We start from the raw sequence: 71,366 nt of genomic DNA on the forward strand, positions 1-71,366 counted from the left end.
CTAAAACGGTAAAAAGAAAAACACGGCCTCCCTCCTTTTTTTCTGTCGCGTGCAGCCGGAAAGACTACGCAGGACTTGTACGTTGTGACCGTTCCGGTGGGAAGCGACCTCTTCTGCACGTACCAGTACGGCCAGCTCATCACGCTCAGCTCCCTGTACGACCGAAGAAGCATGTTTTGCGCCAGGGCACTGCTCGGAGGGCGAGGTTCCTGCAAGGTGAGCTACAACTGAAGGGCGCATACCAGGACAATAATTGCTAGAGCCGCAACGGTTTGGTTTATATGGGTTTAACGTCCCAAAGCGACTCAGGCTGTGAGGGACGCCGTAGTGAAGGGCTCCGGAAATTTCGACCACCTGGGGTTCTTTAACGTGCACTGACATCGCACAGTACACGGACCTCTACAATTTCGCCTCCATCGAAATTCGACCGCCGCGGCCGGGATCGAGCCCGCGTCTTTCGGGCCGGCAGCCGAGCGCCATAACCACTCAGCCACCGCGGCGGCTAGAGAGCCGCAACAGTATCGCCAAAACCCGGTAAGCAGAAAGAGAAAGAAAATGTCACTAAGACGTACGAGCAGAAAAGCCGTTAACAATTTAGGTGTAGCATTGCTTAGTACTGCTTGATGAATTAGCATTTTGGGGAAGCCAGTGCTGTTACTGGGAAGAACGTGTGCAAGAGCAATATGTTTTGCGTATTGTCCTGGTGGCCACCGAATACTTGACATCAGGGGAAAATGGGAGGGGGGGGGGGGGTGAGCTGTTGAGTATGCAGTGGTTGCAGAGGCCGCAAGAAAATGGATTTGGGCTTGTTGGATGTAAGAAGATTAGCGCGAGAAAGCAAGGATTTGATTTCCCTGACTTATTCCAGGGCGACTCCGGAGGTCCTGCGACACAGCTGGACAAAGGCGTGGCCGTCGTCGTGGGCATCGTGTCTTTCGGCCGCGGCTGCGCCAGAGCGCGCTATGCTGGCGTGTACACCAAGGTTTCGTACTACGTCGACTGGATACGGGACAACTCCAAGAAGTTTGGTAGATAGCGCTCGAGCAGAGTTACTTAGCACGCCGTGGGCGCACAAAAGAAGGAGAAAGTGCTACGTATATATTGTCTTTTGCTCAGCTGTTGATGACAAGGTAGAAAAAAATTAATAGAATTAGATGTGTGTGTCACTCCCTGTGCCAACAATTTAAAACCTACTTGAGATATAATATTAGTTCTCGGCTTTAAACAAAACATCGGTTGACCTTTGTAAACACAAAAATACCTGTTTGTATTTACAGATCCATGCTGCTAAATTTTGCGTCGACTGGCAACGCTATAGCCCGCATGTAAGAATTGCGCAGAGCGTTGGGTAGCTTTAAATTGCGGCCCCTTTGTGGTATAGCATCTCGGCCTATAGTGGCTAGTCACTGCCCAAGAAAACGCAATATTGAATTTATATGCTCTTATGGCTGCAGAAGATATTTAAATGTACGGTGGGATCTTACACGCTCAGCAGCAACATCCTTTCTAAATCGATAAATAATGGAAAAATATATTTTACTGCTGTTGACAACGAACTAGCATTAATCTTATCTGGTAAGAAATTTCACTTGCTGCCGGCGATAGTGTAAAATTGCAACCTGTAAATTGTTGGGTTTAACCTCCCGAAAATACACATGGGCTATGGAGAACGCTGTAGATGAAGGCCTAGAATTTATTTAGGCCACCTGGGGCTCTTTAACGTGCGCTGACATTGCACAGCAAACGGTCGTTTTTGTAGTGATAGCTACATTACGCTAGCATTTCGAGCCTTCAGCCACCCCGTGGCTGCGCCGCCACGCTGTCACGTGGTTGGTCACGTGGTGCGGAGCAGCTGCCGGCGGTGTGGCGCGCAGGGCGAAACCGAGAGGGGGGAGTGGAGAGGGGGAGAGAGTGAATCCATGTCCAGGGACGAAGATGAAGGAACGCCCAGCGAAATGGAGCGGCGAAAGACTGACCTTGCAATTCGACTGAGCGAGTTCCACTCGACCAGCTGTAGCTATCGCGTCACTCCAGGTTTAACCAGAGCTAAACCACAGCCGGTGGTTTAACCAGTGCTAAACCACAGACGACAGCTTTGTGAAGCAAAAAATATTAGCATGAGAAAAAAGAAAAAGAGGATGCAATAGGTACAGGTGAAAAAAGCAAATTATGCTACAGTTAGTCTGATTTGCCCCGTCGTATTCTGCAAGAAAAAATTACCCTCGTCCGGCTAGTCAAATACTAAATCTAAATTCTTTCCTTACTACACTGTTCTCGGCAGCGGCTTTCGGATATGTTATGGCAAGCCACAATGATTATAGCGAGCCAGAAGGAAGGAAGAACGCGAAAAGAACGAAACACACACACACACACACACACACACACACACACACACACACACACACACACACACACACACACACACACACACACACACACACACACACACACACACACACACACACACACACACACACACACACACACACACACACACACACACACACACACACACACACACACACACACACACACACACACACACACACACACACACACACCTAGCTGATATTGACTATCCATACAGCGTTATTGCAAGCTACCAATGATGACGATGACGGCGTGTTCTCATTGTTAGATAAGGTTTTACGACAGGACAACTCCGTTTGTTAGGTTTCCGAACTGCCTGGCTGTTGTAATAATACTGGTATGCATTCCGTGACCGAGAGTTAATTATGTCACTCTTTACCAACGTTCTGGCGTCGACGCGTGTCGGAATATCGGCCAGTGACAATATGCCATCCGCGGTCACGTGATTCCGCTGGACCAGAGTCATGCTGGCCGGGCCATGGGCGCTTTCAGGTACGGCAGAAGCGTTATGTTTCAGGCGAATGGGTTCCATATGCTTTTCGAAATTCTGCACACACACACCTTGTGTCCCCTTTCGTGTTCTGTCCTGTGTGCGTGTAAATATTTCTAAAAGAATTTACGTAGGGAGAAGGTGAGCCGTTAGGTGTTGTCATTTCTTAGTCGTGAGTGAAGGAGAAAGTTTCTGGAATTTTACTATAGTTGCATGAAGGCCACTTTGCGGGATTAAAGCTTTGTGAGTGTCATGGGGCATAGATCACAGCCCCTGAACAGTCCGTTCTCGGGACAAGCATATCGAAGGCCTGTCTGTGTGCAGCTACAAGTTCCGCAGGCTGCCACTGACTGTTCTATTCCACATCATCACAACGTGCTGCTTCAAAACTAAAGCTGTGGCCCTTGTCCTCTAGTTTTTAGGTTCGCACTGGTCTCTGTTAAGGTCTAACTAGCTTTATTTTGCTAAAATTAAACGCAGCTCGCGCAGACAGATGAACTGTTTCAGCACATTGATTAAGTTTCTGCAGTTTAAGCTGAAGGGACTGCTTCATGTCACAATTAAAAACACGTTGAAGAAGTACCATCCCGACTGCTTGTCGTGCGGAGTGAAAATGTGAATGTGATAGCTGCACAACTCCCAGCGAAATGGCCTTCCCTATCCCACTTCATTTCGTGCCTTCTTCCAGGTTTTCAAGCGGAAGTCTAAAGCTCACAGGTGACACATTTTAGTGACCAGCAGGTCAAACGTGGCGATGCTTTATTCCCATTGGTCAGAAGGTGATCACGTGGCCCAGAAGTGGTAATGTCGCTGATATTTTTGTTTCCACAGAGGTAATAGTTACACTGCGCCAGAAAAGCCAGAAACATCATGATATAGCTATCGTTGCAAACGGGCGAAATGCGTAGCTGGGCTCACAATGGAAAACGTGGCACCGCTTCTGGATTGGATGCAGGTATGTGACGTAAAGGCAAGATAACCAATGGTCATTAACGGACTGGATTCAAAAAGAATGCAAGCGAAGGAAAGGGCGGTGGAAAGTCAGATGGGCGGATGAGGTTAGGAAGTTTGCGGGGATAATGTGCCCTCGCCTGGCAAACGGCGGGGTTAATTCAAGAGATACAGGAGAGGCCTTTGTGCTACAGTGGGCGTAGTAAGACTGTTGCTGCTAATGGTGATGATTATATGGTTATCTAAAAAAGATGCAAGTGCGCTGCGAATTCTAATAACCTCGCTAGTAACGCAGGTGGCTGTCTCAGGAAAGCGCTGTAGGTGGCACTGGAAACACGGTATCGTATCCCTGTCAACATAATCGAGCTTTGAGTACATGCAAGCAACATGAAAAGAAGCACGTAGTGTTCACACGACACTTTTTTTTAACGCGAGAGCATTAAAGGCCCCGCTGTCCAGAAAATCCGGCGTCGACGTTGTGAGCACAAAATCACCAGCATGATTCAGTAGCACGGTGGTTTGGGCTTGTGAACATGATTTTTGTCACGTGATGGAAGTGAAGAAGGCGGGAAGTATGTGGCCGCGGCACTCAAACTATGAGGATGGGATGGCGCAGATACGATCTATTCGACTCAGCCCTGCTTTGATCACACGATGGCAGAGAGGTGGAATCACTGCTTTGTTGGTGACGTCACAAAACAAACAAAAGCGGCGTAGAGTACGGAGAGCCTTTCTAATAAAGCCATTATTGTCAAAACAACGTGCTCTTTTTGCCACGCAGCATTCTTGTCTCAGGGCTACATCCGTCTTCGAACACCTCACATGCTTGTATGTCGGCCTGCTTAGGTAAAATAATGTTCTTCAAATTAAAAGCTTCAAAGTTTGGAATAAAAGTGATTTGTGTGCCATGATGCATGGCCTGGTTTCTGTCTCCTACTTGCTATTGACTCTTGACAAGTAGCGGACGCTTATGCTTCAGCAATATGCGGAAGCAATGCTCAAGGTGAGCAATATGCTCATCTGTATTTCCTCTCTTCTTCACTTCGGTGAAGCTGGAAATAAATTAAGAAGAGAGTTGTGCAAGGCGCTCATCCACTAAGCATAGAAATAAATTATCTTGCGACTACACAGCTTCTAGAAGAAAATGAAGCTGTGAAAAGGCCTTTATAACGGTAAGTTTAACAACGCCCAACATATCAGCTAAATTACAGAGGAGAGATTGGGGCAAAACGTGAAATTTTGTTACTTACCGCTTCCCAGAATTTAAATGTGCAAACATATTTAATATTACTAGCACCAAAAAAAAATTACCATGTCAGCCTCGGTGAAGGAACAAGCCGTCGACAAAGCGCGAAATTATATGCACGTCCCAGTATTTAAAACTGTGCACCTGTACCGACGTAGAGTCCTTGATTATCGTATTTTATTTTACAACCAGTTAGTGGTCTTATCTTATGCTCACTCTGGGAATGTTTGCACCTCATCATCTTGCGAAAGAATTATTTTAGTAGCAAGATATAGGGGGGGGGGGGGGGGGGGGGGCAAAACTCGGCACTGTGACGCTCTGCAGGGCCTAAAGTAAAAATAACGACGTTACTGCTTACAACAAAACTCTGTCGTTGCTTTAGCGCTCATCGGATGGTACGAATGTTGAAAATGAAAGCATTGATAGCCTAGCGGCACGAAGAATAGAGGAAGAAAGCTCTAAAGCAGCGTTGATGTCACCAAACCTATTGGTCTCTTGAAAGACGCCCGGTGCAGAGCAGTAAAGGGAGGGAGGCAACATGAGGGGGAAAAAAGACACAAGCCTTTATTTAGAATCTAAGCCCTGCTCTCTTAATGGCAAGCAAAAACAGCCACTACACAGCACATTCACAAAAGAAAAAGTTCTAGAACTGTTTAGTCTGGCATAAAACCACATCCACACTTCTCGTGTTCACGAAGTGCGAATCGAACCAATCAGTTGTCCATCCAACAGGGAGCAGGCGAAACAGCAGTGACTCTAACCCAGAAAAAGGTTGCGAAGATGGTAGGACATTGACAAAGAAATGCGTGACCAGGCTGCACGCAAAGCATGACTTCAGAAGTCAGGAACGGGTCATAGAGCAAAACAGTTGTGGGTTCGGTCTAGATCCAGTGTTTTTCATGTGGATAGGCTAACGAAGATTGTGTTGGGGGCCTTGGAGCCAACCTCGAGTGCACTGACTGCAAAACTGGGTAGTTTTTTTTAACTTTGGAAGGTTTTTTTCTTTTGCCCATGAAACAAATTTTGCACTGCGAGGGCGGTGCAAAGTACGAAATTTTAACGCATTAATTACTACAAAATTTTACGGTGTTCCGATTCTGATGGCCTTTTCAGAAACATATAGTGAGCGTGATGCCTGGAAAGTAGCAAATAATTTGGCAGTATTTGGGTGTCGATATCTGTTAATAATAAAATAAGGTGATGATTTGCAGATTTGCATCGCATTTTGCTCTATGTAAAATAGGTGCTCGTTGAAAAGAAAATCTCGCTAGTCTAAAAACATCAAAATTGGTCGTAGCAATGCTTAATCGGGAGATGTGTGCAAAAATGAGAAAGTGTGCGATACATGGGAGGTACGTTGAAAAGACGAAAGGCTGTAATTATTGAACGCCTGAATAAGATGTCGCACTAGGAGTGCGCGACTATCAACATTTTCAGAAGCTATCACAAAATTGATAAAAGAAACTCTTCATTGAAACTAAACAACACGAATGACGAGTTATATTTGCAGCCAGGTCTGTTCGAGTCAATGTGCACGCATTATTTTGCGTGCACAAGGTCAGTAATCAGGGTGCGCTTTCAAAGTAAAAAAATTAAGTTCCAGGAAGGAATGTTGTACTGGATGCCTTAAAAATGACACTGACATTACATAATTTTAGTGGAGATCTTATAAATGGTGGTCTCCAGGTAGAGGTAATACGTAGAAGAACCTCGTCTGCAAGACATTTTTGACTTCGGCCACGCATTTGTGGAAAGGCATCTATGACTTCAGACTTCGGAACAGAAGGAGCGCTCACGCATTCCTTCTGTTTTTATTTGTGACTGTGAAATTATATATCTGGATAACAATAAGTAACATATTTTAGAATTGTGTGTAAGGTAAATGGGGCAGTCCAGACTTCCAACGCTAGCTTGGTCCACCTGATCGAAGGTACCGAAGTAGAAAATGTAAACACTCAGGCAGGTACCTGAAATAGAACTGCTTGAAATTAAAGATAAAGATGAAAAAAGTGAAGATTTTTCTTTCTCGGTTTTACACTTTTCACGGCTGCTACCCTCGATTTTCAGCAACTAGGAAACTCTCGATGGAGTGGAATTCGTTACGCGTAGCTTTGAATCGTTAACAACCCGACGGTGCATTCTTCTTGAGGATGTCTGCAGGAACTGCGTGTTTTAAAAAGTTGAGGGCAGCCCTTAACCGCAAATTGAATGCGGACGGCAAGGTGCCGGTCTGAAGTGGTCAAGCTCTCACGTTCGTTCTTGGCCATGCTCTGATATTTTCGGCCAAAATCTCTTCCCATCATTTTTGATTTTATAACGATAGACAAAAAAATTAGTCCTTGCACTAGTGTGTTTTCCAGTGATTAAACTGCTCCGACATACAAAACTTTCGGTGATTCTTAAGGAAGTCCCGTTATACTCTCGCGCTGATTCTGAGTGAGCGTAGGAAATTTTTATAGAAATATGACCGTCTTTTACGTCTAGTATAGTACCAATAATGTCACTCATTGAAAAAATTCCCGCCGAAATCTCTGCGCGGATTTTCATAATATTACACCGCTCCAATCATGCACGGTTGACGAAGTGAAGTAATTGGGGTAGCTAATCAGCCTACGATGGTTTTGTAAGCGTCAGCCCATCGTGGCTAAAATTTAATTCTGTGCGCATGTAAGCTGTACCCTGTGCTTTTTTCTTGGTGTATGCATTGCGTGCTTAATTAGAAATAAATGTCTTAGGAAGTTCAGCGCTGCATGATGTCCTCCCATTGTTCTATAGTCTCGCGTTCCTATACAGTTCAGATATCTGTACCTGCAAGCATGACGAGAAAAACTCCAAATCTCGTTTATCCAATGCACCATCTGGTGTCCTTTAACGTACGACCCTTAATAATCGAACGAAGGCCCGTTTACGATTATTTATTAAATCTATAAGTATCTATTAAGTTTAGTTTTTTCCTTAAGATTTATTGCTTACCATTGCGGCCTCAGCTTTTCTACGTAACATAAGGCAGCATTTACTATCGGCAAGGTCTCGAGAATTCTTGCCATGAAGTAGCGTTTAAGTACGGTTTAGTGCACCTTAAAGAGAAGTGCACCATACGCGGTGTACTAGATGACGCTAAACCGCCTTTTATATATTGCGTGCTTTTTTTGTTTTTCGGGAGAAAGCATTCACGATGCCATCATTTATGTACTTTGACAGGTTGCATCTTTATGTTATGATTTACGATGCTCGGATATAATAAACTTTCGTGTGTTACCTCGGATATAACAAATCTAAGCACGCAACACCGGATATAACGAACTAGCGGATATAGTGAACAGATAAAATAGCACTCACGAACCTCAAAACCGTGCCTGTCTTCGCACCATCTTTCATCGGCCGAGCGGTGAAGAAACAAAAAAATACATGAACTATATCGCTGCCATAGGAACCGGATGCTATGGCACGGCGCTTTGCTTTGGTTTTTGTTTTTGCCGTTAGGTGAATCGCGTAGCGTTCAGTGCAACCATGCCCCACACGTTCGGTAAGCGTTTTTATTTTCTCTTCTTTTCTAACGTGGGCACTAGACTGGGCGCGCTGCGACGGACGGACGAGCCAACTGCACAGTGAACATAAGAACGAGGAAACGCCAGGTGAGAATTTCTGCTTTGTCATCAAGGTACCAGCTCTTGCCCGCGTAACAGGTTCAAATAACGCGCGAAAATGGGCTGCTTAGAGAAGAGTCATCTTGTGGCGCCTAGAGAAACCAGGGGGCCTTATCTGATAACGGCGCGGGCCACTATGTCCCCACCTGCATATCTTACACCGTGCTCAAAATGCAATCTGTACACTGTAATCTATACACTGCGTTGTGCCTTGGACCGCCTCGATCCTCGCCCATTAACAGAGCAAAAGATCCTCGGTCCGTGGCCACAGCAGTCGACTGCCCTCAAGGCATACAAGGCAATCTCTGCCTACTTGAGAGCGACTGGATTGAGTGACAAATTGTGACAGCGTTGTGCATGTGTGTGTTATGCCTTTTTTCCCTTCTCTCTTCCTCCTTTTAGCCCCCTAATCCCTCTTCCCCAGTGCAGGGTAGCCAACCGGAACACCTTTCTGGTTAACATCCCTGCCTTTCCCTCCTCATCTTTGTCTATCTATCTATCTACCAGGACCTATGGCCAGCATTTGTGTTCTTTTTTTACTTTGTAAATGGATATAATGTCGCCTGAGAGTGGTGCCACGAGGCAGCTTAAGTTACTGCTAATTGTGGGTGCTCATACTCAAGTGACACACGCAACACTGTGAAGGAGTTATAGCAGATAACAAGAGTGGTTCTGTTGTACGAAGATTTGTTTAGTTCTCAATGCGAACATACAACACTTAAATAAATGCGGCAGCATTTGCGGAGTATTCAGCTTAAGTCCAACCAGTGTTTAATGCGACCAGCCCCATTTAACTGTGCTTCTAAGAAAGTGGCTCTTTATTTAAAGTTCGTACAATACGCCATTGGTGACGCCTCGATATCTCAAGAGCTGCTACAAAACCAAATGAATACCCACTGTAATAACGCCACAGCGATGAGGTAAAGTGTCACTGAACTTATCCTTGCAACTCTCTTCCCCATTTTCTTTGAGGTAGTAATTCCAGTAGATTGAAATTGCTTTATGCACGCCACAAGCAAGTCAAAAGACAACCAAGAACTATATAATGCCGCAGTTAATGCTAAAAAATGAAACTAAGCACTGAAAAGGGTTGCGGAACGTGCCGCTGCGTAATCTGTGTCAGCTCAGTAGTCGCCTCTAAAAAATCAGCTCAGTCAACGTGATCACGGTGCCAAGATATGATTCACATGTACGCAGTGCCGCTCATTGTTGAGCATGAAAAATTAGATAAAATCTGTCCTGATTGAAGATGATATCATAAATGCTATTTCTAGGTTTCTTCAGCGAAACAAGCTTAATTTTTTTTAGCCCTATCAGAATAATGCATAACTGACCCACAGTTATGTTTGTCAGATCTATAAGTTCGAGTTCGTTTACCAGATGAAGTACCGGAGATAAGTTTCGGTCCGAAAACACATTTTTATACGATAACTGTCCCAAGCAACGCTTGCATCGACGCTATCGACTCACTACAGCTCCACAGACCTATTCCTCTCAACCACCAGACACGACATGCCGAAAGGATAATGAATATTCTTGGCCGCAAAAGCTGCATCGACCCATGTATGGAGCACGCTACCGACGTTGCTGTTACGAACAAGACAAGCTAACAGACACATTGACACCCGTCGCAGGTTTCCGCGGCGGCAAACAGCAAGAGAACGAGGCGTGCAATGGCCGGGGTCTTCCTGTGGCAGAAATAGGCCCAAGGTTGCGAAGACTGCGCGGGGTATTAAGTAACGGCGTGTTCCCGATGCGTAAGCGCGTATACGGGTGCGCTGTGCATGCTCCCGCTGACTTGTTTTTCTTGCTCGGAATGTGCGACATGAACAGTGGCCCAGGATCGCTTATTCATGTGACCCTGTTCAGAGCGACAGTCACCTATTTAAGGGATTGGCCGGATGACTTTCGCTCTCGACACGCTGGTGCCGCCCACCAGAAAAGAACCACCGGCTCAAGTGACATGGCGGCTCTCTGCGGACAGGTGCTCACGATGTCCACGTTTCTGGTTTTATTATCCTTGGCAGGTAAGCGAGAACGTTCTCTTAGCAAAAAAACTGTTGGGCGAGTTCGTGTCACATTTTTACAGAAAATTCCAGTGCAAGTGATGACTCGTTCCCTACAATCCAGCTCGATGATATCTCCAGCTTAGAGGCCTTGATTTTAATTCCTACTGAGATCGGTTACCTCGTTATCTACACTGTTGGGGTTCACGTATAGGAATGTCTCAGGCTTTAAATGGGTTAGTTCTTGTAAATATAAGATGGGACAACTCACGTAACATGGAATAGTAATGTTTAGTTACCCACACTATAACCCTGATAGCTAAGAAAAAAAGTAATCGTTCGCTTACAAGCAACCGACCTTACCACTTTCTTGTGGCAGAAATTATCTCCTAGATGTCAGCAAAGCCGCGGATAAAAATACTGCGACGAATTCTTTAGAGGTACGTTTTTTCTTTTGTCGGGAGAGCATGTAGTGCCGACCAATCTTGTTAAAATAAAAGACGTTTCGGCTCGGCTACGTGGGCATTGTTCACAGTGAGGAGTTGAAAGTGAGGGTTGATTATATAGGCTTCGTGATGTGACGTAAGCAGCAGGTGCATTTTGGGGGGCAGATTGCTGTCGTTGCGTTTGAGCGTGTGTGCTGTCGTCTGCATATAAAGGGACTCCAAGTAAAACCTCGTCGTCTTCGGGCTAACCCACTTCGTTTATGCAGACTGTCGAAATTCGCTAGCTCACCTACCGCCAAAACAACCGCAGCGACAGGAAAAAAGGAAAAGGATTCCGCTACAATACGTCCCCGGCGTACGCGAAGCTTGCTTCACATGTTTCGGCTGTACGAAGTGGACGTCGCGCATGTCCTTACGGGCAAGCTTAGACATGCAATGCCGACGGTAAAAGACAGCTAGCGAAGGAGTAGTTCCCGGGCGTCATCTACAGGATTCTTCGCGCTGGTTGTGAACATGTGCACATCGGTGAAACGGGCGATTTCAAGAGAAAATTGCAGCCGCAAAACAACGATGCCGACAAGAAGCACGTGGCAACAAACGCGCCGGCTGAATGTGCTGCCTCCTCGGGTCACGGCATCGACTGGGATGGCGCGAATATAATCGGAAAGGAAAAGAACACGACGACAAGGCTTACTTGGAATCCCTTCATATTCAGAAGACGACACACACGCTCAATCGCCACGCAGGCCGCTTACTTACGATATACACCCGCTGCTTACGTCACATCATGAAGCCTATATAGTAAATTATCCTCACTTCCCTCCCTTCAATATGAACAAGCCCCGTAGCGGGGTTGAAGCATTTTTTATTTTAACAAGATTAGTCGGTGCCAGATACTTTTTCCGCCATGAACATTCCCGATGAGACGGGTTTCCATCAAGCCCTGGATTTAATAGGGTGGTTTTTAGGGTGCTTGTGTATCTGTGACTAGTGGGCCTTGCAGAAAACGTTAATTAGATGGCTCCCATAAACTCTGATTGCCTTTTGGTTCCCTTGTTTAGAATTACATATTTTTTGTACTCCGGTTATTTGCACAGAAGATTAATTTGTTGTTGAAAAATGATCTGTCTTATCGACCTCAATTAATTAATTAATTAATTAGATGCGATGGGGCTACATTTTGGAGACATAATTACACTTACAACACTTGGATGAAGTGAGAATAACAACTGACAAAATTATTTCAGACATTTAGTCAGTTTGTAACGAGTGACTCAAGTGCATATCATTGTCCTTTCCTGAGGTGGCGAAGAATGCGGTGCGAGTCATGCTAACATCAACTTACTACAAGTGGCGTCGGAAAGAATTGTGGGAGGACGTGAGGCCCTCTACAAGGAGTTCCCGTGGCAGGTAGGGCTCCAAGTGCATACCATAAGAGTGCAAAATTAGAAAAGTCATTTCAGTTTTCAAATCCGGTGACCGAACTAATGTCGCTGACTCTCGCACAGTACAGCTGACACGTACATCATGCAAGGTTCTCGAAGACATCATTGCACTACATTTAGGAGGCAAAGGTTTCTTCTCAAAACAACACGGGTTTAGGAAGGGACAACCATCTGAGACACAACTGCTCGAGTTCACGAACGAAGTGGTTCACGGAGTAGACGAGAGTCTTCAAGTCGGCTTCACACTTTTGACTTTGCTGACGCCTTTGAATGCGTTCTATATTGTCGTCTAATGGTAAACCAATCTTCATTACACCTTGATCCGCTAACAAATGCTTAGACGAGAAAGATTTTATCATTTCGCAAACAATTCACTTCTGTTGACAATTATTAACCCTTCTTAAATGACGTACCATGTGGCGCGCACCAAACCTTAGTGTAATAGGCCCATTATTGTTTCTATTCTAGATCAGTGATCTACCATTAAACATTACCTCGACCATGAGACTTTTCGCCGACGGCTGCATTAGTTATCGCAAATTACGCTCAGTTAACGACCACATCGTTCTTCTGGGAGATCTCGACCGCATTATAGTAATTGGTGTTCATCATGGCAGATGTCACACCACTCTTCAGGAAGATCTCGACTGCATTAGTAACTAATGTTCATGATGTTAAATGTCCCTTAACACTAATAAATTCCTGTTCATGAAATTTAGGCGCAACTGATTCAATTCCCTATCTACTTAATCGCTTAATAACAATATAGTCACCCTCGCGTCATCGTATAAGTACCTCGGCATTCATTTTTTACCTAATCTCTCGTGGCCAACCCACATAGAAAAGTTACTGCCAAAGCTAACCCTACATTAGGCTATCTGAAACATAACCTCAGAGGAGCGCCCACTTCCACTCGCCAACCTCTCGTTTCAAACATTTTTTCGCCCCTAACTTGAATACGCATCTTGCATTCGGTCCTCTGATCAAGGCTACCTAATTCATTCCCTAGAGCACACAGAAAATCGTACCGCTCGTTTCATTGCTCGAAACTACATGCGACATTCCATCATAAGTAGCATTAAGACATCGCCCTCCCTCCCATCCTTACAATCTCGCAGAACAATAGCGCTTATTTGCCGCTTCTATAAAATTGTTTATAGACATAATTCCTTCAACCAACCTCTTACGCAACCAAGTTACACATCACACCTACTGTATAATCACCTCAGTTTCAAACGACACTACGGATGATACACCGCTTTGAACTCATCAGTCCAGTCGCGTGCAATAATTTATTGGAATGGTCTTGCACACAACATTGTTCTCTGATCCTGTCATCTCCGAAGAAAAAATCTGCAGCTTTTTGTTCTGAAGACTTTTCTCTTCGTTCAATTCCTCAGTAGTTCGATTTATTTATTATTGTGCAAAGATGTTTGACTTGCTTCCATTCACACCCCAGTTTCTAGTGTAACCCGACTCACACAACAGTCCAGTTGGAGCCTGTGAGGTATCTGAATAAATAAATAAATAAATATGGGACAGGTAAGATACATAACCACGATAATATCAATACAACGGCGCCTGTCGCATTCGTTGAAAGATGCAACACAGGCGCCAGATCAGCGTACTTAAAGGTTTGGCTAACTCGGGACCACTGCCCGAGTTCGTTTGATAAGTCTGGAGATTTAAAGCATAAGGCCAACTGCTCATGCATCCAAGTGACTGACCGAGAAATGATGACTGGAGTGTTAAAAAGTAGAACGGTAAGACATTGGCAGCCATCAAGCTTAGAGCCACACACGAGTAAAATAAAATCTGACAGCACAACATGGGACAAAGCGCAACATTTTGTTCCTCAGAACCCCCTAACTTTTAAATAAACGACCGTATTAGCTTGATATTCACGGTTTATGACCCGCCACATGTCCAATGTAATGTAGTTTATGATTGACCAGATTGGTCCCTTCTAAGCACAGAAAAAAAAAATTGCGAATTGAGCCCTGGTGAATGAAAGAGCGGTCGAAAAGGCGGGAAGCCGAAAACAATGCTCTGAAGCAGAGTGCCGAAAGCAATGCTCACTATTGCGCTAGAAAAAAATAAGCGTTTCTCATGTAGCATGGCCTAATAGAAATAAGCTGAAGAAAAAAGTGTCTTCTATTGCTACCTTCTGGCGCTTAATTTTTTATTTCAGTCTAAAGATTAAACTATCCACTTCATATCTGAACTAGTTTTATCAACTGCATATCTCAATTTTGTTCCGATTTTTCAAGATCTTCCTTAACAGCAACATTCCCATGGACCCTGCAACTTTTACAATTAGACTTAATGGTATAAATGATTTCGTTAGTAAGGATGCCATCACTTTTTCGTGCACGAATACTTGAATATATTCATATTTTTGATAAGAATTTTCAATTACATTGTTTATTCGTGTTATGCGCATGACACTGCACCTATTTAAATCTGTGATGGCGCAGGTTTCTCTTCGGCTGGGCAGGCGTCACTTGTGTGGCGGAGCCCTGATATCCCCTCGCTGGGTGCTCACCGCTGCGCACTGCCTTAAGAAGTAAGTTTCATTCCATCATCATAACACGTTAAGTTTACAGTGCGACAGCTTTCTCAGCTATGTTAAGCTAAACTCACCTAAGCTGAGCTATAGCCTCGTAGATTTTTCGCAGCGGTGGTTATAGCTGTTCGGCGTTCGTATTATAGAAGCAGTCACCAAAACCAAGGAAAGCATAGGCAATTTTGTTTTAATTTGTGGTGCTGATAAATGGGAAATTAGTAGTGTAATGATTTCATGCCTGAAAGATAATTGAATAGAAAGTAGAAGAAAAATTCTCCGACACTTAAGCTCCGTTTTTAATGGCATGACTCGATGTCTTTAATGGGTCCCTTCAGCGGCCTGTGGTCCTCTTGGAAATCATTTCGCAGACATGGACACTCTTTTATATTCTGTTTACTTTCATTTTATTTTAGCTTCATTTCTTATTTACCACCAGACAAGCAAGGCCTCCCCTTAATCAAGCCGAACGAACGTTACTGAGTGGTCGATGGGCAGCGGTTCGAGATCTGGCTCGACCATTTATCTTTTCAGGGCATTGCGTTTCTTTCGTCAGAGCCACTACGTAGCGGCGGTGGAATGACGTCACGACCCTGTAGACCAATGAGGAATTGTGCAGTGATGTCATCACTGTTTTACTATGTGGTTGTTGCGGGGCGTTCGAATTACCCGCGGGAGGTCATGTGGTTCTGACGTCAGGACTTCCTTTACAATCCCGATTTTCTTGACATGCAAGCTACAGTGGTTTACTGGCTGAACGGGACCCTAAGCGCTTTCGCGTTAAAACAACCAGATACTGTCAGTGGGATCCGAGCCCACGACCTCTGTATATGTCGCGTACGGTGATCTACCAACTGGAATATGGTTGTGGCTGCCCAATCTTCCAGTTTTGAAGGTATTATGCTGCGTGTAACCAAATCTCGAGCGCGTTCACCAGCGCCACCCTCGTCCATAGCGGCCGAAGCAGAACGTCCTGTCACGAATTGTCACGCGGAACGCGATCGTACCGTGAGGGTGGCAGCTGTGTGAGAACATTCTTGACATCAAGACTGCCAGAAACCAGGTCCTCGTTAAGCTATTGAACAGGCAGGAGCTAGGGAAATGAGGGGCTGGCTATGGCATACAAATGAAGAAAGTCAACTATCGTCGAAACCAAGGAAAGCAAGGGAATCTTTTATTTTCAATGCTGATCAAAAGGAAATTTGTAGCGCACTGATTTTACGCCCGGAAGATAATTGACTAGAAAGCAACAGAAAAAAAGAGCCACATTCCGCCAGTGCCCAGAGTGCCGAGAGGTTAGGCACCTGCTTGTGCTGATGTCTTATCCCTTTATGCAGTCGAGATGCCAGCGGCTTCAGCGTTGACGCCGGCGTTCACAAGCTCAGCCTTGACAATGCTCAAAAGCAAGTGAGACAGGTAGGCAACGGCTTGACATTCTCTGTACTCGCTCCTGACGGGGCACCACGGGAGGGAACACGCAATAATCGGCCCTTCACCGCTGCAGCCTGGAAAGCCAGTTCTGAGGGTGACGTCACAGATCCGTTCGTGACGGCACTGGCTTGTTTACGCGGGCGACAGTTTAAGACCTGTCGTTCTTGGCGACTCGTTTCAGGGTATCGAGAAATTCGACCACAAGGGCTTCCGCTTTCGGACGTTCCGGAACGACATCGGCCTCCTGAAGGTCGACAAACCCTTTGACTTTGCCGGCTCTGAAGGATACATTGGCGCGGCCTGCCTTCCTCCCAAGGACTTCAAGATCAAGGACGACATTGTCATTGCTGGCTGGGGAACTACTAGAGAAAGTAAGGCTATGTGAACAAAGTGAAAAAAAAAGTAGGGGTGACTTTCTTAAAACCATAACGGAGGGACGTCGAAACGACTGCAGGCTTGTATCAGTCAAGCTGCATTCTGGTATGCACGAACAGAGTAAGAGTGAAGACTGCCTGGAATGACCACAGTCATAAAATGACAGTAAAACCCACATAGAAGCGCACTGCAGGCGGCGCTGAATTATCTGAGACCGTTGTTTCGGTCTGCTAATGCCTACTGTAGCCACTCTTAGCTTCAATGTGCTTTGCAATCACTGCCTTGAGGTCTCGCTTCTGAGGTCCAACACCATCGCATTGCAAAAATCAGTATTGGCCTTTGGTATTCACAAGCTCGAAAGTTCTCGCGCTCGTCAAAAATGGTGCTATGCATTACTAAACCACACGTTGAAAGCAGGCGCAGGTCGTGCTCATGTCAGGTGCGTCGCTTCGAGTGTGTTGCCATATATGATGCCATGTCGTAGGCGGCTTCACTTCGGACGTGCTCCAGACGGTGTCCGTGCCCACGGTTGGGGATGGCACGTGCTACTACCGGTACTTCTCCTTCTGGTCCTTGTTCTTCGGCGGCAACATCCACTACGACAGCATGTTCTGTGCCGGCGAGAGGCGTGGAGGCAAGGACTCCTGCCAGGTGTGTTTGTCATATAGATTTACGGTTTGAAGAGAATTCACCGATTCTCACTGCCTGCCGAGCTTTAGTGCGAAAACTGTGCTGACAACACTACTCTCTGTAGAAAAATTCAAAGTATAGCGCACATAATGTTTTCACATTAAATCATGATTCGCCTTTTTTTTTTTGTCACATGAATCATGATTCGCACTTATCGATAGTGCAGCAGGACTTCTAGACAGTTAAAAGCAGTGCCGCCTGGTGTCAGATGACTTTTGTCTACACGAAAAGCGATTCGCACTAAGACACATTTGTTTTAAAGAAATCAGATTTCAACGAAGTTGACACTTGTTCCAACTTTGCCGCTCAAACTTGGCCGCCATTGAATAACGCAGGAATTTAGAGAAAAAAAACACTTATGAGGTAGACTGCAATTTCATTCGTGCATTCGTTCTCAGATGGACGGCTCAGCGATTTTGGTGACAACCACAGCATCGCTCATGCGGCTGAACCTTTTGCAACACTTCAGTGTGCGTGTGATATAGTGAAGTGCCTTTTGTTTGCTGCCCCACATAAGTCGTTTACTTGGCTTTCGACCACGGGACTTTATTTCGCAAATACTTTTACTTGATGGTATCATGGACGCAGGGCGACTCGGGAGGACCAGCGGTGCAGTACATTGACGGCCGCGCCACCTTGGTCGGCGTCGTGTCCTGGGGCGAAGGGTGCGCCCGCGCCGGAAAGCCCGGCGTCTACACCGAGGTGCCTTACTTCCTCGACTGGATCCGCACTCAGATGGACTCATCCCCGGACGACGACATTAGCAGCACGAACGCTCCGGCGCGGACGAGCAGGAACGATGACACAACGTTGAGCGAATCAGGACCGGCTGAGCCCAGAACGACGTTGGAGTAACAAAACATGACTCACGATAGCCTCATTATATTTCGACGCGTCCGAAGGTCGCGTCCGTTCTTCACACTCTCAGGGGTCATGGACGCCGGGGGAAATCCCGCCTCGCGTTCACGCAACATGCGCGCTTTACCGATGCGTCCTAGTTGCGTAGCGGCAGCGTCTTAGGTAGAAGCCGTGAACACCGTCGAAGATGTTGTAGGTTACGCTGTGCATTATTTGGTAGGTATTTTTTATGGCTCGAACCCGCAGCGACTTGTACCGATCTCGCAATCAGTCCTAGCAATGCTTATTGAAAGCTTATTTTACTGAGCGAACTCGTGGAGGTCTGTTTTTGCTGGTAAAACTTTGTCACTGGGACATGGAATGGGGAAATTATAGCAGGGACAGCTCAGTGGAATTGGCTGAGCTGGAAGACTGGTGCGTACTTTTAGGGGCTCACACAAAACTCACAAAGCTGAATGGTTAAAACATCCGATGTTCGTTGCGGCTGGGCCACACAAACAGCCTCTAATTGCTAGTGTGAGCGGTGACACCTTCAAACCTATAGAATTCCGCTGGCGCTCGCTAAAATTAACCGTAGCCTGAGCAGGCTGCCATTTAAGCTTTTTGAAGCAATTGTTCCAATGTAAACTATGACTTGTGCAAGAAGTGGCTTTTGATTGGCTTAAATAGATGCCTTAAATTCGGCGACACTGCGTGTCACCACTAAGGCGCCACTTCCTGTGCACCTGTGCGGCATCCGTAAACATGGTTTTCTCTAGAGCAAATTTCGCGAGGATGTGCCATGCTTATCCTTGGAGACGCTAGGCACGTAGCCAGAATTTTTTTTTCTGGAGGGGCCCAAGGCAATTTTTTTTTTGCATTAAGGGAACCTCGCGGTGCATGTTCAACTAAAAGATTGGGGGGAAGGGGCGGATGAGCTGGATTTAATGGGGAGGGGGAAGGGCGGCGGCCCCCTCGGGCTTCCCTTTAGATACGTGCCTGTTAGATGCTCCACGATTAACTAAAATAGAAAACAAAAACTGACTTCAAACGCGTTCACGGTTATCGGAGAACGGAGAGCCTTGATGTTCCCAGCACAACGCTGTCCAATAATAGCGGTAGTTGTAAATACAAGATATTCATTTGTCGAACAAGGATTGTGATATAGGGTGGCCTTGTTCTCAGTTCTCACACCGAAAAATAACATCAGAGCTCTGAGCTTGGGTATAGGCAGCTGTGCAGCGATGACTGAATAGCAGCACCTGCTTACGTGATCACGTGACTCGAAAGAGCATCTGCTCAGCCACAAAGAGATGTTGTCATTCTCGCTCTATGCTGGAAAATATCGCGATCGGACATAGCGCTTCAGGTCGCTATCGACGGTGCCAGTCGGGGAACGGGAGAAAGACTTTGAAGACGCGGAGCAGCGTTACACCAGTTCGTTTTTCCTCATTCAGAAGGTGGATGTGACGCCAGTTTTCGTGGCTGACACGGCTGACATGACGTTCCGGAATTTTTGGCCATCGTGCATTTAGAGAGGCGGGCCGAAAAGCGAAGGAAAAAGCGCTGAAATCAAGAATGTGCAGCTGAAAACAGAATAAAAGACATGTTGTGTGCTTCCTCGATTGTCTTCCTCATGAACGGCAGGGACACGCAGAGAGAAACAGCATGAACATTTCAGGGCTCTTGACAATCCTTAATAAATTTCGTGTGCACACCGCCCATATTTGGAGTCCATGCCTGGAAATTGTGAGAGGTTTTACTCGCGAGAAAGTAGAAGATATCCACATTTTTTACATAATTTATCACGAAGCGAGACACTCGCGCAGACCGTGTCTGAAATAGAACACGTCGTGGAACGAAGTGGGTTACGTCAGCAACCCCTTCAATGATTCCAAGGCAGTTATTCTCATTGTGAACGTTCCAATCGCGTCACAAACGACGTGGCAACGCGAAGAAGGATACGCCAAACGTGTCAGAGACTTCATAGAAAAAGGCAGCGATAAAATGGATGATGAGCAAGTGGTTTAAAATTGCACATTGAATTTGGCCACCGCTTGAAAGAAATGAAGATTACAAAAAGCAGAGCAACGCAGGTTTGTGACGTTTGTAAAGGTTGTACAAATAAACGGGCAATCCTACCGGTTACAGGTGTTCAGGTTCTTCATTTAATTTTCTGACTGCACGCATCGTAGTGCTCTCGCAGGTTAGTGTCAGGTTTCCTGCTTAGTGCACACTACTCTGGAGATCCAGTGTCGCGGCATAAAAGATGCACGTGTCTTGAGCAAAAACAGAAAAAAAACGAAAAAAACGCGTAGATGCGATTCATGATCCCCACTTCGTTTTCATTATCTAGCAATCAGCGAAAATTTACGATGTGGCGAATAAGTAAGTGGCTTTTAGGCAAACTAGGAAGACTTTGGCTATAGACGCAATGTGTCGAAAGGTGGCAGCTTAAGTGCACATAACTCGACGCACCTGTCGCATCTTAGTGACTTAAGCACCGGATTCCCCATCTTATTCACCGCGGAATTCTTGAGACTTGAGCCGCGAGAAGACGATGAGGGCGTAGATGCACACATTCATAATCACGTTTATGATTATGACAATCATGTTTTCACAAAATCATGTGAAAGTCTTTTTCGTACTACATGTTCCTTTCGCTGCGGCCGCGGCAGCTGCTGCGAGTCACGTGGTACGTCACGTGATTACTTACGCAGCTCTGTTCCTCCTGTTCAAGGTCATTCGTGCAGACATAGCGAAATCGGCGTCGCTAGGCTTGCAAAGATTTATAGGGGTTTAACGTCCCAAAGCAACTCAGGCTATGAGAGACGCATTATGCTTGTAAAGCTTTTGCCTTAAAATGCCACCCTGTCACGGAATACCTCTACCTGTCATTATTTGGCTCATTCTAAGCTGCTACTGTGGATCAACGCAAATCAGTAGCTTGAGTCTGACTAGCTACATTTTTGAGAAAACAAAGTGAGCAAGGGAGGGGGTAGCCTCAGGGTGCTAGCCAACATTTTGACACGAGGACTTGCGATTTTTGTTCAAATTGAATGGGGGTGAAATAAAACAGTTTTCGTGACGTGTAGTATTTCTAGTATATTTATTTCTAGGAAAAAAAAACGTAGGCTTAAAGGCAACAACACGAAGAAAATTGCAATGCGCCTGACCCATTTGTAGTCTCGCTTATTTTTAAAAGGCAAAACGACAGTAAATATCTTAAATGCCCGTATTTGCTGATGAAAAAGAAACTGATCGCTATACACTTCCTTCGATGCATGAAGCTGCAAATATCAGACAGTCCAAAACGAGCTGAGCCGAAGTGGTCGATGATTGGTTATGGTGCCCGACCGCTGACCCTAAAGACGCGGGTTCGAACCCGGCCGCGGCGGTCGCATTTCGATGGAGGCGAAATGCTAGAGGCCCGCGTACTGTGCGACGTCAGTGCAAGTTAAAGAGCCCCACGTGGCCGGCTCTATCCGGAGCTTTGCACTACGGCGTCTCTCACAGACTGAGTCGCTTTTGACGTTAAACACCGTAAACCAAACCAAACCAAACCGAAACGAGCTCAGTTTAAACATTAACTCAAAATAGACAAATCAGTCGCGGTTTGTACGAGAAATAGGGGCTGAAGCATTGCTGGCCGCTAAAAAAGCAAAAACACATGAAAAAGAACACGGTGTAAAGAAGCATCTGCCTTTATGCCGGTGTAGAATCGCGCTCCCGCCTTGTGCGTTCTTCAAAGCCTCCCCTCGTTCAAGAAGAGGATTGCAGAGCGCGCGTCCAGGAACTCATTGCTAGCCCGCAGAAGCTGCCATTCTTGTTGTACGGCAACACGGAGCTGGTCGGCCGTGGTGGAACTTGACTCCAAGCGCCTGGCAAGCTTGAATTTCATCGTTCCTTAAACATTCCCGATTCTGTTCAGATCGGCGCTGCGGCTCGGCCACTGAAGTTGCATGACCGCATGGTCCTCTAGTAAGTCCTACGCAGCTCGTGCAGTGTCGATAGGGACGCGGTCATGCTGAAACCGGAATAATCCTTCCGGGAAGGGCTCATCCAGCAAGTATAAGGCATGAGCACGTGCTCCAAGGTATCCATGTAGGTGTCAGCTGTCATATGGCGCTGAACTCTGTGGACGGACCACAGGCCCTGGCAGCTGAACGCACGCCCCGGATGTACCGCTCGTTGTAACTGAAATAAAACAGCAACGTGTTCTTCGCACCGTATGGGTTATAAAATGCACCAAGGACTTACCGGCAGTGTTCAGGACGCAAAACTGTCTGGCGTTCGTCCCCTTGTTTCCGATAGTTTGGCGCATGATAGCCTGAGTGTCTTATGCGCCATAAAACCCAATACAATACAATACAATACAATACCTTGTTTCCAATACATCGATTCATCAGCGGAAAACAACGTAGCCCCAGACCTCTGGCGTCCAGTAGTCGCGTGCTTGTGCAAACTGGAGTCGTTGGCAGCGAGAGGAGGCGTCAAACCTTCTTCACGGCGACCCGGCTTTGAATGCCAGCTAATAATAATAATAATAATAATAATAATAATAATAATAATAATAATAATAATAATAATAATAATAATAATAATAATAATAATAATAATAATAATAATATTATTATTATTATTATTATTATTATTATTATTATTATTATTATTATTATTATTATTATTATTATTATTATTATTATTAATAATAATAATTGGTTTTGGGGAAAAGGAAATGGCGCAGTATCTGTCTCATATATCGTTGGACACCTGAACCGCGCCGTAAGGGAAGGGATAAGGAGGGAGTGAAAGAAGAATGGAAGAATGAGGTGCCGTAGTGGAGGGCTCCGGAATAATTTCGACCACCTGGGGATCTTTAACGTGCACTGACATCGCACAGCACACGGGCGCCTTAGCGTTTTTCCTCCATAAAAACGCAGCCGCCGCGGTCGGGTTCGAACCCGGGAACTCCGGATCAGTAGTCGAGCGCCCTAACCACTGAGCCACCGCGGCGGGGCAAGAATGAATGCCAGCTCCGTGCAGTCTTCTCCGCACAGTGTCCGCACTGACGTGCAGACAAAGCTCATCGCGTATTTCGCGCGCCGTGAGAAAGGGGTCGTCGAACGAACCTGCGACAGTCAGAAGATCCTCTTCTGGGGTTGTTGCGCGCTCCGGAACCGCACGTGGAGCATCTTCTATCCTGTCCTCATCTGTGAATGTTTGGGCGATTCTGTTCACAGTGGAAACGGGCCACCCCATTATAGGGGCTATTTCTCTTTGGGATATTTTTCAGTTCATCTGCTGGTTAACACAAACCTTGTCTCCTTTTTTTTTCTTTCCAGAAATTCTGCTGTTTAAGGGCGTGACAGGATATTTGAGCAAGTTTTTTTCTGCCTATTCGGAAAATTGCGTGGTATACTTGTCTGCTTTTATTCTTTGCTCATATTTTTGTGTTAATAGCTGCTAATTTCACTGTATTGCTGTAACCTACTGACTTGCGCGAGCCATATTTTTTCTGTTCACATTCTGTATTAATAGTGACTGCTGTTTTTTTTTGTTTTTTGTCTATTGTACCCCAATGCACTCTGTAATGCCCTCGCGCCGTGAGGAAATTGAAATGAATAAATAAACTGTGTGAGCCACGTCAATTATGGCGAAGCCCTCTTGACCGGGTACTCCTCGGGGCATCTTTAAGAGATGCATTTTAGAAGCTTGGAATTATATCACGTCAGCTCAAGCACCGTTCCTCACCATGGAAAATTTCATTGTCTGTCGGCGCGCCTATATCGGCAATAGCGTTATCATGCTGTTCTACCTTTTTAGCTGCCTGAAAACGCCCTTCGTGCTTTCTTATCGCTTCCTGCTCTCGTATCATCAATGACCAGGCTGTCTGACATAAGACCGAGCTGTCACCCGCGGTTTGTGCCCGTGACGAAGTTTTTACGCGATCGACGCCATTTGATAGTATTCTTCCGTCTTGACTTCAATCTGCGCATAATTATGTGGCATGCTTGTAAGAGTCATTTTGTAAAGATGCCATCAAGAGTGGCCGGATACGAGCGTGCGGCCACAGTTCACGTGGTCCGCCGAATATGCCAAGGAGCAACAGCAGCTACTATAGGGCGACCGGTGTTCTCCATCGGCTTGTGCCCTTGGACTCGTTGCATCTACGGACAGAGTCTGCCTATTTTGAGTAATAATGCCGCAGCGGTGCCTCAGTGGTTATGGTACTGAGATGACGGCCTGGGATGCGCGGGTTCGATCCCGCCAACGGCCGTCGCATTTCGGTGAAGGCGAAATGCTAGACGCTCGTGTACTGTGCGATGTCAGTGCACGTTAAAGAAGCCCGGATGGGCAAAATTACCCGGAGCCCTCCACTATACGGCATCCCTCGTAGCCTGAGTCGCGTCGGGAGGTTAAATCCCATAAAGCCAAACTAAGTTTGCCTTAAAGCCAGTTTCTTATCCAGCACAATGCAACTTAGGGTTTTTCGCTATTAGCTAGACATTGAAAACTTAGTTGCAATTATGAATCACATCCACACATTTTTGTAGCGCTAGCTACATTACGGCAGCATTTCGAGCCTCCAGTGTGGCGGTGGCACGTGACCGTGGCGGCCGCACGTGACGGTGGCGCCGCAGCCACGGCGTGGCGGCGCCGCCACATCCACGTGGTGCAGAGCAGTTGCTGCTGCCGGCGCGGCGCGCCGGCGAAGCAGAGCTGCCACAGCTGTGCGCACGCGCCGTGTCAAGTGGAACAAAGATGAAGAAGCAACGCCCAGCGAAACGGAGCGGCGAAAGACTGACTTGGCAATTCGACTGAGCGAGTTCCACTCGGCCAGATGCAGCTGTCGCGTTACTCCAGGTTTAGCCAGAGCTAAACCACCGCCAATTTTTATTGCTCAGGACACGCACAGCTCTCATGCACTGACACTATATTGCTGCGAATATTTGCAGTGTTTGTTCGTTTTTCAAATCTGCTGCCACATCACCTTATCGCTTTTCTTTGCGACGCAAGACGCGACTAGATTTATCTTGCTTGATCGCAGCCAGGCAGAGCTGATTCTACGTTGTTCCGGAATGTTCTAGTAACTTTGCACGATTTACCAACTCGCCCAAATGAACGTTTTGTTAACTTTGCACGGTTTATCTCGAAAGTTCGCTATCGGCTTTAAATTGAGCACGGCCGACAGCGGCGGGCATTCTGTTCGACGACCGCCGAGCACGCTTGTCGCTTCGCCGCCGCCGAGTGATTCAGTCCATTTCGGGCGCAAGTCAGCCCAATAAACAGTTTTCTTTTAGAAGACCCTTTCGTCCGTCTTCATCGCTGCTTCGATTGCCGTCACCACTACGTGACAATATTTAGAGCAGCATGGACTAAGCAGGAGGCCGGACATTAACCTGCGACGCCACTCCGATGCGTGCTGTCAAGGAATTAAGAAATTAAGAACCTGAACAATTATATGGCGAGGTTTGCAGATTTGTTGTCCAAACGTTACAAACGCCAGAAACCCGCCTTTGCTCTGATTTTCGTAATATTTATTTCTTTCGAGCTTCAGCTTCCAGGCCAAACTGGAAAGGCGCGCGAGCTGTCGCACGCCATGTCGGTTTGCCGAGATAAGAAAACTGCAACGTGTTTTCTGGGCTCGCGTGAGACCGCAAACACGAGTGAAACGCGGCGAAACGGGCCCGTCAAGTGAGCGCATCCTCACCGCCGGTCAGACACAAGCGAAAGCCAAGTCAAATCGAACTGCGCTCCAGCTGTCGGCAACCGCCGAAAACATACCAAGACATTGTATCGGCTACAATTCATTACGGCCGCCCAGTGCCAGCGTCAACAAGCAAGAAGTGATGCACATCTCAACGTATTCCTGAAAACAGCGCACCACGGTCCGAAAAGGTGATAGCACAATGATTGAAAACTAAACTTATCTGCGTCAGAAGGCGTGTGCGCGATTCCAAAGTGCCAGGCATAGTCCGGCGCTAACAAACGCAGAGTTAGCGTAGCTCCCCTTGGGTCGTCACTCCCGGGCTCGAACATTTTTCCGGCCATGCCTCTTCATCGCACACGAAAAAGCCACCGCATAGCTCGTGCAGGGCGCCTTGCCATCGCGGGTTCCGCACCGATTAGCTTTGCCTCGCGTTAAGAACAACACAGCAGCATAGAGATGTGCGACATTATTGGTCGACAGCCCAATGGCTTCCGTAGAGTTACTGCATAAGCACCTAGAGTTGCGTGTAGGTCGGCCGGGTCGCCGAATAGTGCATCCATGTTATGCGGCAAAGCCGTAGAGCGAGAAAAGCTTTCCGAATCTTTTTACCCGCTATAATTATATGCATCAGCAGTGCCCAGAGAAAAATACAGGAATGATTCGGCAATCGCTCGATGATTTTCCCGTCCGTGTTGCGCCGTGTAGCTGCAAACACGAAGTGCGGCTTTGCCGCATAACTCAGATGCTATCTAATAGGCTTCCGCTGCTTATAACGCTTCTTAGAGAGCCGGATAGACACTTTGCCGCAGCGCAAATAATCAGTTCTATACCCACGGCTCTGCTTACAACTGTTTAGGAGACCAAACCTATAAAGCACCATCGTGTGCACTTACCGTGAATGGACGATTAAGTTGGATTTTGTTGGAATCATCATCCGCAACGAAAACACCCGTATATCCGCGTATGTGCCTGCTGAGGCACATGGTTGCCTGCGGCACGAATGATTTCCCGCTGCGTCGCCTCCAAATGCGGAAGAAAAACTCGTGTGACTGGCGAGTCTTTACAATTAGCACACCTGCCGCTTGCAGATTGTGCTGGTATTGAAGGGAGCAGAAAGCAGTTGGTTTATATGCACAAGCTGGCCACTTACGCTTTACAAACGCCGTTGTGTAAAAATAAAACCGAAACCTAGCTGCTTTGATCGTACGTAGCGCGTCACCACAGCTGACGGGTGCAGTATAGCATGAATTTTTTTCCCGCGTGTTTGTCTTTAGAAAACTGTTAGGGGTGGCATGAGTGGGTGATCGGCTCCGAAGCATCAGGCATGTGGGGGAAATTTGAAAAAAATTGGGCTATGCGAGTGATGCCTTGCAGCACTTTTACACGTGAATGCAAACGGTGGAGGTACATGTTAATCACGCACAAGGCAATAATCTTAGAAACAGTATTAAATGCACTGACGCCTTCCAGACTTGCGCTGAAGCCTGAGAACTGCAGCTGAAAACTGCAGGAAAGTGCGCACCGACCTCCAGGAGAAATCCGCAGTCGTCCAGTTCCGGCCGGTTGACGGCAAGAAATCTGCCCACAGATTTATGTGCGTGTATGCGCATTATAGACGGATTGTGAAGAAGTCTTAAAGCATAGCAGAGCCTCTAACCTAGCTGACAAAGACAGACGTTCAAGTTTAATGGGATGCGCCGCAAGCGGAAGTCCTCATGGAAACTCGGAGTCATTTAAGGTCCCCTACGGTTCTCGGGCACTTTGAAGAAGACGCCCAGATCAAAATTCATACCGATGCAAGAAACGTGTACCTAGGCGCCGTCCTCTTTCGAAAAAAAATACGTTCAGAAGAAGTAATCGCATATGCAAGCCGTTGCCTGTCAAAGGTCGAGGCTAACTATTCAGCGACCGTAAGGGTGTTTCTCGCTATCATCTGTGCTACATCGAAATATGCTCGTACCTGTACGGAGGGCAATTCAAGCTTGTCAGCGATCACCACACACTGTGCTGGCTTGCCAGTTTGGAGGACCCCTCTTGCCGCTTCGTCTGGTGAAACCCTGCGCCGCCAGGAGTTCGCCATCACCGTCGTCTACGAGTCTGGACGCAAGCACACCGGTGCAGGCAGACTATACTGAATCGCTAGCCCGTGTCGACGAGCCGCCGGGAGAGGACGGCAAGGGCTATCTTTGTTACCGATAAACACCAGAGATCGTCCGTCCATCCGGCCGTCCGTCCGTCCCATAGAGTTTCTTACTATTAACTGGAGGGAAAACTGGCGCTCCGCCTATGGGAGACCACCTGTACCACCATGGGCGCTCTAAGCATCAAGGGGCGGAGAGCTACCGACTGCAGAACTACAACTTTTGGCCAAAAAATAATGCAGTGTTCGATAATCAAGAATGTCCTATCATTCAATATCCTGTCTATAAATCGTAACAAACGAGCAGAAAAGAATGTAAATGCAAATTTTGCTCAAAATAAGCGAAGGCTTGCACTCCTACTGGCCATGCATTGCAGACCACAAAAGCCAATATTTCGTGCTTTACAGGTGCACTTTTAAAAAGAAATAAGTTTTTGAAAAAAAATCTTGGCGCTCCAACATTTTTAAAAGGTTTTTCCACAACATCTCGGAAAACAAAAACATTTCATTGGCACCGTGTGCTGTTGCGCTTTCGCTACTATGGCTTTTGCACACTACTTTTACGCCGAAGTCGTCAGCGCGCGGAGCGCGCCGTTTACACAGAATGGGACATATCAGTAACGCCACTCCATGTTCCTGAAAAAACCTACTGTCGCGCACCAAGTAGGTCATCGCCTCATGATGCTTTGCGCGCCCATGGAGGTCCAGGTGCAGCGCCGCCAGCTTTCCATCTAGTTAATAGTAAGAAACTCTATGGTCCGTTCATGACTTCCTTGTAGGGGATGCATATGAGGCACGTAGCGAGAACAAGACATTCAATAACATCCATGATGGCGTTGAGAGTAAAGTTTAATAATGATCAATGAAGCAATTTCCATGTGCAAGGAGACAAGGAACAAAAAAAAATGAACTACTTGCGAAAGTGTATTTGTAGCCCTCTCGCTTTGTAGGAGTCGCGAGGTAGCAGTTAAAGTTTATATACGATCGCAGAAAACGTTGCATTTTTTTTCTTGGCAGAGCTCGAGCGATGTGGAAAAGAAAAATATAACAGTAAAATTCATAGTAAAACATTTGCTTAGTGCATTGTACAATTTGTCCGCTTTCCACGCTGTGGCATGTTAACGATTGCGAACCGACTGCATACGGCCGCGAAACTCCACTCGTTAGGACGGCGGCTCTTGGGGCTCGAAGAATTTGGCCGCAGTCGTAGCCATAAGTGGATAAGAACCGTGGCGACAGTAGTTGGGGAAGTCATCCATCTCGGAGTCCCAGACGCCGCCGCAGCTGAAACCTTCAGCCTTGGCCTCATCCAGGAACGCGCCTGCGAATTATAAATTCAGAATTGCAGCCGTAAGATAGCGATAGAATAGTTTACGAACAGGAAGCACTGCCTGTTTACTGTACAATGGCCGATGTCCGTTTAAGAACGACTTGAAGGCAACCATATAATGTCTGTATATAGCGACTGGTACCTCACAAATAGTACGGGCATGATTGCGCGGTGCTTATAAACATGCACTTCATGCGTCATCAGGAAGGTGCGTACTCGTATGTAAGCTTACACGCAAAGCAAGTGAGAAGAGGGAGAATTGATCAGTGTACGTTCTATACCTTTGCCTAATTCATGAAGAATGTGCATTGTTTCACGACTAAATTTTTAGTAGTTATAGCAATGGTGGAAACGTCACTGAGAAGCCAGTCATTTTTTTTTTGTTTTTGTCAGTTTTTACCAACTTGTGCAGCTTAAGCAAATTCCAATTATCCCAACACATATTCAGCGACCGCACCACTGTCTCCGTGGCCACTAACAATACGAAACAAGGCTACTCGCCCTCCGGTAACACTGGTACATAGCTCAAATAGGATCTCCCTGCGCAGATTGGACAGGAGGACAGACATTTGAAACAGGTAATACAGGTAAAACCTATACAACGCCATGAATTTTTAGCCAGGTTTTTCTTTCGAGACTCTTATGTCTCTGCCGCTTCTTGTGTGGCGCGAGCAGGGGCTACCTGGACGTTGTTCACGCCACCTGCACTTAAGGTGCACTGCACAATGCACTCTGCGGCATCGTTTTTTGGTAGTGTAGTATAAGCTGTTGAGTCGAAACATGCCCTCTCTTCCTAGCAAACGGGGTGTAGTCCCGGCTTGCAGTTATTAGTTTACTCTTAAAACAAAGTACTTTCCCATTAGTCCTCATTTAAGGTACATTTATGGCAAAATTGCGAACTGTCAACGTTTAAAGTCAAGGAAAAAAAAAACGACGGTCGATTTGCGTGGTTAGGCCAAATTCGAATCAGGCGCACTGCACTTCGGTTTTCACTTCGGTTCCTGCGTTCGGATTCATTGGTCACGGATGGAAATTGTGCTGATAGCAATGATGGGTTGATGATCATATATGTGGAAATGGTAATTTTCTATTTTACATGCACAGATCCCTGGAAGTCGTCATACCTCTCCTGGAGAAGTGGTGCGACGCTTAAGCGATGCGCTCTGACCTACGATGGCAGGTGCTGCCATCGGTGAGGCTTATGAGACCCAGGTTGCACCAATCATTAACTGAATTGCCACCTGCCACGGTGGGCAGTTTGCCCACAACCCGGTAACATACATATATACATAACACACACACACACACACACACACACACACACACACACACACACACACACACACACACACACACACACACACACACACACACACACACACACACACACACACACACACACACACACACACACACACACACACACACACACACACACACACACACACACACACACACACACACACACACACACACACACACACACACACACACACACACACACACACACACACACACACACACACACACACACACACACACACACACACACACACACACACACACACACACACACACACACACACACACACACACACACACACACACACACACACACACACACACACACACACACACACACATACATACGCCGCCGCGGCTGAGTGGTTACGGTGCTCGGCCGCGGCGGTCGGATTTCGATGGAGGCGAAATTCTAGAGGCCCGTGTACTGTGCGATGTCAGTGCACGTTAAAGAATCCCAGGTGGTCGAAATTTCCGGAGCCCTTCACTACGGCGTCTCTCATAGCCTGAGTCGCTTTGGGACGTTAAACCCCCATAAACCATAAACCAAACATACATACATATACACACACACATACATACATACATACATACATACATACATACATACATACATACATACATACATACATACATACATACATACATACATACATACATACATACATACATACATACATACATACATACATACATACATACATACATACATACATACATACATACATACATACATACATACATACAAACAAAACGCTGGAAAATGCGGGGGAATGACCACTATAAGTGCTAATACACTAAAAAGTTTCCTCGATCCCCCCAAAAATGCTAGGCATGTCTAATTATAAGAAGCTTCAATAAACGGAACCAGGGGCTCGAGCGAAGGAATGAAGTTACCGCGGGGAGAGCAACGCACCAGTGGGCAAGGCGCACCATTGTGTGGCCGAGCTATTTGGCGGAATGACACAGTTACGGATGCTCCGCCCTGTAGCCTTCCTTCCAATGCCACGAAAAGCTGCCATCGAGTATAGATATTGTGACCTTCATGCCTCTAATCTGCAGCAGTCACGGAGGGCACAGTTAAAACGGAGAATTACATCTCGCTACTAGGCCTTCCTCAATAGCACTTCATAACGTGACCTGGAAGACCATCCTTCACGGTCACCTAAAACCATCAAATGGTTGCCAACGGGCACGTCTTTTTTGTGAACATCTCTGATCTTGTAACGCAGGTCGTACGCACTATGCTAAAGGTCGGTAAAATGCGACCAACTCCAGCCCTTAGTTCTTGCGGCAAGCAGTTATCTGGAAAGACTATCTGTGCCGGACGTCCCTTTGCAGTTATTCTTAAAAGAGTAATGGTTACATTTTTAGGGGGTAATGGCTGTCGCAACGCAGTTAGTACCCAAGAGACTGCCGACTATATCACTTTTTGTTCTTTCTTGCTGACTTGATGCGAATAAAACGTGCCGTTTTGTTCAGACTACTGCGAGAATAGGTTTTAATTCAAGCTTGGTATACTAACTCAGGCGTGAGCCGCTGGTGTACGAGAGCCAGAGGCCGTTTGCTGCGGCCAGCACGGAGTAAGTGGTCTCGTGCACAGCCATCTTGGCGGCCTCCGTGCATGCCTCGTACAGCGACCGGAATCCCGGAGGCGAGACCTTGCTGGCTGGAGCAGGGCCCAGAGACTCCTCGCCTTCCAGCACTTGCCCTGTGGCGCCCTCTTGATTGGCCACGCGGAAGGCCAGCGCGCCTGCCGGCACCATGACGCACAGGCTTCGCTGGTTAGTGAGTGAACGCACCGAATGCGCCATAGAGCGCAGTGTCCTCATCCGCCGTGTCGCGTAGTAGCTGCAGTGCGAAGTCAACAACGAGTTGTTCCATTATTAAACGAGAACAAAAAAAAAATCCCAGCAAGGCCCTACTCACTTTCGTCCCCCCTAATTTACATATCTCACCGTATACAGTTACTCTCCCCGTTCATTGAGGCAATGATGCCCCATGCCATAATAAAAATTTCGCTTAATCATAGACCACTAAATCCCTATATCTCGTCATTTTTTCATGCAACCGTTTGAAAATCAAGCAATTTGGAAAAAATAGATCGAGAAATTGCGATTCCTAAATTTTCCAGCAAACTCATGAAAATGCAGAGGGGTTTATAGAGCAATTAAAGACAAGGACAAGATAGGCGACACACATCCGCGCGTGCGTTCTCCTTTGCTGGCTCTTTTACAACACTTGTTTTTTTTTTCGTTTTTTTTTTCATTGTCATCATTTCTCTTCAAATCCTTCAGCCTATATAAGGTGTGGTCTTCCATCAATAAAGCCAGTTGTTGGCGCCTGTGCGGGTGCGTCGCCTCCCTTGTCCTTGTCTTTGTTCGTGCTATAAACCCCTTACATCAAGATGAACTACCACCTCGCACAACAGGAAGTTTTAATAAAACTCATGAAGATTCCCTTTTCGCTAAATTCACCTACGAAGATTCTCTGAAGAACGGAAACACTCCGGCCAAGGACCCACAGAAGCAACTCGCTATTTTTCCCCCCAGACTAAAACGCTCATATACTCCTCTAAATCACCCTCCGGTCATCTGCGTTCTGTAATCCATATCAACCTCTCCCCAAAAACATGCACCCCACCTACCACGTGCGAAACCCGCCGCAGAGCTCGCGCACGGGCGCTCCACACACACTATGGAATGGAACCGTATGCCGTGGGGGTGGATGCCGCATGCACAGGCGAGGACGCGGTTGTAGCCATCACGATCCACTCCCTCAAACTGATTGCAACCCTTCACATATCCCCCACTGCCACTTCGGTGGAGGCTGAAGAGGCCGCCATGGCCCCAGCCATCACGCGCAAGGAGGCCCGGTATATACTGTCAGACTCTAAAACTGCCATACTAAATTTTGCTCGCGGGAGAGTTCTCGTCCCTGCATTTCGCATACTGAACTACCTCGCCGCACACTCACCCAACCACATGGAACTCATATGGGTGCCTGCCCACTCCGAGAATCCCGGAAACGAGGCTGCCAACGCTTTAGGCCGGGTTCTCTCAACCGGACACCGGCGGCCTCCGATCTAGGGTTCTCACGGGAGCGCATGCATTCTTTCAGTGAACTGACGCAGGCCTGCAAAGCCGAGCGTCGGCTGTACCCTCCACCCCATCCCTCTCTCGACAAATATCACCAGACACTGTGGAGGCGGCTCCCAACACGCAATTTACCCTTGCCTTATATACTCTCGCGCTATCACCAAGTCCCCACAAACCCTTCCTGTACCCTCTGCCACCACCCCAAAGCCACTCTCAATCATATCCTTTTCCTCTGCCCGGCGGATCCTCCCCCGCGGGGCATGGAACACCTTACCACTTGGGAGGCTTGGGAGACCCTACTGCGCTCCGAGGACCCGGCCAAGCAAGCCATCGCCACAGGCCGGGCTGCCAGCGTCATGAACCTCCGGGACATGAACGCTTGAGTGTAGTGGGGTCGTGCGGGGGCCCAAGAACCTGCGTGTGCTAAACTCCCCTGTTTCCATTAAAGTTTTCACCACCACCACCTAATCCATACCAGTGACGTGTTGCCTCAGTAACTAGATGCGTAAACAGCGGTGCCTTCTTTTTGTAGAGGTATTTTCGGTCATGAACTTCTCAGTCCAACTTTCAGTAATGCTTAACATGATTTCTAGTTCAGCAGGCTCTTGCCAAAGTAACAATCTGAACAGCGCTTGTCTGCGCCGTTCTGTCAGTTTTTCGTCTTCAGTTCGCGCTGTTTTTACCTCATGAGCTTCAATCAACTCGCTAAAGTTTCGGTATTGCAGAAGCGGACTGCCATTGGTTAGAAAAGGCGTGCGGTGTTGGCAAAGCGGCAAAGGCTGACTGTACCGTGCTTTATAGGAATCAGAGGGCTCTAAGTACTGTTGGGAGGACAAGCAGGCTCTAGCGTACATTATAGAAGAGTGAGAGCGCTCTTCTGAGAGCACTGCTGGGCGGATTCTTTCTAACTACATGTAATATTTGGAGGGAAATACCTACCTGAAAGTGCGTAAGTAGAAGTCCTTTTTTTCGTAAGCAGGTGGCCCGAGAAGTATAGAGGCTTCCCCCAGTACGTCGGCAAGGACAGCAAGGTCCGGGACTGCCACTTGTCGGGTGTACAGATCACCGGCCGGTAGTGGAAGTACTGTGCCAACGGTGAGGGAGTGCTGCTGAAACAGCTTCTGCAGGACCGTCAATGAAGCCACCATGGCGTCCCAGGCAAGCAAGTGTGCGTGAGGCCAGTTTATGAACACGCCAGAGTAGCCCAGCTTCTTGCACCACGGCGCCGTGTTCTGAGCAAACTTCGCGGCGATCGTGTCCTCATCTAGTAGCCGTAAGAATGGTTCCACCTGGTCGAAGCCATTTCCGATAAGAACCTTAACTTTCTGCCATGGTCTTTGCGAGGCACTAACATTGTACAGCAGTTCAGCGTTGTCCAGTTCACCGGCGCGCGGTTCGAGGCTGTACTGTTCGTTCAGTCTGACGCAGCAGTAGATCACTACGTTGCACGATTCTAGCGGCAACTCTTGAAGGCTGTACGCCGAGGCTCCAATGTCAGGTGTGCGGCCTTCGGCGGAGACGCGGTATACGCAGACGTGGCTGGTCGCAGTCTTTTCGGGCTTTGATGGAGAGGGCGACGTGCGGAATGTCTTAGAACCATCCGGATAGAAGCTGCTCCCGCCCCAGTTGTCGCCACTGTCCGTACCGGCTTGAGTGGTGATGAGCGAACCGCTGTCGTGCAGGGACGCTGCAAACATGACCACCAAAATGGCCGCGACGGCAGAGAGAACTACCAAGCTGACGCACTGCGTGTTCCAAGGGGAGCCGTACACATGATCACCTTGCTTCGGCTCTCGCTGGTCGATGCGATGCTGCGGGAAGAGTTCGCGTAAGCGCCACGCGAGGTCGCCTCGCGGAGGCGCCACGGCAGCGACCCTCTGCTGTTGGTTCAATTTCGCGGGCGGAGACAGGATGCCTGTCATGTCTGTGAGGGTCTCCATCTGCTTTGTGGCATTCAGCCGAGACAAATTGAGCGGAGACCGGAAGTCCGCTGTCTGCTCCGCCGCTTTCTGCTTGACTGCCTGATGTCGATCCAGATCTGCCTTGTGCGCAGCATCTTTGTGCTCCGCAGGAGCCCTCTGGGGCGCTCTTCTCCCAGCCGCCGTGGCATGCTTACGAGCCAGCGCTCCCGCACCTCCGGCTGGAGACATCGGGGACATGATGTTGTGGGGCGTGCGAGGCGAGAGCACCTCGTCGGAGTGCCTGTAACCGTGGTCCCGGCCGGTCGCTCTTTTTCTTTTAGGGGACATGATCTGATTCTCGACACCGCTAGCATCACGGGGAGAGAAATTGTCGGAGTAGCGGTAATGCTTGGGCGGCTGCTTCTGCTTGGCTATCTTCGGTTCCTTGGGCTTTAAGTAATTCAGCAGCCCAGAGAAGCGGTAAAAACCTTTCGGTGTCTTGGAACCCTTGGCCGCTGCTTCCCGCTTGTCGGCCATGGCAACGAAGCACGTTCCGAGCGGCTCCCGTTGTAGATGACACTTAAGGCCAGGAAAAGGCAGGCTGAATGCTTTGTCACGAATATAGCTGATCAACCTACTCTTGCTGTAGCGACCCCACGAAGATAACCTGGGCGGGACTGTTATGTGGCCCACTAGCGCAGAGCACAGGCCGCTTCTTCTTTACAATGCGAGCACCTCGTGCCTGAATTCCTTTTTGTTGTTGTTGTTGTTCCCCTCACAAAACGGCACATACCCACAAGGCGGATTGGCCATAACCAGGCGGTGACTATTTAAATTGCAGATTGCATATGGCAAGCGTGGGATGACCTAACAAAAATTGAGTAACCCTGTTTCCGTAGCAGAGGATGTTGCAGGAGGTTAGGGCGGCCTAACAAACTTTCCTTTTTCTCCCGCCTGAATTTCTTTTTCTTCCTTTCTCTGATGTCTCGCGCTTAACGTCTGAGAAAATTCTGACATGGCTTGTGGGATAATATTTTCACCGTTAAATTCCTGTTGATGGAAGTTGTAACAACAAAAAGTAATGAGCGAACATGTTGCCATTACCAGGAATTCAGGACAGCTCCCAGCCAATGTCGCTAACCCAAGCGGCCCATCACGTTCTGTTCTGCAGCCACTGTGTCATTCTCTCTCTTCCTTACGTCACGGATGATGTCAATGCGCTAGTTTGGTGCGCTAGCACGAGATGCCTCGCTAATGAAAAATTCGTCCTTCGAAGGGCTCAGGGAGGCGGTTCTGAAGGGTATAAAAAAAACGCCTATCCGCAACACAAGCGGGTAGGGATATTCTGACGAGACTGGGGCTATGGCAGACACTATGAACTAGTGAGAGAAAGTCTCAAATTCCGACACCTGCAATAGAGAAGCTGTATGTAAACCCGATACCCAGACACATGCACCACGAGTGGCAGAAGGGTAGAAGGAGGGCCAGAGTCAAAGCACTGGAAAAACACTACCAAAAGAACCGGAAGCGGTGTACGTGGGCATCGGGGCCTATGCCGAGCCAGGCAGGTTCGCGATTGCTGCGGTCGACAACCAGAAGAGGCCAATCATCAAGGCTTCAATCTATGCCAAGGATCATGCGGAAGCTGGATCACTGGCCACAGCCATCACTATCAACACTCAAGACCAACACGGGAAGTCAACGCACGTAGTGGCAGACTCCCAACAAGCCTGCAGGGACTACCTTGCTAGAAAACCTCACGGAAGGGCGAGCACACTATTAAGTACACTCTCACACTCATATAGAGTAACATGGACACCTGGTCACTAAGGCCTAGCTGGAAACGAGGTAGCGGATGATCTAGCCCCAGCTCTCACAAACCGGACAGATCCCCATTCATTACCCCATCCCCCTCCTAGGACTGTATGGTAACAGGCCAAACACCTTAGGCTTGAAAGAAGACATTTCTCACCGCCACGCAAACAACTGTCCTTCCCGGATGCCATTGACTGGATGAGAATACAAACGAACACATATCCAAGTCCTGACACTTTACACAAGATCAGACGCACACAAAAACCAAGTTAATGCCCTTAGTGCGGAGCAAGCCCCATGCTCTGCCATACATCTTAGAAATGCCAGGACAAACCGGACAAAAAGTTAATAGTGCAATGCACACCCGACACACGAGCACTGGGAGGAGGTCCTGACCGCGACTACCGGAACCAGCAAGCCTGGATCCTCCAGCTAGTCCACAAGTCAGCTGCCGCCAGTGGAGCCCTGGACTAGGGGCCCCGGCCACTCGGCTCCTGCGAATTACTGTTTTCTAAATAAAAGTTTTCTCTCTCTCTCTTTGCGGGCTAAGCCCCGGAGACCTAGGAACCACTGACTGGATACGAATGCAATATGTGCAATTATAACATTCTTAACTCGCACATAAATTGTTTCCTATGTCCAGTTATGCCACAATTGTTTCTATTCGGTTTCTGTTAACAAAAATAAATAAGTTCAAAGAAAAAGCGTAGCCAACTTAATAGCCGTCAATTTTCGCTAATGACGGCGGGACACCTCTCTAAATCCTCCACGTGAACGAAGAAGAAGAAAACAGCAGCGTCCTTGTCCAGATGTTCGTATCTCACTGTGTGTTTGGGTCAACCGCACCTCGGCCACATCCACGAGCACGTCAAACACCGCGATGGCTTCCGAAGTCTCGCGTAAGTGCCCACGATTTCCGTCAGCATCGCAGATGCTGTTTGTTCCACTCCTATTCACGTGACTTTCTAGTCCGACGTCGTTATAAAAGCACTTACAGCGACTAAGTTTTGCACTGTTCTACAGAAGCACAGGTGGAAATGCCGTGCTTCTATGGAAGGAACAAAAGCAAAAGAAGTTAACGTTGCTAAACGCAAGTGTCCATGGTAAGCAATCCGTTTAAGCTTAAAAACAGCAAACGTTTGCGCAGTTGCAGATATTTATCCGTCAGTATACATGCCAAGAAAACTTAGTGGGCTCTTTTCACGCGTCATCGACCGGTCAACTTGCTACTTGCATGGGCGATTCAGGCGTCAATATACCCAGTCGTCAACAGTAAAATGCAAACAATAATTCTAGTGAAAAGAAAACATCTGTTTGTCGAAGTGCACAAAAAGGTTGCTTCGTTTAAAGGGCAATTGAGGAGGTTTTAGTATCCGACAAGCTTTAAGGGGTTGAATAAGAGAGAGCTTCAGGTAAAGCATGCTAAGTGTTTGTGTGCTGGCGCTTAAAATGATGACGTAATCGCTAGCTAAAGCAGCGGCGCCGTTCAGGCTTCTCGGCAGCGCAAAGTGGCGGCCAGTGAGCCCCATAATGACTATCTACTGCGGCGGTAAATTTGCAGTGCAGAAACCCCTTCTCGGAGGAAGAATACTGGACGTCACCGAAGGTGAAGGCCACGAAGCCACGGCTGTTAAACGGCATCGTATGATGCACGGCAGCACATGGGCTAAGACATCGGAAAACAAACATCACAATGATGTCATTGTCTAGTTTCTCCGTTATTTTTTAGTGCTGTGAGGAGAAGCCTGAAGCTCATCGTGACTTCAATCTACGATTACGTCATACATTTAAGCGCTAGGTGAAAACAACTTGGTATTCAAATCCTTGAATCGGGTCAAATTCTCTTAGAAGCGTTTGAGCTCGCACTCATCGCATTCTAAAAATGTTCTACATTCTTCTATGCCTCCCGATTATTTGTGTTGAACGGCGCGCATGCCTCTCTAAACGCCGCATGACTGCAGTGGGTGGCAGCGGCTTCCAGTAGGAACGACATGGCTGCAGCTTTACGGACTGTACCAAGATTGCATGGCACTTTCGTAAATGGTCCATGCGGTGTAGCACTTTCGAAAATTTGGGGTAATTTTATACTTCCCGCTTATTCTGGTTTAGTTTCGTGGATTCCAGTCGAGGGAGATCGCTTTGAAACCTCCATGAGTAATGTGACTTCCGTCTTCGTAATGGCGACAAGTAGCAATGCTACTCGATAAGGCTCTACTGACCAGCCCGAGGGCTTTAGCTTACAAACCCGCAACGTCCATCGTCTTCCTTCACTAGGCAGATTTTACTGATAACAGACAAATCATGAACGAAGGAGTGCATCAGAAACGAGCGGGGTGACTACAGCCCCGTACTAGGGGCATTTAAAAACTTTTTTTTTGAGGACAGGGGCATTTGCATAAAGGTTTTCACCGCCATCTTGCGTGACACGCGATGTCTTCACTTCTTATCAAGCTTGCATTGTGGAGAAATGGAACGTGTGCCACACAATGCCAGGGAGGTAGCGCTACCGCACGGGTTCGGTCTGTACCGTTACGCCGGCCTTGAAGGCCAGGATGTCTTTAGTATTACTTTCTTTATTTTACGCTGAACACGCGCAAATTTTACCAAATGAAGAGAGCGCGTTTTTTTTTTTTTAAGTACTCACAGCTGGTATGAACGTTCCGGAACCGTTACCACTGATACTACCGTTATTCACAATTGCAGTGACGTACTTAAGTTGAAAAAAAAAAACTGCCATCGCCAGTCATTATTAATTAAATGTCTAATCATTAGTTAATTTATTGCAGAGTAAATTTGCATTCTCAACTGGCGGAATCGACTACGACCTGTTTGGTCTCACCCTCGAACCATTCATCGCTTCATTCCGACGTCTACCTATTTTTGAGGGAAAAAAAATCGATTTTCCATAATGTCGAACTTCATGATTTTCTAGCCTCAGGTTAACCAATTACGCAACAGATCGTGGGCATGAAATCTGTTCTATCTGCTCAGCATTTCACAGAAATGCAAACTGTTTCTTCTGCTATACTGAGTGCTATTGAACGGCTTTATTAATACGTACGTATCAATACAAACAACGGCTAATCGGAAACTTTTCCTTTTATTTGCAGAGGAGCCTGCTTTAGCGGAACTGCCTGTAGAAAATGAGTAAGCCATACCAACCACATTTTTCTCAAACATTTGTCTGTTTCTACGCATAAAAATTGTAGACCCTTTGCTCCCGTATGCTGGGGGGACGATTTGTTGCCGATATCTGGTAAACGCGGTTTGGAAGTTTTTGCACTATGGCTTTGCCAATAAATAACTTCAGTCCTCAAGTTGTGAGAATTTTCAACATAAAGATTTATGCCATTGGGGTAAAAGATTATTAGACGCACCCAGGTGAAGACAAGTAAAAAAGGAAACGTTAAAACGAGGCAGGCTCAGTGGTTGTGGTGCTCGGCTGCTGAACCGAAAGACACGGGATCGATCCCTGCCGCGGCGGTCAAATTTTGATGGAGGCGAAAATGTAGAGGTCCGTATAGTGTTCGATGTCAGTGAACGTTGAAGAATGGTCGAAACTTCTGGAACCCTTCACTACGGCCTCCCTCATAGCCTGAGTCGCTTTGGGACGTTCAACCCCCATAAAAAAATAGTAGTTATGGCGGTTGAAGTAAGGGAAGACTCATTGAAGATAGTCATGTACTAATAGTAAAACAAACGTAGGGCGGACAGCTATCACAATCACCACATGACAGTGCAATGCAATCATGGCAGAAGAATCATGTGACTGTGTTCGTCGCCGCAGAATTTTTTTTCTAAACGCGCTCCTCAGCTTAAAGCAGAAAAAAAGCTATAATCATGAAAGTTACTAAGTTAAGAGAAAGTGAACGCAGTTTACACTTTGCACAGACGACTTTACAACAACATTGGGTAATGGAGCGGAGCTTGCTGCAATATTCATGTCACAGATTTAACTGCGTCGTTTTGTGGTTTTCGAAAATAATGAAAACCAAAAGTGTGTCATGAATCATTGGGCGTTATGAGACGGATAAACAGAAGGTGCGCAGTATGCAGGATGGCTTTCTCCGCTGCATATCGGAATAGAAACAGAAGCCACATAAACAGATAGTCATCTTAGAGTCGAAATCCAGGGTTCGACGGAAACCCGTCTGGTCGGGTATGTTCATGGCGGAAAATCTTCAAGCGCCGACCAATCGTTAAAAAGATGACGTTTCGGCCCCGGCTTACGGGGGCCTTGTTCACAAACCTTTGGCGAATCTCAGTGATGATCGGTTGGCCATACGCCTCACGAAGTGCGATGAAATCCAGGGTTCGACGGAAACCCGTCTGGTCGGGTATGTTCATGGCGGAAAATCTTCAAGCGCCGACCAATCGTTAAAAAGCCGGGGCCGAAACGTCATCTTTTTAACGATTGGTCGGCGCTTGAAGATTTTCCGTCATCTTAGCGTCACATAACATTTGCAAACTATATCAGTTCATGGAAAGTCTAGGCGAAGGTTCGAGCGATCAGAGGGAAGCTGGTGCAGAAAAGGAAGCTACGAAAGAACCACTTACTGACTAGTTCTTATGAAATTCAAATGAGCTTTGCGGGACGCAAACCAGGTGCAACGCGGGACTCGCAAGACCGCTATATGGAAAGTTCAATTCGTGGAAGACTTGGGAACTTGTATTCGAATATAAGGAATGAAAATAGGCTGAATGAGAAGAAGAAACAAGAGGATCCAAGATGGCCCCTGAGCGGTGTACTAGGCCTAGCAAGCAGAGTAGACGGCGAGTGATTTCTTGGATACTGACAGCACCCTTGCTGGAAGTTTCTGCTGAGAACAGTGCTTCCGATTATGCCGATTAATGTCATGTACCCAGCATGACAGCCTAGTGGACGCAATGTTTTCTGATATGAAAATTTCGATACTTCCCACATGCTAAACTCAGACCACCGCTCTCTTCGATGTCTGGCGTAAAGTGACCGGAGAAGCCTGTTTGGCTGCCTTAATTTCAAAATTAAAGAAAGTGAGGAGCTACGGGAATCCACTCGGCAGATCTTTGAGGCTCTTTAGTTTGCCTTGAGTACAGAAAGAAGGCAAAAAAAGGGATCTGTGCAGTTCTTTTCGAGGAAGCTTTTATATATGTTCTTTAATTATTTATTTTTCTTATCGGAAGAAATTTTCGCTTCTGTCATTCCTCTTATTTGAGCAGTTTGTTTACAAATATTTCGCATATCTGTTTAGAGATTCTAGCACTAGCGCACGTTAATTTATTCTGTTCTTTGTTTCTGCGAGTTATCCACCACATAGAAGCTTCTTATCAGACAGACCGATCATTTATTCATATTTATTCCAATCTCAATCCCCTGCATCTGCACTTTTTGTACCCGCTGTTATGACAGCGTGCATACAATTAAAACAGTATCAAGCCGACAGCAGCCCCAAATAGTTACATCTATAGCTGTGTGAGAGAGTTAACAGGGAGTGACTTTACAGACTCTGTGAACATCGATACATCTGCTTACTTAGGGGAATCTAATCCCACTGATGTATATTAACTACCTAATGGTAATGAAACACAAAGCACACGCATACACACATCAGCGTGTGGAAAAGCGCGTACTAAATACATTTGTGTCAGCCAGGTAATGCCCCGTGAAATGCCGCGAGGTTTTATGCACGAAGTGCTCGGGATGATTGGAGCAATCTTGGTTCAGTCATTCTATCGTTCTTTTTCGCACACTTGTCAATTGCCAACCTACAAAACAACAGCATAATGTAAAAGAGAAACGTGCTTGTCAGGATTTTGACTAAGCAATCTCGTCGTGTACTATCGGCACATTCGGCCTTATGTCAGCGAATGCGGGTAGCTATGTGCATAGATGTCGTCTTTTGTAGCTGCCGATGCCTCAGTATTTGGTAACCGCTGTACTCTATGTCGCTGCATGCTGCAACGTCAGTAACTTATAGACGGTTTCATGATACTTTGCAACACGCAGACTGTAGAGAATGCATCATCTATGCCAGGCTTGCTTAAAAAGAAGTTGATTATTTAGAATTCGGCTGCGTTTCGCTTTCTTCTTTCATAAATCGTACGGGAAAAAGGCTAACCTAACAGGATTGTCATACACTGGACGGCATCTGCAGCTATGCCAAGATATAGCGAAGGATGAGACCGGATATCTCAACGGCCAAAAGAATGCTGGACGAGTGGATTTCAATCGCGCTGGCTTTTACCCGAAAGCAGCCGGTGATCGTGACACAATTATTGAGATCTGCGTTACGTGAAACTGGTTCCAGCTAGCACAGCTGCTTTTAAATGTTTTCATTGAATTCGTCTAATACACGCCTCTACTTTTTTTCGAAGTTTCTGATAACGCGATTCTCGTCCGCCACCTCTCAACGGCGTCTGTGCTCTGCGTCGAGTGAACGTTTGTAGATAATTTACTCTTTTTTCCGACCTAACTAATGATCACGTTGTTAAAAAAATGTTCAATGCTTCCAGACCCGTGAAGCGGACGCCGCCGTATGCAAAAGAACTCTTCACCGTGACTATCGGAGCGTCACTAGTTCTGTTTCTCTGCCTCGGAGGGATAGTATTTTACCTCAAGCCAGGTGCGCAAGTTTCTTTGTTTCAAAAATAGTTGAGTCATAAGGCTACAGACGGGCTCTAGTGGCGCATGACATGCCGCGTCACGAGTGTTGTGAAGTGGTCCAGGATACTAGTTAAAAGGTAGAATGTGCCGCTGAGCAAGAACAAAGTTCTTAGAGACCGTATTAGGAGATTGCGCAGCTCAATGTGCCTTTGGTTCACAGTTTCTAAATAAACAGTGTCCCTATCAAACAATGGTGAAAAAGTTAACAGACAAGCCGATAACGATAAGCTGATTTTACAAATGTAATCGTTCTGCACTCAGAGCCTTGAGGCATTAAATAGTGCATAAGAGCTGCATCGGGAAGTTTTCTTCCATTCTGATTTTCATTCCATGTTTTACATGATATTCCCCAGCCATGCCTACACAAACAAGCAAGAAAACAAACAAACAAACAAGGTATAATTGCGTGGAAAGAGTGTTTCCTTCGGGGCTGTGTAATGGTTCCTTGATTGCTATGGTTCCAAATGACAACTAACGTGGGAGTCACATGTTATTGGTACGAACATGGTGCAAAAGGATGTTATGTTTCTCAGTGGTCATGGTGTTCAGCTTCTGACCCGAAAGACGCGGATTTGATCCCGACCGCGGTAGTCGCATTTCAATGCATGCGAAATGCTCGAGGCCCGTGTACTGTGCGATGTAAGTGTACGTTAGAGACCTCCAGGCGGTCGAAATTGTATGGAGCCCTCCACTACGGCGTCCCTCATAGCCTTAGTCGCTTTGGGATGTTAAGCACCCATAAACCATAAAGGCTGTTATGAATTTGCGCTTCCATTTCAATATAACATTCTCACGCAGTTATTTAAAGGAATAGTGAATAGCCAATCACGTAAACGAGTAAACAGAGCGAGCAGGCGAGCACAAAAAGAGATGGCCACAGGATGAGCTCGAACTCTGAGCTATAAACAATTTATTAATACGTTCACATCAGAGGAGTCTACTGAAGCGGAAATGACGACCGCCGTCTGTCAGTAGCCAGGGGCAAGTGGCCCGCCTGCTCACCGGCTTGCGAACTTAGTATAATACCGCGGATATAACGAACTTTAGTGTGCTAACTTCGGATATGCCGAACCTGAGGATGCCTTCTCGAATATAACGAACCTTAGATGTTCGCCGTTAAGAAAAAAACAGCACTCATGTTCTGGTGGACATTAGAACAAGGGACTACTAGTAATAAAAGCAAGTCGCGTGGTTGGTCGGGATCGTTGGTTTCTACAGTACTACTAACGATGTACTGCCACGAATACCAGGCTGAATACACACTGCAGCTCACTAATACACGGTGGACACTTGATTTGTGCACATGCTATTTTTTTTGCATCTTCTTTATTGTGTACTGCCAGTTCAACAATCAGTCTGTCTCCATGCCCTCAGGTAAAACAGGCGTCGCTAAAAATCATGACATTAACGCCAAGCTTAAGCGATGTCGTGATACGAAGCTTGAAAGCGGAAAATGCATGCACTGTGTTTTAATTGCTATTTTATATTTGTAAAGGAGATAATCATGATGACAAAAATGCGTCAGTAGCTGAAAAATTCGCCAGTGCTTGAACAAACGCACCATGTTTGCCATACTGATACTGAAAGCTATGTATTGTCAGTGAAAGGTAACGCACTGGAAATTTTGGCCTGACCACTGTTCTTCACGCAGAGGACGATGGGCCTACACCACGTACTTTTACGAGATTTACGCAGTTGCCTCCCAAGCAAGACAGAACAGGTCTGCCCATCACTACACCTCACCCCGAATCCAGCACGGCCACTACAGAGATAACAAGTGAGTTTGTGCTACGAGCTGAGGATAATCTGGAGAAATGAGTCGGCTGAATCTTGACGGTAAGGATAAATGAAGGTTGAGTGCATCAACAGAGGCCGGGGAAAGTACACGACAACTCGAGCGTTTGATTTCAAAAGACGTAAAACACGTCACTGACTAAGCGTCACCTTTCCTGCTACTTCCTTACACCTCAGTTTGTATTTATTCTACACAAACGCAAGAATTCCTCCCGTCTCAAATTCAAACACTGCATCACCACTACGCCTCTCTGGATTTCAGTGAATGCTGCGGCTTAACACTGTTCAAAGCTGCGAGATGAAGCCCTACAATCAACATTGCAAAATGTTCTGGCACTGCTGGGAAGTCAAAGTTATAGTCATACAGTATATGCAAATAGTTATGAAATTAAGAACTCTAGAAGTAAAGCACAGACCAAATTCATTTATTCGGATTGCTGATCGCTGTGCTTTTGCCTGCCTTTTTAAAACCACATTGTAACAAGTTTTTGGATGCAGCTTTCACATATTTTTATAGCCGTTAACGACCGGAAAAGAAAAGTTACTAGGAACTTCTAGTCCCTAGTTACTAGTTACTAGGAATATCGACAACCGTCACACCTGGTGTTTGCAATTCAAAGTCTTACCCTGACGCCTAATGCCCGACACTCGTGAGCACAGCTGCAACTTCAGGCAAAGGTTATATCATCTGCCTTGAGTTATACTATCTGTTCATTACTGAGCACAAATTATGAAAAAAATACCATAAAAATTTTTTTAACAATAGATATATAGGCTTAGATTCGCACAGTTGCTTTAAATGACTGGTTTGCCAAAATGTCTTAGTTAAGGCGCAACTTCTTTTTTATAGGCGGACTTAACATCGAGGTTGCACAATGCTTGGCAAGAATATATCCCGTTAATTCCAGAGTTAGCATGACTTCTTCAGCCAATGGCAGTGAGAGTGGTCACACGCTGGCTGAATAATTCTGTCGTGTATGCCTTCATTTAGAGCGAAAAGAATTTCGGAGCAAATTTTGAAAAACGCTAACTCCGTATCCGTTCCAAATACATTCCAGGGCTAGCATAACTTTTTTCTTCAGCCAATGACAGTGAGTGATCACACGCCAGCTGAATAATGCTGTCTGTATACCTTCCTTTCGAGCGAAAAGAATTTCGAAGCCAAGAGGGAAAAACCTAGCTTCGCATCCGCTCCAAATACAATGCATTTTTCGCAAATAATGAAGCTCAATAAATGGAGAATGTATCGATTTTCAGACGCTACCCAGCCCACGCCTACAGACCGCAATCAGCCAAGTCTTCACGAGGACCTCCTACCAGCCGACCACGACGTCGAGGCGTGACTGAAGCAGCACCCGTCTGCACTACTGAGATTGTTTTTTTTTTTTTTGCGTTACTTCACTGGACCCGTTACTAAGGCTAATGTTGTTTAATCGTATAATAACGGTTCGCTTTCCGTCCGCGTTCACTGATATTACTCCTTGCATGAATAAAACACGTAACGTAACATAAGTCCACTGGAAGAACCACGTCTGCACGCTGGTACCAGCAGCGATAAAAGAATTAGTCAGCTCGTTAGTTGAGAATTTATGGCTCAACGGCGACTAAGGCAGAAGACCGCCAAAATAATGTTTATTCAAGTCTGTAGGATACTAGGCGAAATGAGATGCAACCATTAAATGCTGCGTATCGAGATAGATTAAATAGCTGGACTTAGAATATGTTATCTAATACGAGAACTACGAATACAGTGTAATCAGCTGGGTAAAAGATACAATATCTATATGAAAGCGCTGAGAATTTGTCACGAACGAGACAGCTAGCTCGAGTCGCCTCCCAACGCTCTTGGCTATGCTGCCCTTTTGTCTGTGCCAGGGCACCGTTTTCAACAAGCTGACGTGGCAATAAAAATGAATACACACTTATATACTCATTGATATTACAGTTCTATTTAGACAATTCATAGCGTTGTCCAATAATATATTATGGCCAACCTCTAATAAAATAGAAAAATGGTGTTATGCGATATTTGTAAAATTTTCGAAAATGAGCGCGACTATGAATTTCACAAAATTAAAAAGCGGGCCCCAGTGCTCGCATTTCGGCGGTTGTGCTCCCAAAAGCAAGTGGCGTGTTAGGTGTATGCTTTCTATTCGCAGTCTGGAATGTGTGACTTCGTAAAACTGGTTTTTATGAGCGAAAAAAAAGAGGCCAAGCGTACCACCTCTCAACTACCAGCGCAAGAATATTAATGCAACTGACCTGAGCGCTTCGTTTATTCTTACTGCACGGCTTCATATGTCGGGCATCCAATAAAAAAAGCTAGATTTCATTGAAATAAGAGATTGTTTTTTGCTATTAAAAAGCACACACTGTACTTCCTAATATTTGAGAAGCGGGATTTGGTATTCTGGCACTGTTGCACCAAACGGTCCTCTACAGTTTTCTACCCGTGCTATTTTGTGAACGTTGGCACCTTCGTTTTTTGGTTGCTTGTCAGCAGTACAAAACAAAGGAATCGAGCGACCATTTTTTCTACTGTTTGCGATGTAAACTGCGATTCTCGATGCAGTACAGCGGGAAAAGTGGCCCAAAATACTCATCACGGGGTAAAGAATCAAAACTTGACGTAACAGGTCCCGCAATGAGTGCTTTCACAGAAAGAATGCAACTCTTCTTGCGATTGGTTCTCATCCCGAAGTGTAACCGTTTCGTCCTTTAACAAGTCCACCTGGCACAGCGGAATTTAATATCTCTATTGAGTTGAGAATCTACCAGCGCTTGCGGAGACATTAAGAAAAGTGCGAGCTATCCTCACTGCACTCTTTCAATGTCTGGGGCTACCGTGATCACTTAGACCAGGCGTTACCTCTGTGGCTTGCAGATCGCGCGCACACAAAAAATTTTCTTCTAATAAAGTCTGCCCTGCTCGCACACTCAAGTAACCTCTTAAAGATGAGTGGAAGTTTGTTGTTGTTGAAGAAATATGGTACTACCAGCCGGTTAAAAAAAATTTTCCAGCGTACACTACGAGCTGATGCCGCATGTTTGTGAAATAACAACGTGTGATAAGCTTAAGGAACAAGAAACTTGCGTGCAGGCACGCACATGCAGAGAGCCACACACGCTGACATGCACACTCGTACTAAGCGAGGTAAAGAAAGCAGCAGACCAGTTGTTTCCGGTGTACGCTACTATGGACTCACAACTAATCGATTCCGCCCTCCAGTTTTCACAGACGTGCCAGGAATTGCCTGCCCCAATTAATTGGGAATACCTTTCTCCTCCACGGCAGCCAGCCTCTCGGGAGGCGCTCTACGAAGCGGTTCACTACCAGAGAGGTCTCCGCAAGCTTTAATGGCTTGCTATTTTTAATCTGGAAAACCAAGCTGTATGCGAAAATTACGAAACATTGAAGGACAGGAGTTTTCAAGAAAATAAGACACCATTGAATACCACGCACCACTGTTGTGTGTTCTCTACGAAAAAAAAAGAGATTTCTACATTGCGCTTGCTCACTAATCCGTTCTGAATTAATGAATTCCATGCTCAAATGTGATACTGGTATTCCTTCGCAATGTTCGCAGTGCTTAAATATCAATTGTATAAACGCATGTAGAAAGAAAAAAAAAGTAGAAATTGCTCGGGAGGGGGGGGGGGGGAGTGTTTGAAATTTGTGAATTTCGTCGTTATTGCATTCTCAGCCGGACTGCCATGACCAGTGTAAAAGCATTCATTGCTTCTTCGGGCAAGCAAGTAATTTTTTTTAATTTTGCACTTCGCTTACACGCAGTCGAACCCGACCGCGGCGGCTGCGTTTTTATGGAGGAAAAACGCTAAGGCGCCCGTGTGGTGTGCGATGTCAGTGCACGTTAAAGATCCCCAGGTGCTCGAAATTATTCCGGAGCCCTCCACTACGGCACCTAATTCTTCCTTTCTTCTTTCACTCCCTCTCTCACCCTTTCCTTACGGCGCGGTTCAGGTGTCCAACGATATATGAGACAGATACTGCGCCATTTCCTTTCCCCAAAAACCAATTAATAATTCGCTTACAATCACAATTATGAACGCCGCTGTTGGTGCTTGAGCGATTCGATATTAAATGGAGCGACCCAGCCGACACGTGTGGGGAGCGCGTTCGGATGGCTCCTGGTTGCCGGTGACGTCACTACATGTGATTCGACATAACCGGAGATTCGGACGCCAGGCAGCCGGAGCGAGCGGACGCATGTTCGATGAGCTCCGTCGAACACGGCTGCTCTAGCCCAAGTTTGGACCGTCAGTGCACAAATCATCGTTGGAATCAACTATCAGCGTGACAAGGAGTCTAGGGGGACCGCAACTCTCGAAGGTAGGCACGCGATCTGCCTATTTCTCGGCGGCCACGCGGGATTGTTAGGCCTAATCGCTCGGCCTACTCGTAGGCCCAGCAGAGGAGAGACTTTCTCGGCGGCGTTTGCCGCAAAGGAACATGAATAGCTAGATGGAATGTGTGGAGGGGGAAACCATCGACCCTGTAGAACTGAAGACAGGGACGTGGTTCACCAAGAAAAAGGGCCGCGTGGTGCCCCTTGGAGATGAAACCCGGGCCGCTACCAGGGATGGGGAGGAGCGGCAGACTACAGGACATAAGGCCGCCATCGGAAGGAGACTGGCGGCAAAGTCAGTGGAAAGACAAGCAGTGCGGATGCCCAAGGACGCCGAGAAAATAATAATACGCCCCCGAGGCGGAGTCAACCGCCTTATAAAAGGAGGAATGATCGAACTCGCAGAATCAATTGCCCGCGCCGCCGGCATCGAGCCTAAGGACGCTGAGGACGACATCATCTCGGCAAACGTAAAACAACAATCCATACTAATCGCCACAACCAGCGAAGAGCGTGGAAGAAGATACTCGATTTTACGCACCGTCCTTTACGACAACGAAAAGATCGAGGTAACGGCGTACCCCACCATGCCTGAAGACTGTGGCAAGGGAGTTGTGCACGACGTCCCACTGCACTACTCCAATGAAGAGCTCCTGGAGCGTATATGCAGGAGAAAGGAAAACCCTACAGTACTTGGCGTTCGAAGACTGGGAGCGGCCTCTAAGTCAATACTGATCCTATTCGAGGACCAGAAGGTGCCGCGCTGGGTATATCTATCTCCCTTCGCACAAAGATGCGTCTTATACAAGAAGAAGTATGAGGTCTGCCTCGCGTGCGGCCGCATGGGACATCGAGAAGACGTCTGCCCGGACCCGACGAATAGGAAGTGCCGGGGGTGCGGCATAGAAAGCCCTAAAGATGACCACCAATGCGAGCCGAAATGTCAGCTCTGCGGAAAAGGACACCTTCTCGGCGACAAACGCTGCCGGGAAATATATAGGGCCCCATATATCTCCAAAAAGAGGCAATGGGAGAGGAAGCTGGACCAGCAGGACCAACAAAAAATGACCGATACACCACGGGCCGGCGAACGCGAGGGCCGCTCGAGAGCCAAGAAGGGTGACGAAGAATCCCGAACACCGGGAAGAAGATCCAGATCCAATAGCAAGGACTACAACCATTTCACAGCCAAGGAGGGAGACTTCCCAAGGCTGGAGGAAAGAGCAACCGCCAACTCCATGCGCCGCCGCTCGAGCTCCGGTACCAGGAGCCGATCCAGCTCAGGGCGAAGGCGCTCTAGCTCGAGAACCTCGGCTGACTCCTCCTCCACGGCCAGCAGTCCCGGGCGCTTCACACGGGACCCCAAGGCGCCATGGGGGCCACCTGCAAGCAGACGCGGTTCGAGTGGAGATCGAAAATCGGTAAGCTTCACAGCCAGCAGTCCCCAGGCAAATAGAGAGGCAGATGAGAGAATCGAAAATCTAGAAAAAGAGAATCAAGAACTCAAGAGCATGCTCCGCACGCTCACTGCAGAGATCCAAAATCTAAAAATGGGAAAGAGTACCCCTCCTTCTCCACCGAGGAACCAATCGGTACCCCAAAAACAGGCACAGAAACAGATGCCCTCTCTCCCGCCTGCGAAGGCAGTAATCGCGCGCCCCGAGCCGAGGGACAACGAAGGGGAGAAAATGACTACTGAAACAATCAGGCCACCCCCGCAAAAACGCAAAGGGGATGAGACGGACCCGCTGGTGGCACTCGAAAGTAGAGTAGAAAAGAAACTAGAGGCTAGAGATGCTAAGTACGAAGCAAGATTCGAAAGAATCGAGACCCTCCTCACCCAACTAATGGGTGCAATGAATCAAATACAGACGCAACTCGCGCAATTCACTGACGTGCAGAACGCGTTCAACGAGAGGCTAACTACATTAGGAAAGACGGTTACTCAAATACAGCAAAATGGACAGGCGCAGCAAAAATGAAAACACTCTGGTGTGGCAGTGGAACTGCCGCGGTTTCCAACGCAAGCGAGCGCTCTTGCAGCAGCACTTAGAGCAGATTGAAGAAAAACCTTTAGCTATAGCCCTTCAGGAAACGGGAAAGGGACCACCAAAATTATCGGGATATCAAGCGTTCCACAGTGACCGAGGAGAAAAATCTCGCGTCTCCACGCTAGTTAAAAGACATATAGCGGTAGTCGAGCATGAGGTCAACTCACGGGATATCGAAGCCGTATTAGTAGAAATTATCACCGGTCGCAAAGACAAGGCTAGTCTCTTCATCTTAAACGTGTACAGCACCCCCCAGCAAAGAAAGGCACGTTTCCGCGCCCTCTTCCGCAAGGCGATTAGAGCAGCTGGAAACAACACACTCATAATCTTAGGGGACTTCAATGCCGCCCACCAAGAATGGGGCTACAATAGACACGATCCCAAGGGCAGACAACTATGGGAGGACATACACGAACTTGGCCTCACCCTCCTGACGGACCCTAACTGCCCGTCCAGAGTGGGAAACAGCGTCTGTGCAGACACCACCCCGGATCTCACCCTTGGGAAAAACACGAGAGACGCGGCCTGGGAAAACACGGCTCAAAATTTAGGCAGCGACCACTTTATTCTGGCTCTCACCCTCAGCAAGGGCGTCAAAACACGTCGCCTCAAAAAACCCAAGATCACTGATTGGGACATGTTCAGGCAAATTAGAGAAAATGGTGAATCGGAAGGCGATATCCAAAACATAGAGCAATGGGCGGAGGAACTTAGGCAACAAGTCGAGAGGGCAACCACGACCCTGCGAGAAGACGATGCGCCAGCGACGGTTGATAGCAAACTCCTTCACATGTGGGAAGCCAAATGCGGCATGGAGAAACGCCTCCGGTCACAAAGATGGAACAGGAACCTTAGAAGAAGGATAGCAAGGCACAACAAAGAGATTGAGGATTACGCAGCAAAACTCTGCGAACAAAATTGGTGCAATAGATGTGACGAGATGGAAGGGAACATGAGTCTAGCTAATACGTGGAGTCTACTCAGACACCTGCTTGACCCTGATAATTCGAAAACCCAATCGGGCATAAGACTTACGAAAGCCAGGCACACGTTTGAGGGCTCGGACAGAGAACTCATGGCAAAATTATTTAATATGTACATAGGAGATACAAAAACCTCACTCCTGCCGGAGTACGAAGGACCCCCAAACGAGGCCCTAGACGCGCCGATCACGGAAGCGGAGGTTCGCGCCGAAATATTAGGCCTAAAAACAAAGTCGGCCCCTGGTCTAGATGGCATTACAAACAAGGTCCTCCGAAACTTGGACGATAATTCCATCCGCAGCTCACCAAATACATGAACATCGTATGGGACAGATGCCGCCTCCCACAACAGTGGAAGACGGCAAACGTGATTTTAATACCGAAGCCGGGCAAACCCTCTAAGCTAGAAAACTTACGGCCAATCTCTCTAACATCCTGTATTGGGAAATTGATGGAACGGGTAGTCCAAACGCGCCTAACGCGTTTCATGGAGCTCAACGATCTGTGGCCGCACGAAATGGTAGGGTTCCGACCCGGCCTGTGCACACAAGATGTAATGCTCCGCTTGAGACACGACATCATAGAAAATAGCAACAAGGACGCGAGGGTAATATTAGGTCTCGACCTGACGAAGGCCTTCGATAACGTAAAACACGCGGCAATCCTCTCTGGCCTCCGAGAGCTGGGGGTAGGAAACAAAACGTACGGCTACATAAAGGACTTCCTGTCGGGTAGAACGATAAAAATAAGGTTTCAGGACATTGAATCCCCCACCGTCAGACTAGGTAGTAGGGGTACGCCGCAGGGTTCAGTGCTGTCCCCATTCCTCTTTACTGTTGCCATGCGAAATCTCCCGGCAGAATTGAGAAAAGTGGAAAACTTGAAATTCAGCATGTACGCGGACGACGTCAACCTATGGGTCACCCAGGGCAGCGACGCGAACATCGAGGAGCGCTTACAAACGGCAGCAGACACCGTAGTGTCGTATGCGGCTGAAAGGGGCCTCTCATGCGCTCCCCAAAAATCGGAGCTCTTTATCTACAATCCGAAGGCGCTCAGGCACAAACGCCAGATAAACATCAACATAACAGTAGAGGGCCAAACAGTGCCAAAAGTCGAGCAGATTAGGATCCTGGGGCTATTTCTACAAGCGGACGGGTACAATGATACAACGATAAAGAAATTGAGTGCGTACGCCACGCAAGTCATGGGTCTGTTCAGGAGAATCGCACTCAAGGGTCGAGGGCTTAAAGAACGAAGCCTCCTGAAACTAATGCAGGCTTACATCACTAGCCGCATATGCTACGCCACACCATTCCTAAACATCAGATCGGACGAAAAGCAGAAAATAGACGCACTCATCAGACGATGCGTGAAGAGGGCTCTGGGACTCCCCATCTCGACCTCTACTGAACGCCTCCTCGAAATGGGTGTGCACAATAATTGGACGGAGCTAGCGGAGGCTGTGCGCATGGCACAACTGGAAAGATTAAGCAAATCTACCACGGGCAGAACCATCCTTGGCTGGGTGGGGCTGCAGTCAGACAGGGGGACATGCCAACACGCGGACATTCCACGAGGATGCCGCGAACACATAACAGTGCCCCCGCTACCTAAAAACATGCACCCCACATACAACGGGGAGAGGAGACGGAAGAGGGCCGAGACTCTCGCAAAAAACGCGGACAAAATAGGGCCGAAAGGAGTCGCTTACGTGGACGCGGCTAGCGGAAAGTTGGGGGCGGCGGTGGCTGCGGTCGTTGACGGCCGCGGCGTACCCGTCGCCGCCGCTTCCGTTAGAAGTCGAAACATAGACACGGCCGAGGAAGTTGCAATAGCGCTCGCTTGCGTTGGCACGGAAGCCAGTACGATCATTAGCGACAGCAAAACAGCTGTCTGGAACTTTGGAAAAGGGAGGGTCTCGAAGGAGGCAGTCAAAATCTTGGAAAAGGGAAAACTCGATAGACGAGTTCGAATAATTTGGACCCCCGCGCACGAATCCGTCCCCGGCAACGAGGCGGCGCACGAGCTAGCCCGAGCACTCTACTTCCGGGCAGCCGCAGAGCCGCCTGGTTGCGAAGGGATGGACGAGAGGCTGCAGACATACAAAGAGATCATAGAGCACTATAGACTTGGTAGACGGTCCCTGCCACCACCGGACCGAGCGCTAACAAACAGGGAGGCAGTCGCATGGCGGCGCCTGCAAGCTGGGAACTTCCCGAACCCCGTCTGGCTCTACCACACGCAAGTGGAGGAAAGAGCCAACGATAAATGCGCGACATGTGGAGAGAGGGGTACTTTAGACCACATAATCTGGCAATGCCCTGGTTCCCCGGGCGCCAAGGAGAACATAAGAAGTAGAGAAGCCTGGGAACTGATGCTGCGAAGCGAGTCCCTCGCCCACCAGCAGCAAGCCATCCGCCTGGCGGCTAAAGCCGCGAAGAAACACTGTCGCTTCGCCTGTCTTTAGTCGCGGAGACCCCGGCCCCCGTTCTCCAGGCCTGCGTGCCGGGGATGGGGAGTAGGGGGTCTCCTACATCGGTGGAAAATAAAGTTCTTACTCACTCACTCACTCGACATAACCGGTTACGCCGCGCGACCGTGCCAGTCTCGTGGCGTCCCCTCACGGTCACGTGTGTCGCGCTGATCCCGCGATGTGTTACGCTAACGCTATAGATGCCGACGCTCTCGCCACAAGTGATCCTAACAACTTCACTGCAAAGCATGGAAATGTTTACAAGGGCAAAACTATTTTATTGCACGCACACCACATACATCACTCTCCATAAAAGGCCAAGCTTTTTAACATGTCCGCGTGTCGTAAAGAGAAGAGGTCAGGAGAATCAACGTACGGAAACGGGGCGATGAATATTTTTTCTAAGCGCTATCAAAAAGCCGGTTCAGCATTCACGTTGTCAGTCAAAGCAGTCATTAAAAAAACTGAAGCCGTCAGTCGCCTTTATTTCAAAGCCTTCCTTGAAGACGAGTGTAAAAAAACACATGCACACACACACAGTCCTCAGTCGTAAACAACATAAAATACATATCAAGTGCTAGCGAAAACATGACTAACGAACGACTGGGTAAGAAAAAAAAAACTACTGCGGGAGAAGAAAATTAAAAGGGCTGCCGTGTCTTCCGTAATATTTTGGAACAGGTTCCTCTTTTATTAAAGTGTATCAAGAAAAAAAGGAAACGAAGAAGCACGCGAGTGTGATTGTTGTCGCATACTGTTTTTGTTTGAAATTTTCCCGTTAGGCTGCCAAATGAACATGCCCGTGAAGAACGAACAAACAAACATGATTAAGTCCGAAAGAGGGTATACTATTAATTAAAGCCGTCGAGGAGGACGGAATGATGACATGGCAGTCTTCGTGAGCATAAAATGGTAAAAATGATCTTCCTTCCGAGGTGAGGAATGAATGATGACTGCCTCAATGACAGGAGTCACAAACAGGAAACTTTCATAGTCAATGATGCCGTTGTGTTAGAAAATAAAAACACGCGGGCAGTCACAATGCCGCCATTGGTAGTCTTCACTGGCGCTTACTACGCAACAGTAACATTGATGCTGGGCTCCGAGTAGGAGGGCACAACAGCGCTTACTGGAAAAACCCTCGATTCTGCCGCTGATGTTCCCACGGAGGGAGTAGGACAAGCCGCATAATGTCGCAAGACATTGCACCAGTAGCGGGCTTTTATTGGCGCTGATATAAAGTTTTAAAACATGGTTTCAGTCCACCAAGTTACTTTGCGCGAATTTTTTAAATATAAAATAGCTATCTCAGCAAAACTTGTTCGACTAGCTGTTCCATAGGTGTAGACTTAAGAGTAACATTGGAATCTACACCTCAGGAAGTTAAAATCACCTCCTCATGTAGAACTAGAACCAAACGAAAATTCTTGTTTATAGTTTTAGGTATAAATCTGCAGTGTAAAATAATGAATATAGTTTTCACATGCCCAAAAATTAAGCCTCTCAGGCTACACTGGTTCTGCTTCCGAATAACAGCACCAACGTGTAGTCCGTTAAACGACCGCTGGACATGAGGAGCATGGGTAATGAGGTAACGGTGAAACCGTGAACGCGGAAGCGTTCGTGACTGTTTTAGATGTTTGCGTAAAAAAAATTCTAAGAAATGTAAGGGTTGGAGCACACACATAAAACAGCGATCTAAACAAACTAGATTAAAAAGAGTTTGCGCGCGTATGCACAGAGTACAAAGACGGGAGTAGAAGGCAAACAATGGCGCGCGCTTCCCGTAAGACGCGAAAAGTGTCAGTTCCAGCGGCAATTATTACTGTTTTTTTTTTTGCGTAGTGATCTGCCCCCTTTGCAATCAGTGGTATAATGAACCACGCATGGCGAGCAGCACGTTGGGCACGAGGAGGAGGGAGAGGGACGCGGCCATACTGCCGCTTCCGCCGCTCTCGCCATCGACAAACATGCTCTCCACTTTGTCCAGGCTGCCGCTGTTCTTCAAAGGCTGAATGCCAAGTTGTCTGCAGATCACGTTGTAGTGGTCCACCATGCGCACGGGTCCGTTCAGAAAGCCCTGCTTGAGACCTGCGAGGAGAAAAGCCGGGCTGTAATGAGTCGGCGGAGCTCATGGTAGTTTCCCCTCATTTGCGCAGCAGCCTTAGAGATAGGTGGATAAAGTTCGAGCGGGCTAAAAGAAGGCTTTCAAGCATCACTGCGCTGCCACCTTGAGAGAATTAGCAAAGATTGTAGCCTTTCTGGCGCCATGCTCGATGCTGTAACTTTTGTGTTTTGTAGACGCTGATGTACCGACGTTGCCGAAGCAGAGCATCCTCTCAGTTTACGGCACCTGGTCGCGGTGTCATCAGTAAGCATAAGCAAAAGACTGCGTCAGGGGCGGTTGGCTGGCGTCGTAGGGAACCAGCTTGAACGCATTCTCAGTGAACGGGGGACGAACGAAGTTTCGAGAGAACACATCGTTGGAGTGTGTGCGTTTAGCCTTCCTGTACTTCCCCTCTTGCCTCGTGAATGATGACAGACTTTTATGGAGCAAAGGCAGCTTTGACCAAAGAGTGTCATGGTCAAAGGTGTTTCGCTCTACTACAGGTGGGTTCAACAAAAAAATTTGCGGTGGTTTAGCTCTGGTTAAAAATGGAGCGACGCGATAGCTACAGCTGGCCGAGGGGAACTTGCTGAGTTCACTTGCAAAGTCAGTCTTTCGCCGCTCGGTTTCGCTCGGCATTCCTTATTCATCTTTGTCCCACTTGACACGGTGCATGCGCACAGCTGTGGCAGCTCGGTTTCACCGGCGGCGCGGCTCCGCACCACGTGGCTGGTCACGTGACCAACCGGGTGACAAACCACGTGACCAGCCATGGCGCCGCGCCGCCGGCAGCTGCTCCGCGCCACACGACCAACCACGTGACAGCGTGGCAGCGCCGCCACGCTGAAGGCTCGAAATGCTGCCGTAATGTAGCTATCGCTACAAAACCCTTTCCTAAGCATTTCACCGCAAATAAGCCAAGCACCAGGCCAGGGGAAAGCTTGTACCCACTATCACCGGTGGGTACCCGGCGCACCGGGGATCGAACACCGCACCTCCCGCGTATGCGACGCTAATGCTCAGACCTCTAGGGTACCGCTGCGGTGTTTCTCAGTACCATGTTCAAGCTGGCTCCTCAAGGCAAAAATATATACAGGGTTTCTTATCAGTCCAGCTCGGCGCCCATTTTGCGTATTAAGCGCAATGAAACGTGATGTACGTACTTCTGAAAGAAATACACCCGAATACACTATGACAGAGACGGATGACAGACCGGACAAGGCTGAAATATACAAGGCTACACTAGTTCAGCCTCTTCCGGCCTTCCATCTGTGTCCTCATCTGCTCAGAAAATGTTTCTTCAGCTAACAGTTCCAATTGACAAGCTTAGAAGCACGCCCATATTTAAAGTGCGTGTATTATTATTCTTAGGCACTGCCTGGGCTCGCTCTGTAAGGCGCTTGAAGACTCGAGTTTCTTTCAGTTGCCACTTCAGCTGCAATGCATGCCCTGCCACGGTGGTGGCTGCTGCTGAAAAGATTGTTCTGAGAGTTCAGCGTGCTTGCACTCCCTGAAGGCGCTCTCAACCAGCAGCTGACCTCATCCAATACCATGATTTGGCTGTGTTGCTGAATTTTGTCCCTACATTGTCCCTAGTTCATGAATGGTATCCTATTTTGGTCGGTATAGAAGAACCAAGGAGTAATTAGCGGCACTTTCGACATCATGCCGCAAAGTCGAGTCGCTATGATGTGTTGCTGTAGCATGTTTCATTACGATGTCGCCCGCCTCAACAAGGAAAATAAGCAATAGCACAGCGGCCGCTTCCAGAATTAATGATAAAGACCAGTACTCTGCGATCCCGACGGCCGTGACCTTTACCTGTCCATGAAATAATTAGTGCTGCGCCGGACTGGTTTCGTTGGTGACACGCCCACCTCGCATGCAATTATAATAGTGTCACGAGTTTTGCGCTCGGGCTCAGCAGAGCACCCCAGCTGCTCTGATATACTAGGCTATTACTCTCCTCTATATTAAAGCTCTTTAGTATCATTGAGGCTACGCATTCATATCGGGGCATATTTGTGCGTACCACTGAGGTCCAGTAGGGAGGACCATGGCATAGAGACCACTGTTAGAGAACGCGTGGACCAGTACAGAGAACCATAATGTTCTAGTAAAGAAACACAGGTCACGTATGAGAAATATTTGTCGACGATGGTCCGGAAACTTCAGGCACGATTACTGCGGTACAAACCTGGCCCAGTGGCGAGAAAGATGGCACGCATATCTTCCAGCTTCATGGGGTCGTAGCCGTGGCTTCCGTGATTTATTTTGCTCGACTTGGGTATTTGCTTGTCTGTGTCTTCAAGCTGCGGACAATAGAGAGCAATGGTCGAGAAAGTACGTCAGAGACAGCTGGGTATTTCCGCACGTGTGTGTGCGAAGCCACTCAACAAGTTGAACACTCACAATGGACCTGCGGTATCGTAACAAGCATCGCTTTTGTGTTCCTTCAATTGTCACTACATGCACACGGTGCTATCACGCGCCTGCTTCAACGCAGGCCTCACGCGATGCGGAATTGCGAGACAATTTATCACGACCCTTGTAGCCTTTGATAGTACGCTCACTACATCTGCCGATTAAACCAGGACGTGCGCAAAGTACGCAATCGCCCACAGGACAAAATGAACTCCAAATGCTTTGCTGCTTTATGGGCCCGACCACGGCAGATAAGGAACTTGTTCAGATGCTCTCAATGGCTTCACTGCTTGCATGCCTTCTTCGTGACAGACCTGGCGTGACATACGCATGCTGCTGCACTGAGTCTGGGGAAGATATCGCAAAGGCACGAGAGAGAGAGAGAGAGAGAGAGAGGGGGGATACCATCATTACGGGCGAACTCAACGGTATTAAAAAAAAAAAGCACCACGGCTTGATACAAACGCCTTGGCGCTGTTTCCTTTGTCTTGTTCTCAAAACACTCTTTAGCCTCGCAGGAATACCAAATTCAGCAATAAAGTGTCGGCGGAAGCGTGCAGTGGTGCGCACACCCCGCAGAAAACAGCGGCCCACTTTTACAGTAGCACTCAAGACAGTTTAGTACCTAAGGCGGCGATAACGTCGCGACGTGAACATTGTGGTATGGTGACTCTAGTTCGCATTGCTTAAATGCCCGAGTGCGCTATCTGGACGCTTTAGAGAGGGGCAGGCTAATAGCTAACATCTTTTATGGGAGCGCTGACACCTGTAACTCTTTGAACACAAACGGCGTTGCGCCAAGCAAATGGACTGTACCCGCACAGAAAACCACCCCTATCCGTGGGTGCAGGCGTCTCTTTTGGCGTTCTTTTAGCGATACCTTCGGTATAAAACTTACTATAGCAGAACATTGGTGAAGCTAAAATGAAAAGAAATTGGTGCAAATAATTACTTTGTTTGTCCCAAACCTACAGCTGGGTTACGACAAGCACCGTAATAAAAAGCTGGAGGTTATTTCGACACCCTGAGTCTCTTTGGTGTGCTCTAAAGCCTCGTTAGATGATGAATTTAAGAGTTTTCACTGAGCTGCAGTTGCAAGTAGAAAGTGAATATTTAGCACTCTGTCGGCTCTACCGGCCACTGACCACTTGAGAATATTTGTGGCTGAAAATAATGGTCACCATGGCATCAATTTATGAGCCAGCTAGTCTAGCATCATTTTGAAAGAAAAGGAAGTGCCACTGAAAGCAGGAGGCATATTTTAGATTAGTTTTAATGCGATAACACTAGAAGCCGCGTGGGTCCTTTAGATTAGTTTTAATGCGATAACACTAGAAGCCGCGTGGGTCCAAAATGTGTTGTCAGTCATGAAATTCGCCCATTGGCTGACGGGAGGTGATGTTGCTTCCGGTAAATGCATCAACAGCTGCTATTGCTATCCCATTCCTAAGACAATAGAACTTGTTGCCCTTTGAATTCTTGTTCTTGTTGTTGAATAAATAAAGCTCACCTTCTTGATCTGGTAGCCAGGGTCAGCCGTCAGAACGATCGGTTGAGTTAGGTAAGTGTTCTTGAGGTGGTATAACTCAGGCAGTTCCTCTTTCTTGAACACGTTTAGTCCTTTTATATTCAAGCTTTTAAGCCTGTTGTATATCTGTGCAGTTAAAGGAAAGAGTACAAATAAAATATCATCCACTTAGTGAAGCTAGTATCTGTCGACTCATGGACATGACATTCGTATTTACCGGCCCGTATGCATGGTTCCCTATCCGATCATAAAACTGTGTAAGGCCCAGCAAGCCTAAAATGAGCGCTGAGGGCGAGTAATGTCATGCTCATCAGGTATGTGCGATACTGACTGCACTTGCGTAGTCATTGTTCACTGTTCACTCACAGATGAATATCATTGACAGAGTGCGACAAAAAGCGAGTATCTAAGCGTATTTCGCAAAGTTAAAGTTAGTTGCCAGAAATGAAAGCAGGCTGGGAGATCAGTGATTGTAGTCGGATACAACTTAAGTCTGCAGTGAAGCTCCGCCCACAATTAGGATCGCCGCACAGAATTCCTCCACGACAGAATAGCAGCCCATTGTTAAAACTTTTCTTGTTACCTAAACAAGAAGCAAACCACAAAAAAGTTATAAGTTCTAGAGTTTTAATAGCTGAGTTGTTTAATAAAACCAGCAAATAAAAAGATTTCGTTTACTGTTGTGATTGGCAAGCGGAATATTACAGGCAAGGACCATGACCCAGTGTTAACTGCTGTTTTTTTTTTTTTAAGTTGTGTCCCATTACAAAAACCTAACCCTCCTGGCTAGACAATGAAAAAAAGTTTAACGGCGGACATACAGCTACATGACCAATCAATAAGCGATTAGGATTTTGCTATTTTATTTTATGCCAGACTCTGAGCTTGTGTTCGTAGATCCATTGTTCTGAAACATTCAGAAGTTCATCGAATTTGATTGGCTTTCTGTAAGATTAATAGCGTTTTGCTGAAACAATATACCAGCTTCCACGTGTCCACAATGTAAGGAGCCAGAAGCAGATATGTCGGATGTCCGCACTTTTTACCTAAGATTTCCGTTGCCTGAGAATTTGGAAGTAAGAAAGAGTTATTGAAGCACGTTAGCTTTGTATTTCACGTGCGTCACTGAAAAAACTCCAGCACAAATAGTCTCCAGCTGCTCTGCGACTGTATCGTGAACAATTTCTCGATTTAACACCTGCGCTTGCAATAAGTTTGATCGCTCGATTCGCACAACTTGCAATTTGAGAGGACGTCATTCGTTTTTAACCGCCTCAAAAGGGTTCAGCCGATTCCGGGCCTCTGACAGTACGAGAAGCTCTATTGTGCAGGAAGTTTATGCATAGAGTGAACTTGTCTATGTCTTTTCAACTACGCGTCCCCAGTGGATGGGCAAGATTGGATAAGGTAGTAACCGCAAAAATAGCCCCTACCTTATCAATCTTGTCTGGGGTCGGCCTGAGCATGGCGAAAGAACCACCGTCAAGCATTGTTTCAAAGTCATTGGGGTCGATGTGTAGCTCGATGTCAATCAGTTCATACTTGCCCGGCCGGGTGTCGGTCATACCGTGGTCAGACACAACCACCACGCTTATCTGTAAGAGAGCGCGGGGAGCTGCATCAGCATGAGGTTTATTCTGGACAATACATCTCACTGCTGCCAGGGCATTAATGGTGTCAATCAATAGATTGAAAATTGAGAAATATACTTGATGAATCACTCCTTTTGAAATAAATTAAGTGTTCTTTTTGGGTCGGTTGCATGTCTTGAGAATGCCTTGTTTAGTACCTAGAATAAACGGTGGTGACACGCGCATCAGCCGTGCGGAAATTTCTGCAATACCGTAAAATCTGACATACATTCCGCACTGTATTAAACGTTAAATGTTTGCGTTTTGCGGATTATATATAGGGGCGGACAATACAGAAAGTTCTTTGTCAATACCTACCTGCACGGCACAAAATTCACAGAGCGACTCCGTATACCGAGTGCGGTCAACGCATCTGGTGCGGATAGTATAGCAAAAAAAATAAAAAATGAGACCTACGGACTATACAGACGGTGAAAACTGTAAACTGGAAACCAGGGTACTCTCCACTGTATATGCGACACTCGGGGTACGACTTCGTCAAAAATTAAACGGCCACTGAACTCACCGCTAATTGTTCAAGAGCTGGAGTGGCTGGGCCACGCCTAACCACCTTACCTGGTCTCGAATATTCTGCTTCCTAGCTTCGTCAAACAAGTGCATGATGACCGAATCGGCGCTCTTGAGTGCGTTTCTTCGCTCCATGGAGTCCGGACCGCTGCCGTGCCCTAGCGGCGAAAGTTTAATGAAATCATTTTTTTTGCGATGAGAGTTTGTTTGTCGCCCAGCATTGCCACTTTGGTTTTGAAAAAAAAAAAGCTAAAAAGATGCACAGGATGTAAAGGATGGCAGAGGGGAGAGCGTGTAAAGGACGCAGAGAGAGATACCAAGTCACGCCAGGCATATACAGTCATATAAGTCACGGAGATGACATTTTTTAGAAACTGGTTCTGACGACCTTGTGCAAGGACCGTGTTTCACGTTAAGGAAATAACATCTGTGGTCACTTAGGAACATCTTACAAATTATCTAGGCTAAAAATAGAGGCCTGTTCTTTGCCTTTTCCAAGCAACAAAATTTCATTTGTGCTTTGGCGTTAAATCAGTTTGAACTTAAATTATGTCTCTCAGCGAAAACACTAGGCGTTTTCTTCCACGAGCGGATGCTGTGGGATTATCACACGAATTACCTAGACACTCAACTGTGTATGATACAAGGAATCCGAAGAAAATGTCAGCAGCAGCTGCCTCCACGACAAATGCGCATTCTGTACAGCCCACTGTTTTCGTCAAGGGTTCACTGCTGCCATCTAGCTTAGAGTAATATGGCACAAAGCATTCCGTTCACAAGTTGCAGATTTTGCAAAAAAAAAAATGTTTTCGCGGCGTTGCAAATTAATTATAAAGGCTCATGCTGCTCATTTATGAAAAAAAAAATACGAGGTAAGAATCAAACTAACTTATCAATGTCTGCTGTTGACGACATTTGAATATGAATAACGTAATCACAGGGCAAATATGAATAACATAGCCAAACTGAAAGAAAGCACTTTGCCCCCGTCTACAATGTTTAGTGAACTCTGCTACTTACCTCTGTGCCTCGTATAAATCATAGTCTACGCATGGTGCAGTCTATTATTGTGTATGCTCTGAATAAGCTTAAACTTGCACTACACAATCAGCGCCTGTTAAACCCAAGAATGTGCGCCATGTCAGTCAAGTAAAATGCGGTTTTCTTTTCCCAGTCCCTTCTGTTTTTTCCTCCCTCTGCGATGACATATCTAGAATGTGTTGTACTACGTCGATCCTATGGGCTGCCTTGCTGCGTCAGTCAAGCCTGCACCACATGTTTTTTTTTTTTTTTCGTCTCCCCACCACATGTGGTAGCCGATCTTATGTACAGGTTGTTTTGCACTTAGAGGGAATACGAGTTCGCGTCGCCGCGCTCCGCGGATCTCTATTGAGCTCGGCGGGGTGTTTGGCGAAGCAAAGAGGCAGAAAACGCGAAGCAGCACCTCCGGGTCCCTCTTTGCCAGCGCCACTTCGCTTCGATGCACGGCTGGCGTCGGACGCATGAGCGCTACGAAAAGCGCGGCCACACGATCCCGTGTTTCCTTTAAGTGTGAAACTACCTGTACATGCGTGGTGAAATAAACTGAAACTGAGGTGATCATGCGAGTCTGTCACTAAATCCTCGCCAGCACTACGTTTATTTTTTTAGTCTGTTTTATGATTTTCAAGCGAGCTGACTTTGTCGGTTTTCCCTCATTCAAATATACAGTGGGGCATAAAAGTCTGGAGACCACGTGTTCCTGAAACGAAGCCGACAGTTCAATTATCAGCCAGCGGCAGGAGACGGCACTTGTGCAGATGGAAGAACAAAATTTTGACATTCACCTCCACAAGTGTGGTCTCCAGCCGCCGGCTAATAGCAGAGCTATTAACTTCGTTTGAGGAACATGCGGTCTCCAGACTTTTGTCCCCGACTGTACGTACATCAAACTGTCTTCAGGGAAGTATCAGAGCTTAGTGCACTTACCTTCAGCATCAGGTGCTTCGTAGTAAACGAGTGCGAAGTTCAGTTCGTCCTGCTTAAATTTGTGCACAATTTCCGTTATTTTGGCCTTGGTCTCGTTTTCAACGACGTATCTTCGCTCCCAATAACTCTCGTATGGAATGCAGATCGTGGGCTTCGCGCCTTTTATCTTCACCTACCAAGATCGACAAGAAGCACGAGGTCAGGCTGGAGAAGCATAATCATAAACAGCAACGAATGCACCGCTCCCCAATGAGCACTTAAACTCCATTGAATGTCCGCATGACGTCAGTAGGACGTCTCGAACGTCCCCAGGATACGTCCATGGCAGTTTCAGTGCCCATTGCGTCGTGACAATATTCAAAGCGAGAATTTGCTGAGGCAAATTTACACGGATGTAGTCAAGTCCCATTTCTCTGAGAAAACTTAGGTCAGAAATGTTAACTAGTTGTGCGAATTACAACAGTACATTAGAGACAAAAATACTTGGAGCTGAACCCAATGCTGGAATGTAGATATCCAAGGAGGGATCATTTCGGCAGGACGCAGACATGCATGACAGGGTATAAAGAAACGAGTTGAGTTGAAACCAAAAAATAAACAACAGAAAGAAACGCGGAAAGAGAAATATATGTGGAAGCTTGGGTAGTTTCTTCGAGATTGTCGGAACAGCGCGCAGACGAGGACAAGAAATGGACACAGAACATGCGCTGTACAGGCGATAAATCTTGTGCCAATATAGGAGTACCCCAAAGTGCAGCAAAATACTAATTTACACTGCAATGCAAACGTATTGTGCATAGCAATCGTAAGAATATTGCAAATGATTGTCGTACATGTTATGCAGACATACAGACAACAGCTCCGTGTCCCGCTGCTTTCCTCTTCCTTTGTTGTGGTGCCCTTCAGGGTGCCACAGAGACGATATAAAGGCGCGTTGACATTTTTTCATTCGCTTTCGGTATGTGGAAGAGCGCACTTAAGGAGCATACGCAGGGTGTTTCGCCTAGGACTTGACATAATATTTAAAGATAAACTTTTTGAGTTAGAAGAGCGCTTTTTTTTGGCATGGCATTCTCAGCTGAGTAGTACATCAGAATGCAGCTAAGACGTGTTTACTAGCAGGCTGGTTAACTATTGAATACTTAACATTTTAACCGCTACTTTTAGGCTCCTTAATTATCGAGAATTTCGAAAACGCGGACGCCTTCGGCGCTGTGGCCCAGCAAATTTCAGCTATTTCGACGAGTTTGTGGACTGGAGAGGTTGCTTCGCCTGCAAGCTTCTCGAAAGAGCCTCTGATGTGCTTTCTAAGGTTGCGTTAATCGACAGTCAGCATTTTTTGTTCATATGTGCTTTATATTTTATGTCTATGTGTACACCGTTTCATCAGGAGAAATCCCTGCAAATGTATTGAAGTTTTGCCTGCTCCGAACTAAAGATGGGAGTCGAGGCCTTGTCAGGCTCCATGCCTTTTGCCTCGTTTTCCACTTTCAACTGAAAGGAAATAAAATGGTGAATCTGAATCTAAAAAAAAATCTGAAAGCGCATGCATTGTTGCGCGATGTAGCCAAACTTTGTTGGACCACAGCGCCGAGGTTAACCGCGTTTTCGGAGTTCTAAAAACTGATATGAATATTACTTATGGTGTGTCACACGCTTCTCAGTATTTAAGGAACCTAAGAGAAATAGTTAAAAAGTTAACTATTCAACACTAGTTAACCAGCCTGCTGGATAGCATGTCTTAGGTGTAATCTGGTGTACTACATTGCTGATAATGCTATGCCAAAAAAGGCTATTTTAAACAATTGTAAAGTTTTAGGTGCAACACCGTGTATATATAGGCGCAGTAGCCAACATCGCTGCCAGCTCGAAGCTAATGGAAACCTATCTGGGTCGTCGACGACGATTGCGACCGTGGAAGAGAAGGCACAGAAAGTGCGCTGTCACCTGGCATCCGTCCCACCAGAACATGCCGGTGCGGAGACCATTTTTCTCGGCAGTGATCCACACGGGTTCCGCATGGTTCCACCAGTGCTCGTGCGACGCGTTCGGGTGAGGTGCCATCTGGAAGTAATCGTCGTACTTCTCGTCGTACATGTAGTTTTGCACGAAGCCGTGTTTCTCCCCGTAGAGGCCTGCGCAAAACACGGAGAGCCAGCCAGTGGCTGAATGTGAAAAACCGCAAACATCGAAATTTTCCTACCGTTTTTGTAGTTACAATTACGCGTACGTAGTCAGTGAAAACGAGTAGGGACGCGCCAAAGTCAAATCAGTACTTTCAAAATAATATTTTTTTTCTAAGCGTGGTTTTGTTAGTTTCTGTTTCCCGTCAAGTGCAGTCGACGGTCACCTGACAGACAGACAGACAGACAGAAAAACTTTATTTAGCAAGTGAGTTTTAGACCCAGCTGGGTCCCTGGGCCACTGCGCGGTCCCGCACTGCATCAAGTAGGTCATGTCGGGACATGACGTCGGCAGCCCGAGTCACCGCAGCAAGCTGCGATGTCGGGTCTGCAGACATAAGCAGGACCTCCCAGTCCTCCCAGCTCCAGATGGCGTGCTGTCCCCGCGGGGGAGGGCCAGCAGGGCAGCCAAAAAGGATATGTGAGTGTGTGGCGTGGGGGTCACCGCATAGGGAGCATGCAGGGGATGTGCCGCAATAGTAGGATAAAAGTCGATACATGACCGAACAGTGATATTTGCACTTCTGTTTCTTTTTTTGTGTCAGTACTGTAAGGCAAGACTTGTAGAACAGAGGACAGTCAAAAATGCCTATAAACTACGAATACGGGGACAACAATTGTGACTCAAAATCATGGCAAAGAAAGCTTATGCCGAATAAGTTTTGTGACGTACGCGCATATCACTTTTATCATATGACAAACATGCAGCCTCTGCCATTTGCGACAGCAACTTCCGCAATCTCGATTTAATCAGATACAGCGCAAGTTCACATCGGCCCTGTCCAAACGTGCGCACCATGATGATATGTCACGAGACGTCCACGTTTCCTGCAAATATGTTATCACGGATGTCTGCATTCGCATGTTTCCTGTTCGACATATTCTGACATACTGAGCGTCAGAACGGCCTGTCACTTAACAAAGGTCAAGATTCGTGGACCATGGCCTAAACTTTCAGTGCCACAGAACGCCGCCATCAAAGCGTCGTTTAGTTGAGCTCCCGTACAGCGGAGGAGCCACCGTAGTTGGCTTTGGCATATCGAGAAAATCCCGAATAGTCGAGAGGGTCGAGGTGTCATACCGTGAGCTCTCGAATGAGAATGATTAAACCTTTAGTTAAGTTGTGAGCATAAGGTTTTACCATGACTAAAATGTCATGCTACGCTGAAAAGAAAATGTGATAATTAGTTTGAAGTCGACTCATGACTCTTTCGATGCGATTCATACACACTAATTGCAGGTCATTGCAACTGAAGCAAGTTTGTTCGACTTGGTTAAAACGAGACCTTGTGTCCCTTGTGATGAATCACGTGATCTCGTATGCCTACTGATGTATGGCAATGACAGTGAATAATTAGAAAGAGTTACTAATTAAGAAAGAAAACAGCAAATAGCCATTAACACTCTCGCGTCGTACTCTTAAGGTGGCGCTCAACTGTCCCCTCAATTTGTTTTTGACAGGAGGCTGGGGACCACTCTACGCAAACATTTCCAGCAAAATCTTTTTTTTTTGCTCTTTCTGGGTGTGTAGACGCTTTTCCGGAAGAAAAATATGAATTTATCGCCATGAAACCTGGCTTTAAAATCTCCTGGCAACTGATTTAAGCTCGCGACGTCCTTACCGAAAAAGACAGGTTCCCATCGTTTTCAAAAAACTGAATGGCGGAGTAGCGTAGCCTCTATGATCCACGTCTGAAATTCAGTGTCGACGCACACATTTTAGTTGCGAAATCGGCCGATGATGGGGACACCTGTACTTCGCTTTCTGTCTTCTCAAGTTTTCAGGCTTATAGAACCTCGGTTCTCAGTGAGAGTGGTATCTCTGTGATTAGAACGTTGTACCTTATCGATACATGCAAACTTATTTTTCTCTTCAATGCCCCTTTAAGAGCCACAGCCTTGATCACACATCTGCCCAGACGGAAGAAGGTTCTTCACGTGACCGTCACTCTAAAAATCAGGTCAACTGCGCGAAAGTTAAAAGTTGGACGTGAGCTCGCAAACGGGGCGCCGTTGCGAACATGCAAACTGCTTGCACGCAGAGTGCCACGACGCTTAAAACAAAGAAGACGTTTTCGCCAGAGCACAGCTGTTATGAGCGCCGGTTAAAATGACAGAACGGAGGTTCAGTCTCGCCGACTTCCAGCACGCTCTGTGATACGCTTCCGGGGAACCAGCTGCGCGCGAGAGTAGCTTTTGCTCATAAATATTGTCTCGCCGGCGATGAAAACGGCCCGAAGGTCTTATCGCACGTTGCTCTGGTTTCCCGAGTGAACCAACTGCACGCAAACCGGCCTGCCAAACACCGCGGTTGATATAAGCAGCTCTAGTGCGCAGTGACTTTGAATGCTTGAGGACGGTGTGGGCACACAACTGTTCATGCGCAAAGCGTCACTTGCGAGGTTTTGCGTACACAAGAATTGCATTCCTAGCATGACGGCGTCTTTGAAGCTAGAACAGCTTGCTTCAGAGCTTACTCGTCGCAACTGCTGCGTCGTTCCGTAGTTATAAATGGCACATGCGTATTTAACCTTAGCATGCAGTTCATTATTTTTCAGATACTCGGCTGTTCCAAAACCTAATGAGACGCATATATTTGTTTAAGAGTTGTGAATACAACGAATTTTTGTTGAAGGCACGCACCTAGACGTCTGGCTCGAAAAATCAAGTGTACACTGTTACATGGATATGAATAACGTTATAGCAACCAACAGAGACTGAGTAATCAGAGGAAGATTATTCTAAAACTTTCAACATCTGCGTGCACATTGCCAATATTTCACTACATCTGTTAAGTATTTATTCCTTGCATTCGTCCTAGTAGAATTGTCTCATGCAAGATTAATTTTATTTCGAGTCTGCACCATGCTTATCGTGCACCATGCC

General features: G+C 47.0%; 4 protein-coding genes across 4 annotated transcripts in view; 2 read left to right on the forward strand and 2 right to left on the reverse strand.

The window, feature by feature from the left end:
* Positions 1-19,257, forward strand: part of LOC144095212 (transmembrane protease serine 9-like) — a 25,015-nt gene extending 5,758 nt beyond the window's left edge. Inside the window, exons 6-14 of the mRNA XM_077628999.1 lie at positions 56-216; positions 869-1,023; positions 10,538-10,731; positions 12,460-12,566; positions 15,079-15,167; positions 16,502-16,580; positions 16,777-16,966; positions 17,455-17,621; positions 18,249-19,257. Of these exons, the coding sequence (XP_077485125.1) occupies positions 56-216; positions 869-1,023; positions 10,538-10,731; positions 12,460-12,566; positions 15,079-15,167; positions 16,502-16,580; positions 16,777-16,966; positions 17,455-17,621; positions 18,249-18,515 (1,409 nt within the window). The 3' untranslated portion in view covers positions 18,516-19,257. The remainder of the gene's footprint in view (positions 1-55; positions 217-868; positions 1,024-10,537; positions 10,732-12,459; positions 12,567-15,078; positions 15,168-16,501; positions 16,581-16,776; positions 16,967-17,454; positions 17,622-18,248) is intronic.
* A 9,937-nt stretch (positions 19,258-29,194) lies between these two features.
* On the reverse strand, positions 29,195-35,815 carry LOC144094656 (uncharacterized). Its single transcript, XM_077628579.1, has 3 exons — positions 35,021-35,815; positions 32,509-32,834; positions 29,195-29,672 (listed from the first exon to the last, which is right to left on the reverse strand). Exons 1-3 carry the CDS (start codon positions 35,776-35,778, stop codon positions 29,515-29,517), a joined length of 1,242 nt encoding a protein of 413 aa, XP_077484705.1. The 5' UTR covers positions 35,779-35,815; the 3' UTR covers positions 29,195-29,514.
* Positions 35,816-38,600: 2,785 nt separating this feature from the next.
* Positions 38,601-49,848, forward strand: LOC144094657 (uncharacterized). Its single transcript, XM_077628581.1, has 5 exons — positions 38,601-38,696; positions 40,908-40,944; positions 44,290-44,399; positions 46,092-46,217; positions 47,492-49,848. The coding sequence occupies exons 1-5, from the start codon at positions 38,678-38,680 to the stop codon at positions 47,575-47,577; spliced, it is 378 nt and encodes a 125-aa protein (XP_077484707.1). The 5' UTR covers positions 38,601-38,677; the 3' UTR covers positions 47,578-49,848.
* Positions 49,849-56,368: 6,520 nt separating this feature from the next.
* The window catches only part of LOC144136635 (glycerophosphocholine cholinephosphodiesterase ENPP6-like), a 26,434-nt gene continuing 11,436 nt past the window's right edge, over positions 56,369-71,366 (reverse strand). The window contains exons 2-8 of the mRNA XM_077669140.1: positions 68,245-68,432; positions 66,298-66,469; positions 64,378-64,487; positions 63,604-63,765; positions 62,153-62,296; positions 60,416-60,530; positions 56,369-58,202 (exon numbers count right to left, since the gene is read on the reverse strand). Coding sequence (XP_077525266.1) covers positions 57,976-58,202; positions 60,416-60,530; positions 62,153-62,296; positions 63,604-63,765; positions 64,378-64,487; positions 66,298-66,469; positions 68,245-68,432 — 1,118 coding nt within the window. The 3' untranslated portion in view covers positions 56,369-57,975. The remainder of the gene's footprint in view (positions 58,203-60,415; positions 60,531-62,152; positions 62,297-63,603; positions 63,766-64,377; positions 64,488-66,297; positions 66,470-68,244; positions 68,433-71,366) is intronic.

The sequence above is a fragment of the Amblyomma americanum genome, chromosome 6 (genome assembly GCF_052857255.1).
Source record: "Amblyomma americanum isolate KBUSLIRL-KWMA chromosome 6, ASM5285725v1, whole genome shotgun sequence".
Lineage (NCBI taxonomy): Eukaryota > Metazoa > Arthropoda > Arachnida > Ixodida > Ixodidae > Amblyomma > Amblyomma americanum.

What these genes read in the sequence shown, in the direction of transcription:
- LOC144094657 (XM_077628581.1), top strand. An exon ending in GAACTGCCTGTAGAAAATGA is followed by an intron (nt 40,945 to 44,289) that starts GTAAGCCATACC and finishes CAATGCTTCCAG; the next exon opens with ACCCGTGAAGCGGACGCCGC. An exon ending in GGCCACTACAGAGATAACAA is followed by an intron (nt 46,218 to 47,491) that starts GTGAGTTTGTGC and finishes ATCGATTTTCAG; the next exon opens with ACGCTACCCAGCCCACGCCT.
- LOC144094656 (XM_077628579.1), bottom strand. Translation starts at nt 35,778, where the DNA reads ATGTTTGCAGCGTCCCTGCACGACAGCGGTTCGCTCATCACCACTCAA. An exon ending in TTCTACTTACGCACTTTCAG is followed by an intron (nt 32,835 to 35,020) that starts GTAGGTATTTCC and finishes TTCGCACTGCAG; the next exon opens with CTACTACGCGACACGGCGGA. An exon ending in CACCAGCGGCTCACGCCTGA is followed by an intron (nt 29,673 to 32,508) that starts GTTAGTATACCA and finishes TATAATTCGCAG; the next exon opens with GCGCGTTCCTGGATGAGGCC.